At 44.5% G+C, this 72,089-nt stretch overlaps 1 protein-coding gene across 1 annotated transcript; it reads left to right on the plus strand.

Annotated features, from left to right (window-relative positions):
- Window positions 1-1,388: 1,388 nt before the first annotated feature.
- On the plus strand, window positions 1,389-51,345 carry LOC141091522 (cell surface glycoprotein CD200 receptor 1-like). Its single transcript, XM_073577155.1, has 6 exons — window positions 1,389-1,483; window positions 8,466-8,762; window positions 27,611-27,868; window positions 31,019-31,112; window positions 38,126-38,186; window positions 47,367-51,345. Exons 1-6 carry the CDS (start codon window positions 1,420-1,422, stop codon window positions 47,502-47,504), a joined length of 912 nt encoding a protein of 303 aa, XP_073433256.1. The 5' UTR covers window positions 1,389-1,419; the 3' UTR covers window positions 47,505-51,345.
- The last annotated feature ends 20,744 nt before the right edge of the window (window positions 51,346-72,089 follow it).

Here is a 72,089-nt window from a genome sequence, read left to right on the forward strand (position 1 = left end):
TCACATGATCAGAGTTCTAGACATGACGAGATGATTACCAAACCAGACAGTGCAGGATCCTAGGAAAGGTCACATGATCAGCGCTCCAGACATGACGAGATCATTGCAGAACCAGACAGTGCAGGATCCAGACAGGGACACCTGATCAGAGATTCTAGACATGACGAGAAGATCACAGAAGACAGAGCAGAAACGCAGGCATCCTGCAGCTCAGACATGAGGTGAGTGTGCACACTGCTCTAGGGAATGAGCAGGATAGCAGACTAGATATGCGCATGCACATCGCTCCAGGAGTTCTTGAGACAAAACAGACATGGCAGACATGGCGGACATGACACTTAATAGGACAGTGAAGAACAGTTGATGTTACATTCCCTTTCTGAGAGAAAACAGATGCAAAATAGGAATTTAAAAGTTTGGCCTTCTCAACATCCTGTCTTACCATTTCATCATTTTCATCCTGTAAAATTCCTATAGCATATTTGACTTTTCTTTTACTTTTGACATATCCCCAAAATCCTTTATTATTGCTTTTGACACCTCTTGCAAGCCTCAATTCATTGTCAGCTTTAGATAATCTGATTTGTGCCCTGCAGGTTCTGCAGACAGCATTATATTCTTCTTTAGATATGCCTCCCTCTTTCCATTTTATAAACATTTTTTTCTTCCTTTTTAGCATGTGCTTAAGTTCTGTGTTCATCCATCCTGGTTTCCTTAAATGCTTCCTATTCTTCCCTCTTTTCGGAATTGTTAACAATTGTGCTTTGAGAATTTCATTTTTCAAGATTTCCCATCCTTCCTGGACATTTTTGTCTTTAAGGATATCCAGCCATTGGATCCCTCCAATTCTCTTTCTGAATCCCTTAAAATCTGCCTTTCTGAAATCTAACCTTGACGTCTGAGTCTTCACAGGTCTTCCTCCTCTAGTTATCCAAAATTCTAAAATAGCATGGTCGCTACCTCCTAGGTCATAGTCATAGGGACTAAGGACATGTAATATCTGTCTGAAACGCGTAAGGTAGCCTTGCCTGTCATGGTGGCTTATTAATATGATTTTAAAACCTTCCTAATAAATGTGAGTTTTATCTTTTTTCTCTAATTTTTGTGCTGGAGATCCCCCTCTTTTTTTCCTTTGGATTTGGATTTATAGCGCCAGTTGAACTGCACTGGACATCTCCTGGCATCAGACCGCTTATCGACTATATGGACACTGATGTATGGTAGGCTGAATATTTTTTCCTCATTTTTATTATATATCTATGTTTCAGTTGTAGTTTGCATCTACAAACAGGAAGCCGAAGACAGCAGTGTGAAAATAGGAACCAGTCCATGGCACAAATGAAAGTAAGTTTACTAGTGCAAGAGAAGTATTAACGCCGCAGACCCTGAGCAGAAGAACCTTGACATGCAGCTTCCACCATGAGCATGCTTCTCTTACTGCTCGTAGTGCCGGTTCTCAGCAGTATGATGGTCCTCAAAGCAGGTAAGATAATGATCTTTTGGTGACTACCTATCTGTAGTGTCTCCTGTAAAACCCAGGGCTCACATATACAGTAGATTCAATTATTATTACAGTATATTGTATAAGCTTTATATTGCTCTATGTTTGTACCATGATGTATATACTGTAGACATGGCGGAGCCGAGGGCAATGGCGTGAGGTTGTCAAAGTCTCTGAGCACCGTCAAGTATGAATTGCAGTGATATCATATTTGTGGTTTTATATATATTCGATTTCCCCAAAAATTAAATTTAATTTGAAAACAATAAAAAAATATATATATAAACAAAACAATAAACAACAAACTTTATTTACATGCATTCTTTGTCATTCCACTAATGGATAATCACTTATTCTGTTGGTGACATCTAATATTTGGTGACTACTGGTGCAAAGGGGTAACACCCGACTGGCAACTGTGGACTAGAACTAGGAAAATTAACATATTATAAAGTTTTTTTGTTTTCTTAGTTTAAGGGGAATGTGTCAATAGGAAAATGACTGCTATTTTCCTGATTTGTAGGGGGCCTGGGAAAGGGGTTAAAAAAAAAATAGGTACTTAACTTGCCGCTCACTTGTTCGACCCCTGATGTCTTCTTCAAGCATCTTAAAGAGATCTACATAGGGGCTTTCAGATTCAAGTAGGCCTCACATATCTCAAGGTGATGCTCAGAAGGTGTCTCTGGTCTCTATAGAGACTTCATTCCATGCGTCGTAACATTAGAGGCCCTACTTGGTGTCGTAATCCCCAATGCAAAGTGAAGATTCCCAAAAAACTGGACAACCTCTTTATTAGATCCCATTTACAGAGGAAGATATTTGTGAAAGGAGTGAGCCTGGAAATGTTCATTTTTCCATTATTGTCCTTTCTAGACAGGTTAGTAATCATCCAACTAACTATCAAAACCAACCAAAAACGAGGTTACTTAAAAATCATCATTCTCGGTCTAAAGAAGCCATTAAACGGCCGCCACTTGGCTTACATTCAACTGCCTCAATCAAGCAGTGCAAATGGGTCCTTAGCAATATCTCTTATTTAGAGACGACTAAGGCGAATTTGATTTGAATTTCAAAAAATGTTCAAATTAATAAGAACCCAATTTTGGGGCTATTTGAATCTTTCAAATTGAGCAAAATCATGTCCTGCTTGATTCATTTAAGAGCAAGGAAGGGGTTAAGAAAAAAGAAAAAATAATTATATTTTACTCACCTCTCACTTGTCCAGGTGAAGCAGCTTCCCACCTGGTCCTCCTCTGACCTGTTTCCTCTCTACCACACAAATATTCTCTTCTGTCTTCACTCTTTGGAGCCTCTAGAACTATAATAAATTCGACATAAATCGAATGTCCCAGAACAGTTCCCCATTCAGCAAATCAAGTTTTGTAAACTTCACTCATCTCTACTTTTAATCATTACAAAGAATCTTTAGTACTGGGTAGTTTGCGATTTCTTAAAGTTAGATGTAAATATCGTATTATGGAGGTGAACAGTCAAAATATCATTCAGGGTTGCTCATTGCTCATGAAACAGATAAAGACCTATGAGAAGATCAAAACTGTGTCTGCAAATTGAGAATCTGCTTTGGCTTTTATTCTAAGTGATATTGCAAGGCTCGTTAAATGGTTGACATTGACTTTTAGTATTGCTACTTCCAATAGGTGGTGCTGTAGTTCAAGTCCTCGTTCTCTCTGAAGAGGTAATTTGCATATTTGAGGCAAGTCTGAAAGACTCACATCAAGTCTGTCGAAGACTTGAATTGAGAAAATATCTTCTGGTCTTCACAGAGAGTCAATGTCAGGGGCTACCCTGACAGAGAGGAGCCAGAAGACCGCAGTGTCAAGTTTCATGCACTCCTGGAGCTTTCCTACTTGGATTGTCTCAGCTGTTCAGTCTTGACCACTTCCATCTGCTATATATGCACTGGCACTTAGGGATTGCCAGTGTTAGTTCTTACTGCCTGGTTCTGGAGTTGGAGATGTATTTCATGGTTGCAGGTAGAATTTGAAGATTGTTTAGGAAATTGCTGCTTGGAGTTTTGTTTGTGTGCACTTCTTCATCCTCTCCTGTTTGGTTTCTCCTTTATTTAAATCCCCTGTGTCTCACTCTGTTTTTGGTGTATTTTACATTGTTGGTATTTTCATTTATCCATGTCTGTCTTCCCTTGTTTCTTTGGTTATTGTGTTCCAATATACTTCTGCTCCCCACTACCAGGGTGGGGAGAAGAGACAGATGTGAGTAGATATAGGAACATAGCAAGGCACAATAACCCACTTTCAGGAGTAATTGGAGCAATCCAGGGGACAGGGCTAGACCAGGGCACCCTTAGTTCTAGGAACCTGGTTAGCGCCAACCCCTTTGTGACAGGCAGTTAGTCAGAAGTGCAGTCACATGGTGCAGAAGAGAATCAGAATGACGCTGCCAACAAAAGAAAGCAGTGAAAAAAATTGCGGAGGTGCTACTTTACAAGAGTCAACTTTAGAGTGTGTGATATACATAGAGGACAAGGTGTTTAACCCCTTCATGACCTTGGGATTTTGCATTTTTGCATTTTCGTTTTTTGGCTCCCTTCTTCTCATAACTTTTTCCTTTTTAAATCAATATGGCCATGTGAAGGCTTGTTGTTTTGCTGAACGAGTTCTACTTTACAATAATACAATTGATTTTACCATGTAGTAAACTGGAAAACGGGAAAAAAATTCCAAGTGCAGTAAAATTGCAAACAAAAAGCAATTCCACAATTGTTTGTTTTTTTTTACCATTCTTTTTTTTACTAAATGCTGAAACTGACCTGCCATTATTATTCACCAGGTCATTATGAGTTCACAAATATCAAACATGCATGGGTTGTTTTTTTTATCTTTGTGGTGAAAACAAATGTCAAGTTTGTAAAAAAAAAAAAAATGGCACCATATTCCGAGACCCGCATCCTCTCCATTTTTCCTTATCTGCGGCTTGTTCAGAAATTATTTTTTGAATGATGAGCTAATGTTTCTATTGATAGCATTTTGGGGTAGATACAATGTTTTAATCACCTGCTATTGCATTTTATTGCATTGTTGTGGCACCTAAAAAGCCCGTAATCCTGCGGTTTTGATTCCCTTTCTCGTTATGCCATATACCTATCGAATTAATTATTTTGATAGATCGGGCGATTCTAAATGCAGCAATTCCAAATATGTGTATTTTTGCTTCTATTGTTTTATTTTGAATGGGGCAAATGGAGGGTGATTTGAACTTTTCTTTTTTTTTTTTTAATTTCCACTTTTTACTTGTCTAAATAGTCTCCATAGGAGAACTTAAACAGCGATTGTCAGGGGGTGGCGCACATAGCAGATCAGCAATGACAACAACATGGGTCTCTTGCAGACTCCTGGTTGTAATGCCAACTCTTCATCGCACCGCGATCATGTGACAGGGGCGCTGAAGGGCGGAGCTAATGACGTGCTTCTGGCGTGATCATCTTATATGAGTCTGTCAGAGATTGACAGCAGCATTTAACATGTTAACACATGCAGGTGGTTCGCGATTCCACCTAGGGCTGTTAGATGCACATGTCATCTGAATAGATCAGCTGTCATCTGCTTGAAAACATGCGGGCTCAGTGACAGAGCCTGCATCAAACAGGAAGAGGCGACCTATGACGTACCTGTAAGTCATAGGTCTTCAATGGTTTAAAACATCTAAGCAGATGAGATCCATTGCCTCTATTATTATGTATTTCCAATTTATACGTTTGTGGCATATTCACAGGATTAACTATATTTGTATGATAAATAGAGTTGAGTGAATATGTTCGAAAACGATCACCGAATCTGAAATTGCCTTTTTCGTACCATATTGGAACCCTATTCTTGACGAGTTTATGTTTGATGATTGTTTCCAAACATATTTGTTCATTTCTACTCCCATTGGCTCCAATGACATTTGGCGAATATTGCAAATACAATATTCGCTGGCAATCACAAGCCGAACCGAATATTGAAAAATTCGCTCAACTCTAATGATAAATATAGATTGATCTGCAATATCCAGTGGTGGAAAATGCCATAAACAGGACAACCCTTAATTCTATAATCCATTCATTAAAGTAACATATAGCACCATATAATGTCCTTCCAGCATCCTCTCCCTAACATAAGCTTTAGTTGTTCTCTACACATTGAAGCTGAAGGGAGCACATTTTTCCTTTTAAAGGGAATCTGTCACCTATTTTTTTTTTTTTTCAGCTGCGGTCACCGCCGTCAGGGGCTTATCTACAGTATTCTGTAATGCTGTAGATAAGCCCCTGATGTAACCTGAAAGAGAAGAAAAACAAGTTATATTATACTCACCAAGGGGCGTTCTGGGTCCGGTTTTAGTCCAATGGGTGTCGCGGTCCCATCCGGCGCCTCCCATCTTCTAATGATGACGTCCTCTTCTTTGCTTCCCGTCGCGGCTCCTGCACAGGCGCACTGCTCTGCCCTGTTGAGGACAGGGCAGAGTCCTGCAGTGAGCAGGTGCCGGACCTCTCTGACCTTTCCCAGCACCTGCTCACTGCAGTATTCTGCTCTGCCCTCAACAAGGCAGAGCAGTGCGCCTGCGCAGGGCCATGACAGGAAGCAAAGAAGAGGACATCATCGTTAGAAGATGGGAGGAGCTGGAACGGACCGCAACACCCATCGGACCCGAACCGCCCCTGGGTGAGTATAATCTAACTTGTTTTTCTTCTCTTTCAGGTTACATCAGGGGCTTATCTACAGCATCACAGAATGCTGTAGATAAGCCCCTGATGACGGTGCCGGCAGCTGAAAGTTGAAAAAATAGGTGACAGATTCCCTTTAAGCTGTGGTTTATCTCATTGCAAAATTACAGTAAATATAAGTGTTAGTGGTAAATATTACAGGTTAGTCATACGGAAAGCTGAATATTCACTTTGCTATATCACTCACATGGAAAATAAATATAAAAAATCCCATGGTTCATGTCAAATATCTGCGCCACAAGCCATCCTCCGCTGTGAGACAGGTGCAATTCTTGTAAGCTGTAGGTGCAGCGTGAAGGTGAGTTGGTGGAAGGTTGTGGTGAAGATTACAGCCCTGGTTTCAAAAAGGATTTCTCTAATCTCTAGATGACTGTACATCAGAACTAAAAATACTGCACATCAGTATATAAGGTGACGTGTGGGCAAACGTAAACCAGAACTACTGAAGAAGAAAAGGAGTAGGTATAGTTTGTGAAGTTTCAGTTACAGTCACGCATTTTATTTATGACGCTGCAAATAATCTAATACTTTAAAAAAAAAAAAAACATTTCTGCCCCTGATAAGCTATGCTGGAATGGAGTTTATTAAAATAACATTTGCTATAAGGAGAAAATAAAGGAAACACAAGCATAATGATCGTGGTCGCAGAGGGTACTATCAGGACCTTGTGGGAGGGGGGCCCTCAGACGCCAACGTCTATTTCATCTGGATATGCATCCTCCGAGGCACATGCAGCTGAAATATATTGCGGTGCCGAGACCTGTTGGCTCCCTGCACCACAATACATACCACCAGCCAATCAGAGGCCAGCAGCTGACCTCAGCTTGTCCTTCACAGATGACACATGGCAGTGACGTCATGCGCTGCTCGTTCCCACACGTCAAAGTCTGCTGCTGAAGCTATAGAAGAGGACAATGCATGTCATAGGAGCAGAGGAAGGTAAGAAAAATTGTGTATTTCTTTTAAAATGTGTTGGCGAAGCACAAGGAGCATTTTTACTGGAAGCAGCCAAGGATGGGGGACATTGTAACAGGAAGCAGCCAAGGATGGGGGACATTGTACCAGGAAGGGGCCAAGGATGAGGGACATTGTACCAGGAAGGGGCCAAGGATGGGGGGCATTGTACCAGGAAGGGGCCAAGGATGGGGGACATTGTACCAGGAAGGGGCCAAGGATGGGGGACATTGTTCCAGGAAGGGGCCAAGGATGAATGGCGGTCATTTTTACATGAAGGGGTCAGGAGATGGACATTACTACTGGAAGGGGGAAGCAGGTTGATAATATTACTGGAAGGGGCCCTGGGTGAGGAGCATTGTACCAGGAAGGTGCCCAGAATGGGGGAAATTAAACCAGCAAGTAGCCCAGGTTGGAGGACATTATACCAGGAAGGGGCCCAGGTTGGGAGAAATAGGCGGGATGAGGGGTTAGCAGGGTCAGAAGTTGAAGATGGGGATGACTCATGCAGGAAAGAGAGACTTCCTGTTTCTACTTAGAGCAAAGAAAACAGAACAGAGAATAATTATCTGGGTAGAAAGGTAAAATGAGTAAGTGCACAGTGCTATATAATATGATATGATGACTGCAATATATTAAGAGGGTAAAAACTTTGATAGGCACAAGTAAGTGAAAGGTGCAGCATGATTTTTATGCAGAGGGAGGCACGCAACACCCGATAACCTCAGTCATGACTACTGCCATGACCCACCCCTACAGATGTTATACAGACACCTTCCCAATGGGCCTCCATTTTTAAATTATCAATCGTGATTCGTTAGGAGACTATCTGTAATCTTTTATTTCTTTTTTAATTGTTGATGTATAAAACGTAGGTTATACTGATGTGAAAAATGCTCAGAAAAATTACACAGATGAAAAATCCATTTTTTCTTGATGAAAAATAATGGATTTTTCATACGCCCGTCTGAACCTGGCCTTAAATAGCATTCATGCTTTCCACTAAGTGACTTGGGCATAGCAAAAGTTAACTCGTTAGGTGTCAAATACCAAATGATTGCTAATTAGTGATGAGTGAACGTGCTCCGATAAGGTGTTATCTGCCATGCTCGTGTGATAATAGAGTATCTTTGGCGTGCTTGAATTACCAGATTGTTAGGCAATCCCTGCATGTGCTGCGGCCGCGGGGACTTGAACATATTAACTACAATCATTAACAATCTCATAAAAATGATAACAACAACTGTAATCACCTTCTTTCCCTTCCAGGTGTGGTGACGGTGAGAAGAGGCGAGCCTGCTGTTCTGCAGTGTGACGCTGATCCCGGAGACACGTTACTATCAGTTATATGGAAGCTTGGTCTATATAAATCATCCTGTGTAATATCATATAAAATAGAGGAGAATAATACAAAGACGTCATACAGCTCCTGCAGCCCAAGGATGAGAAGTGACAATTTATCACTGACGATCAATCATACAGAGATATCTGATGATGGGACATACACTTGTGAAGTGGCGAATGATGAGAACACGATCTTCAGGAACTTTTCACTACAAGTATTAGGTGAGTTGTAATTAGTGTTGAGCGATACCGTTACCGTCGCCGATTCCGATACCGGAAGTCCCATTCAAGTCAATGGGACTTCCGGTATCGGAATTTAAAAAAGCCCTTTATTTCCTTGTTGGCTAATTCTACATAATTGAAAACAAATAAGAATCATGTAGAATGTATTGTGGAAGGTGGAGGAGACATTAAAGGCATAGTGGTTTATTCAAATCACATGGCATAGCATTAATTCCAATTTTTTTTTCAAGACGTTCGGAGTTAAAAAGATATTGACTATGTCAGATATGTATGTTTCACAACTTCCATGCTCTTCACCTTCTTTTGTACTTCTCCCACACTTTCTCCTTCATGATCCGCAGCAGTAGCATTTTTTTCATTAACTTTTTCTTCACCTTATTCATCTTCTTCATCTTCTTCCCATTAATTTTTTTTTCCATTCTTCATATTCTTCTTATTCAGCTATTATTAATTTTAATATGCTATTTCTTCATCTTCTTCCTATTCTTCTTTTTCTTCATTTTCTTATGGTGACAGGCATTCCTGTAGTACTTATCTATAAAAGTTATAAGATTACACCTTACGTTCTGCTTGTCACTAAAGATTTACAACAGGATTTGTCCACGTTCAGTTTGGCCTGCAGCAGCAGGCATTTTCCAGGGGCACCACGAGGAGGAACGGACTCACCCCCATTTACTGCTTAGTCTTCTTCTGCTTATAATTTTGATTTCTTCTATGCTGATTTTTAGTCTTATGCTTAATGTTCTTCTGCTTTCTGTTCTTCTGCTTTTGCTTCTTCTGCTTCTTGTTCTTCTGTCTTTTGTTCTGTATCTTGGTGGTTGTCTTCATGTTCTTTGTCCTCTTGGTCTTATTATTTAGGGTCATATTTCTGGTCTTCTTTGGTGTGGTCTTCAGGGTCGTCGTCATCAGGGTCGTCGTCATGGAGCTCAATAAGGATTACCAAAGACAATTTCAAAAAGCTTGATCTTGGAAATGTAGCAGAAGGTACAAGAAGGCTGAGAAACTGGCGAGAACCAGCTGACAGTACTGGAACCCGTAGTGGCAACAGAAGGAACAATAGCCAATGGAACTACTGAGGAACAGCTGACGGTGCTGGACCCCGGTTACTATGCAGGAGGTACCTGTGCTAGAAACCACTACCAAGGACCAGCTGACGTTGCTGGACCTCGGATACCGAGATGGAGGCACCTAGGCCAAAGGCTCTGGCAAGAACCAGCAGACAGTGCTGGAACCCGGATGGGTAGCAGAAGGAACAAGAGCCAATGGCACTACCGAGGACCAACTGACGGTGCTGGACCACGGTTACTAAGCAGAAGGTACCTGTGCTAAAAAGCACTACCAAGGACCAGCTGACGGTGCTGGACCTCGGATACCGAGATGGAGGCACCTAGGCCAAAGGTTCTGGCGAGAACCAGCAGACAGTGCTGGAACCCGGATGGGTAGCAGAAGTAACAAGAGCCAATGGCACTACCGAGGACCAACTGACGGTGCTGGACCACGGTTACTAAGCAGAAGGTACCTGTGCTAAAAAGCACTACCAAGGACCAGCTGACGGTGCTGGACCTCGGATACCGAGATGGAGGCACCTAGGCCAAAGGCTCTGGCGAGAACCAGCAGACAGTGCTGGAACCTGGATGAGTAGCAGAAGGAACAAGAGCCAATGGCACTACCAAGGACCAACTGACGGTGCTGGACCACGGTTACTAAGCAGAAGGTACCTGTGCTAAAAAGCACTACCAAGGACCAGCTGACGGTGCTGGACTTCGGATACCGAGATGGAGGCACCTAGGCCAAAGGCTCTGGCGAGAACCAGCAGACAGTGCTGGAACCCGGATGGGTAGCAGAAGGAACAAGAGCCAATGGCACTACCGAGGACCAACTGACGGTGCTGGACCACGGTTACTAAGCAGAAGGTACCTGTGCTAAAAAGCACTACCAAGGACCAGCTGACGGTGCTGGACTTCGGATACCGAGATGGAGGCACCTAGGTCAAAGGCTCTGGCGAGAACCAGCTGACAGTGCTGGAACCTGGGTGGGTAGCAGAAGGTACCCATCCAAAGCAAAGTAGCCAGGCCGCAAGCCGGCCGCAGTTACCGAAACCCACAGTCCTACAGGGGGTCCATGTCCCATTGGCACTACGGATCCAGCCTTCAGTGCCAGTTCCCGCAGCCCACATAGGAGTCACCTAAACTGCAGGCACCATAGAGTCGGCTAACCCGGCCGCAAGACGACAGGACAACGGATTGGTGGCATAGTGACCTTGACACTACCCGGAAACAGCAGGCGTGCTGAAAACAGGCTGGGCAACAGGGAGTACCCATGCCAAAGACACTGCCGAGAACCAGCTGACGGTGCTGGAACCCAGATGGGTAGCAAAAGCTACAAGAGCCAATGGCACTACCGAGGAACAGCTGACGGTGCTGGACCACGGTTACTAGGCAGGAGGTACCTGTGCTAGAAAGCACTACCAAGGACCAGCTGACGGTGCTGGACCTTCGGATACCAAGATGGAGGCACCTAGGCCAAAGGCTCTGGCGAGAACCAGCTGACAATGCCGGAACCCGGGTGGGTAGCAGAAGGTACCCATCCAAAGCAATGTAGCCAGGCCGCAAGCCGGCCGCAGTTACCGAAACCGACAGTCCTACAGGGGGTCCATGTCCCATTGGCACTACGGATCCAGCCTTCAGTGCCAGTTCCCGCAGCCCACATAGGAGTCACCTAAACTGCAGGCACCGTAGAGTCGGCTAACCCGGCCGCAAGACGACAGGACAATGGATTGGTGGCACAGTGACCTTGATACTACCCGGAAACAGCTGGCGTGCTGGAACCAGGCTGGGCAACAGGGAGTACCCGTGCCAAAGACACTGCCGAGCACCAACTGGCGTTGTTGGAGCCCAGGGACAATCATGGTGTAGGCCGAGTCCTACTTGGTGGTAGTTTTAGATTGTTTGTAGGCTACAACAGACTGTCAACATGCTCCAATTAGGCATCTGTCTCCACTCTGTTTCCAGGATTTCACGTGACCACCAACACCGCCAGTTTATGCGTACAGCAGCCGTCTGCCCAATCCACACGTGTTCCTGGGTTACTGGGGTTCTGTAATGTCAGCAGATCCCCTGATGTGTGTCTGCCAATGTCTCCTGCTCTGTCCACATTCCCACCGCTTGCAGTGGGAAGGTGGACAGCGCAGGAGACAGTGCCAGACACACATTGGGGGATCTGCTCACGTAACAGAACACCAGGAACACAGGAACACGTGTGGAATGCGTGGACGGCAACTGTGAGCAGGAACTGGCGGTGTTGGAGGTCAGGGGAAATACTAGAGACAGAGTGGAGACAGAGGCCAAATCAGAGAATGTTTAAATCTGAAGTAGTTACAATTTGGAGGCAGCAGCAGTTTGCCCTCCACACAGCAGGGGATCAGCTGACGTTACCGAACCCCACTTTCACATGAACGAGTGTTTTTTTCTGTGTGGACAGCACTTCCGAGCACCAACTAGCATTGTTGGAGCCCAGGGACAATTAGGGTGCAGGCCGAGGCCTACTAGGAGCCAGGTGTAAAGCTGAGGTATTTTGACTTTGGAGAGAGCAGGACACTTTGCCCTCCACACAGCAGGGGATCAGCTGTCGTTACTGACCCCCACTTTCACATGAACAAGTGTGTTTTTCTGTGTGGACAGCACTTCCGAGCACCAACTAGCGTTATTGGAGCCCAAGGACAATCAGGGTGCAGGCCGAGGCCTACTAGGAGCCAGGTGTAAAGCTGAGGTATTTTGACTTTGGAGGGAGCAGGACACTTTGCCCTCCACACAGCAGGGGATCAGCTGACGTTACTGACCCCTACTTTCACATGAACAAGTGTGTTTTTCTGGTGGACAGCACTTCCGAGCACTAACTGGCGTTGTTGGAGCCCAGGGACAATCATGGTGTAGGCTGAGGCCTACTAGGAGCCAGGTGTAAATCGGAGTTATTTTGACTTTGGAGGGAGCAGGACACTTTGCCATACACACAGCAGGGGATCAGCTGACGTTACCGAACCCCACTTTCACATGAACAAGTGTGTTTTTCTGTGTGGACAGCACTTCCGAGCACCAACTGGCGTTGTTGGAGCCCAGGGACAATCAGGGTGCAGGCCGAGGCCTACTTGGTGGCAGTTTTAGATTGTTTGCAGGCTACAACAGACTGTCAACGTGCTCCAATTAGGCATCTGTCTCCACTCTGTTTCCAGGATTTCACGTGACCACCAACACCGCCAGTTTATGCGTACAGCAGCCGTCTGCCCAGTCCACACGTGTTCCTGGGTTACTGGGGTTCTGTAATGTCAGCAGATCCCCTGATGTGTGTCTGCCAATGTCTCCTGCTCTGTCCACATTCCCACCACTTGCAGTGGGAAGGTGGACAGTGCAGGAGATAGTGCCGGACACACATTGGGGATCTGCTCACGTAACAGAACACCAGGAACACAGGAACACTTGTGGAATGCGTGGATGGCAACTGTGAGCAGGAACTGGCGGTGTTGGAGGTCAGGGGAAATACTAGAGACAGAGTGGAGACAGAGGCCAAATCAGAGAATGTTTAAATCTGAAGTAGTTACAATTTGGAGGCAGCAGCAGCTGCTGGTCAAACTGGTCAAACTGCTGCTGCCTCCAGATGGCCCAGGAGGTCCCTTCCAACTCTACGATTCTATGATTCTATGACTTTGGAGGGAGCAGGACACTTTGCCCTCCACACAGCAGGGGATCAGCTGACGTTACTGACCCCCACTTTCACATGAACAAGTGTGTTTTTCTGTGTGGACAGCACTTCCGAGCACCAACTGGCGTTGTTGGAGCCCAGGGACAATCAGGGTGCAGGCAGAGGCCTACTTGGTGGCAGTTTTAGATTGTTTGCAGGCTACAACAGACTGTCAACGTGCTCCAATTAGGCATCTGTCTCCACTCTGTTTCCAGGATTTCACGTGACCACCAACACCGCCAGTTTATGCGTACAGCAGCCGTCTGCCCAATCCACACGTGTTCCTGGGTTACTGGGGTTCTGTAATGTCAGCAGATCTCCTGATGTGTGTCTGCCAATGTCTCCTGCTCTGTCCACATTCCCACCGCTTGCAGTGGGAAGGTGGACAGTGCAGGAGACAGTGCCGGACACACATTGGGGGATCTGCTCACATAACAGAACACCAGGAACACAGGAACACGTGTGGAATGCGTGGACGGCAACTGTGAGCAGGAACTGGCGGTGTTGGAGGTCAGGGGAAATACTAGAGACAGAGTGGAGACAGAGCCCAAATCAGAGAATGTTTAAATCTGAAGTAGTTACCATTTGGAGGCAGCAGCAGTTTGACCTCCACACAGCAGGGGATCAGCTGTCGTTACCGAACCCCACTTTCACATGAACGAGTGTTTTTTTCTGTGTGGACAGCACTTCCGAGCACCAACTAGCGTTGTTGGAGCCCAGGGACAATCATGGTGCAGGCCGAGGCCTACTTGGTGGCAGTTTTAGATTGTTTGTAGGCTACAACAGACTGTCAACGTGCTCCAATTAGGCATCTGTCTCCTCTCTGTTTCCAGGATTTCACGTGACCACCAACACCGCCAGTTTATGCGTACAGCAGCCGTCTGCCCAATCCACACGTGTTCCTGGGTTACTGGGGTTCTGTAATGTCAGCAGATCCCCTGATGTGTGTCTGCCAATGTCTCCTGCAAGGGTCCACATTCCCACCTCGTGTAGTGGGAAGGTGGGCAGCGCAGGAGACAGTGCCGGACACACATTGGGGGATCTGCTCACGTAACAGAACACCAGGAACACAGGAACACTTGTGGAATGCGTGGATGGCAACTGTGAGCAGGAACTGGCGGTGTTGGAGGTCAGGGGAAATACTAGAGACAGAGTGGAGACAGAGGCCAAATCAGAGAATGTTTAAATCTGAAGTAGTTACAATTTGGAGGCAGCAGCAGCTGCTGGTCAAACTGGTCAAACTGCTGCTGCCTCCAGATGGCCCAGGAGGTCCCTTCCAACTCTACGATTCTATGATTCTATGACTTTGGAGGGAGCAGGACACTTTGCCCTCCACACAGCAGGGGATCAGCTGACGTTACTGACCCCCACTTTCACATGAACAAGTGTGTTTTTCTGTGTGGACAGCACTTCCGAGCACCAACTGGCGTTGTTGGAGCCCAGGGACAATCAGGGTGCAGGCCGAGGCCTACTTGGTGGCAGTTTTAGATTGTTTGCAGGCTACAACAGACTGTCAACGTGCTCCAATTAGGCATCTGTCTCCACTCTGTTTCCAGGATTTCACGTGACCACCAACACCGCCAGTTTATGCGTACAGCAGCCGTCTGCCCAATCCACACGTGTTCCTGGGTTACTGGGGTTCTGTAATGTCAGCAGATCTCCTGATGTGTGTCTGCCAATGTCTCCTGCTCTGTCCACATTCCCACCGCTTGCAGTGGGAAGGTGGACAGTGCAGGAGACAGTGCCGGACACACATTGGGGGATCTGCTCACATAACAGAACACCAGGAACACAGGAACACGTGTGGAATGCGTGGACGGCAACTGTGAGCAGGAACTGGCGGTGTTGGAGGTCAGGGGAAATACTAGAGACAGAGTGGAGACAGAGCCCAAATCAGAGAATGTTTAAATCTGAAGTAGTTACCATTTGGAGGCAGCAGCAGTTTGACCTCCACACAGCAGGGGATCAGCTGTCGTTACCGAACCCCACTTTCACATGAACGAGTGTTTTTTTCTGTGTGGACAGCACTTCCGAGCACCAACTAGCGTTGTTGGAGCCCAGGGACAATCATGGTGCAGGCCGAGGCCTACTTGGTGGTAGTTTTAGATTGTTTGTAGGCTACAACAGACTGTCAACGTGCTCCAATTAGGCATCTGTCTCCTCTCTGTTTCCAGGATTTCACGTGACCACCAACACCGCCAGTTTATGCGTACAGCAGCCGTCTGCCCAATCCACACGTGTTCCTGGGTTACTGGGGTTCTGTAATGTCAGCAGATCCCCTGATGTGTGTCTGCCAATGTCTCCTGCAAGGGTCCACATTCCCACCTCGTGTAGTGGGAAGGTGGGCAGCGCAGGAGACAGTGCCGGACACACATTGGGGGATCTGCTCACGTAACAGAACACCAGGAACACAGGAACACGTGTGGAATGCGTGGACGGCAACTGTGAGCAGGAACTGGCTGTGTTGGAGGTCAGGGGAAATACTAGAGACAGAGTGGAGACAGAGGCCAAATCAGAGAATGTTTAAATCTGAAATAGTTACAATTTGGAGGCAGCAGCACTTTGCCCTCCACACAGCAGGGGATCAGCTGACGTTACTGACCCCCACTTTCACATGAACGAGTGTTTTTTTCTGTGTGGACAGCACTTCCGAGCAACAACTGACGATGTTGGAGCCCAGGGATAGTCATTTTGTAGGCTGAGGCCTACTTGGAGGCAGTATAAGATAAGACGTTGTTTGAATTTGGAGGCAGCAGCAGTTTGCCCTCCACACAGCAGGGGATCAGCTGACGTTACTGAACCCCACTTTCACATGAACGAGTATGTTTTTCTGTGTGGACAGCACTTCCAAGCACCAACTGAAATTGTTGGAGCCCAGGGACAATCATGGTGCAGGCCGAGGCCTACTAGGAGCCAGGTGTAAATCGGAGTTATTTTGACTTTGGAGGCAGCAGGAGAGTTTGCGTACACACAGCAGGGGATCAGCCGACGTTACCGAACCCCACTTTCACATGAACGAGTGTGTTTTTCTGTGTGGACAGCACTTTCGAGCACCAACTGGCGTTGTTGGAGCCCAGGGACAATCATGGTGCAGGCCGAGGCCTACTTGGTGGCAGCTTTAGATTGTTTGTAGGCTACAACAGACTGTCAACATGCTCCAATTAGGCATCTGTCTCCACTCTGTTTCCAGGATTTCACGTGACCACCAACACCGCCAGTTTATGCGTACAGCAGCCGTCTGCCCAATCCACACGTGTTCCTGGGTTACTGGGGTTCTGTAATGTCAGCAGATCCCCTGATGTGTGTCTGCCAATGTCTCCTGCAAGGGTCCACATTCCCACCGCTTGTAGTGGGAAGGTGGGTAGCGCAGGAGACAGTGCCGGACACACATTGGGGGATCTGCTCACGTAACAGAACACCAGGAACACGTGTGGAATGCGTGGATGGCAACTGTGAGCAGGAACTCGCGGTGTTGGAGGTCAGGGGAAATACTAGAGACAGAGTGGAGACAGAGGCCAAATCAGAGAATGTTTAAATCTGAAGTAGTTACAATTTGGAGGCAGCAGCAGCTTGCCCTCCACACAGCAGGGGATCAGCTGACGTTACCGAACCCCACTTTCACATGAACGAGTGTTTCTTTCTGTGTGGACAGCACTTCCGAGCACCAACTAGCGTTGTTGGAGCCCAGGGACAATCAGGGTGCAGGCCGAGGCCTACTAGGAGCCAGGTGTAAAGCTGAGGTATTTTGACTTTGGAGAGAGCAGGACACTTTGCCCTCCACACAGCAGGGGATCAGCTGTCGTTACTGACCACCACTTTCACATGAACGAGTGTGTTTTTCTGTGTGGACAGCACTTCCGAGCACCAACTGGCGTTGTTGGAGCCCAGGGACAATCATGGTGCAGGCCGAGGCCTACTAGGAGCCAGGTGTAAATCGGAGTTATTTTGACTTTGGAGGCAGCAGGAGAGTTTGCCGTACACACAGCAGGGGATCAGCCGACGTTACCGAACCCCACTTTCACATGAACGAGTGTGTTTTTCTGTGTGGACAGCACTTCCGAGCACCAACTGGCGTTGTTGGAGCCCAGGGACAATCATGGTGCAGGCCGAGGCCTACTTGGTGGCAGTTTTAGATTGTTTGTAGACTACAACAGACTGTCAACGTGCTCCAATTAGGCATCTGTCTCCACTCTGTTTCCAGGATTTCACGTGACCACCAACACCGCCAGTTTATGCATACAGCAGCCGTCTGCCCAATACACACGTGTTCCTGGGTTACTGGGGTTCTGTAATGTCAGCAGATCCCCTGATGTGTGTCTGTCAATGTCTCCTGCTCTGTCCACATTCCCACCGCTTGTAGTGGGAAGGTGGACAGCGCAGGAGACAGTGCCGGACACACATTGGGGGATCTGCTCACGTAACAGAACACCAGGAACACAGGAACACGTGTGGAATGCGTGGACGGCAACTGTGAGCAGGAACTGACGGTGTTGGAGGTCAGGGGAAATACTAGAGACAGAGTGGAGACAGAGGCCAAATCAGAGAATGTTTAAATCTGAAATAGTTACAATTTGGAGGCAGCAGCACTTTGCCCTTCACACAGCAGGGGATCAGCTGACGTTACTGACCCCCACTTTCACATGAACGAGTGTTTTTTTTCTGTGTGGACAGCACTTCCGAGCAACAACTGACGATGTTGGAGCCCAGGGATAGTCATTTTGTAGGCTGAGGCCTACTTGGAGGCAGTTTAAGATAAGACGTTGTTTGAATTTGGAGGCAGCAGGAGAGTTTGCCGTACACACAGCAGGGGATCAGCTGACGTTACCGAACCCCACTTACACATGAGCGAGTGTTTTGTCTGTGCGGACAGCACTTCTGAGCACCAACTGGCGGTGTCGGAGCCCAAGGAAAATCAGGTAGTAGGCCGAGGCCTATTTGGTGGCAGGTTGCGATTGTTTCTAGACTACTACTAACTGTCAACGTACTCCAATTAGGCCTCTGTCTTCACTATGTTTCGAGTATTTCCTTTGGCTTCCAACCACGCCAGTTGCTGCTCTGAAATGCCGTCTGCACAACCCACACTTGTTCCTGTGTTACTGGGGTTCTGTAACAGCAGCTTCTCCCTAGAGGTGAGTCAGGCAATGTCTCCTGCTCTGTCCACATTTCCACTACAAGTAGTGGGAATGTAGACAAAGCAGGAGACATTGCCGTGCTCACCTCTGGAGATGAGCAGATGTTACAGGACCCAGGTAACACAGGAACAAGTGTGGATTGTGCAGACGGCACTTGAGAGCAGAAACAGGCGGTGTTGTAGGCCGGAGGAAATACTCAAAACAGAGTGGAAACAGAGGGCAAATCAGAGAACATATTAAATCAGAGGTAGTCAGAAGTTGTAGGCAGCAGGAGAGTTTGCCGTACACACAGCAGGGGATCAGCTGACATTACCGAACCCCACTTACACATGAGCGAGTGTTTTGTCTGTGCGGACAGCACTTCTGAGCACCAACTGGCGGTGTCGAAGCCCAGGGAAAATCAGGTAGTAGGCCGAGGCCTACTTGGAGCCAGGTGTAAATCTGAGGTTGTTTGACTGTGGAGGGGGAAGGACACTTTGCCATACACACAGCAGGGGATCAGCTGACGTTATCGAACCCCACTTACACATGAGCGAGTGTTTTGTCTGTGTGGACAGCACTTCTGAGCAACAATGGGCGTTGCTGTAGCCCAGGAAATAAAGTTCAGGTCATAGAAACATGAACACAACAGGAGACCTGGATCCTGTTGCCAGCCAATTATTTATTCTGGAAGAGGACTGGCAAATTCAGGTGAGATCCAGGCCTTGTACATTTTCAGAAAAGTAAGCCGGTCAACATTATCGGCGGATAGTCGCGTGCGACGGTCTGTTACCACACCACCTGCAGCACTAAAGACACGTTCCGATAATACACTGGCAGCAGGGCAAGCCAGCACCTCCAATGCATACTGGCTAAGCTCTGGCCATGTATCCAGCTTAGAGACCCAATACTTGAACGGGGAAGAGCCGTCTGGGAGTACACTAACAGGGCAAGACAAGTAGTCTGTCACCATCTGACGGAAACGTTGCCTCCTGCTGACTGGAGCCGTCTGTGATGGTGTAGCCATTTGTGGCGGTCCCACAAAACTTTTCCCCATTTGGGCCATACTGGCCTTGCCTTGTCCTGCGGCACTGCCTCTGCTACCTCTTTGTGCAGAGCTTCCTCCACTGCCTCTACCCACATGGCTGCTTTGAAAAGCACTACCAGCAACACTTGCGGGGGGAATGGAGAACATGATGGCCTGCACAAGTGTTTCTTGGTACTCCCGCATTTTTCGCTCCCGGTTCAACTGTGGTATGAGGCTTTGTAAGTTGTCCCGGTAGCGAGGATCTAGGAGGGTGTACACCCAATAATCAGCCGTGTCTAGAATGTTGGCGATGCGGCGGTCATTTAACAAGCACTGCAGCATGAAATCAACCATGTGCTGCAGACTGCCAACTGGACCGGAAACGCTGTCCCCAGCTTGAGGCAGCATCTCTGCCTGCTCAGCATCACCCCACCCTCGCTGTACACACTGACTACTAGAGCCTTGTGTACCTCCCTCCTCTGGAGAGATGTGTTCCTCCTCCTCCATTGACTCCTCGTCATCCTCCTCACTAAGTGTCCCCTGCCTGGGCCTTTGTGTGGAAGCACGTTGCGCAGACTTGCCAGAAGCAGATGGCATTTCTGACTCCTCATCCTCGACCTCTTCAAAAACCTCCTCACTTAGTGCTTGTAAGGTTTTTTGAAGCAGACAGATGAGGGGGACAGTCATGCTGATTAGTGCATCATCTGCACTGGCCATCCGTGTGGAGTCATCGAAGGCACGCAAAACTTGGCAGATGTCCCTCATAGTGGCCCACTAAGTGGTGGTGAAGTGTGTCCGGCGCACAGTGCGACTTGTTTGCGCCTGATGCAGCTGGTACTCCATTACTGCTGCCTGCTGCTCACACAACCGCTCCAACATATGTAGCGTTGAATTCCACCTGGTGGGGAGGTCACATATGATGCGATGTTCTGGCAGGTGGAATCGTCGTTGCAGAGATGCAATGCGCGATCTTGCCATGCTGGAACGCCACAAGTGAGCACACTCTAGCCGAACCTTGTGCAGCAGTGCATCAAGATCCGGATAGTCCCTCAGAAAGCTCTGCACGACCAAATTGAGCACGTGTGCCAGACATGGTATGTGAGTGAGGTTGCCTAGGCCCAGAGCTGCCACTAGATTTCGGCCATTGTCACTCACTACCAAACCTGGCTGGAGATTCGCTGGCACAAACCACACATCGCTCTCCTGCTTGATGGCATTCCAGAGCTCCTGTGCTGTGTGGCTCCGATTCCCCAAAGAAATTAATTTAAGGACAGCCTGTTGACGTTTGGCCACACCCGTGCTCTTATCTGGCCTAACAGGCTCATGCAGTGCTGATTCCGAGGAACTAGAGTAGGAGGAGGACTCAATATGTACAGACTGCATTCCTGCAATCCTTGGAGTTGGCAGAATACGTACAGAGCCACTCTCCAGATCTGTACCCGGCTCTACAACATTGACCCAATGGGCAGTGAGGGAAAGGTATCGTCCCTGTCCATGGCTACTGGTCCACGCATCGGTGGTCAGGTGGACCTTGCTACTGACGGCGTTTAGTAGCGCATTTTTAATTTTTCCCTCCACATGCTTTTGCAGGGCAGGGACGGCTTGCCAGCTGAAATAAAAGCGGCTGGGCACATTGTATTGTGGAACTGCCAATGACATCAAGTTCCGGAAGGTGTCAGTCTCCACCAGCCTGAATGACAGCATCTCAAGGGCCAGTAGTTTGGCAATGCCGGCATTCAGAGCCAGTGCTCGGGGATGGTTTGCCGAGTATGGCCGCTTTTCCCCCATGCCTGTGCTACCGATTGCTGGTGAGTGGCCTGGGAGTGTGCTGATGACTGCGAACGTGGTTCAGTGGGTGGAATTTCACTGGGTCTCTGGACAACAGTGGCAGTGGTTCTTCCATGGCGTTCCAGTGAGGAAGCCGAACCAGCTGTGTGTGAGCTGGAGGAAGAGGCCCCAACACGAGCTGAAGAGGTGGTAGGTGCTGCTGAAGGTTGGCCTACATCTTCAGTGTGTCTGTGTAACTCCACCTCGTGCTTGGTACGCACATGTTTCCACATATTTGTGGTATTGAGGTTGCTCACATTTTTCCCTCGTTTCACTTTCTGATGACACAGCTTGCATTTGACAAAGCAAATGTCATCTGCAACTGTGTCAAAAAAAGACCACGCACTGCAAGTCCTGGGAGCGCCCGTTTTGTGTTTTGGAAGAGGATTGCTCCTCACAGGTGCCAAAGTGGAGGCTACAGGTAACCAAGTCTGCCCCCGCCCTCTCCCTCCTCTTTTGGCCGTTCGGGGAATCTCTTCCTCAGAGCTGCTCCCACCACCTTCCTGTGGCTGACGCCATGATGGGTCAAGGACCTCATCATCTCCACTCCCCTCTTCAAGCACCGGCTGGTCCTGGGTTGTCTCGCCAGCACCGTACGCACCAGAAATTGGCAACTGAGTCTCCTCATCATCAGATGAGCACTGAGGTTTGCTGACAATAGGCACTGGCCCACCCGCCTCTTCAGATTCAGAGGGACAAAGCAGTTGCGCATCACTGCATACTCCTTCTTCTTCACGCTCTAGAATGCTGCTTGGCTGGCCACCTCTTTCCAAGCCAACAGATTCTGAGAACAGAAGTAAAGTTTGAGATGGCTCCTGTCCAGGGCTCTCAGACTGCCTGGGCAATTTGGCAGGTGGTGAAGAGACAGATGGTTGCTCTTCAGTGCTCTGGCCTTGGGAGGATGCGGAAGTCATTGAAGTGGATGCGTTAGCTGCCATCCATCCGACAATGGCTTCAATTTGTTCGTCACGCAGCAGTGGGGTACGGCGAGGTCCTAGAAAGCTGCGCATGAAGGACTGTTGCCTGGTAAAAGTGGGGAATGCCGGGTCACTGGTGGCCGCAGCAGACACCGAATCCCCACGTCCTCTCCCTGCTGAATCCCCCCGTCCTCTCCCTGCTGAAACTCCATGGCAACGACCACGTGCCTTACTCCCTGCCTTCTTCATCTTGGTAGACTGATAAAGATAGGCAGAAAAGTAAAAAAGGGGTGGCTTAGTGTTCTTATTCTTGAACACCTGCTAACCAGTTTAAGAAACACTAATTTGGCTAAGAGTGTGTGTACTACACTTTAATATGATCTAATGTGGCCTACACAACGGTAAAGTGGAGTGTTTGGTGAACTTTATTTCCTTTTTTTTTTGGGGGGGGGGGAAAGAAAAGGATGTGACCAAAGTTTGAAAGCTATAGTATCACAAACTTTTTGGAGCGATTACAATGCAGGAAGCTAACCTACAATGCAATTGATGAGGCTCCAAAAAATAGGGTGATACTAGTCTGGCTGGCCCTGAAGGGCACAAGCCAGCAAAAAGGCTCCTCTATCTAATCCTATATAGTGTTTGCAACCAACCAATGACAATGGATGCGGATGGAAGCACACTAATATAGGAACAAAAATCTGGATAAATTAGCTGCATAAAAGGACTATGTATGAGCCAGCGGTGGCTGTAGAACACACTGCAACGTGAGCTGCACTCACACACAGAGAGACCTATCAGACAGCCAAAAACAGTGCAGAGAAATGGGCTATAGCACTGAAAGGCTGCTGAAAGGCTCCGCTGTCCACTCCTTTAGTGTTTGCAACCAACGTATATGGATACGTATGGAAGCACACTATAGAGGAGAAAAAAAAAGCAGCAATAAAAGAAAAATGTGTATGAGGCAGAGACACACGCTGAGCGGCCTACAAGCAGACGTGTCTGCAGGACACACTACATAGCGTGGGTCTGCACTCACACAGCCCTTGCAGACAGCTATTAAAACAGCGCTGCTGGGCTACAAAAATGCTACAGTGGTGGATTATGTAGCCTGGGTAGAGCAATATATATTTTTGATGATCGCTATTTCTAACTGTCCCTCACAGTCTTCAAGAGCAGCCTGTCCCTAACTGAATTCACAGCAGAGTGACCAGAAATGGCGGCTGCAGCGGTTTTTTTAGTGCATCATGACATCATTTCAGCAGCCAATCACAGCCATGCCAGTAGTTAACATGCCTACATGCCTAACAGGATGTGCCCACACTTCTGAGGATCCCCATTGGCTGAATCAAATCGAGCGGGCTCCTAGCATTATGGGAACTTCCGATTCCGGTATTCGATATGAAAAAAGTATCGAAACTAAGTATCGGAATTCCGATACAGCGAATATCGGCCGATACCCGATACTTGCGGTATCGGAATGCTCAACACTAGTTGTAATCTATTACTCATCCTCATGATTGGGGTTCTGATACCTTTTTTTAAAATAGGTGTCTAAGGGTGAAAGTTAGTTGACGGAATAACATTGCTAGAAGCCATTCACCAAAGTTTTATGCAGTGCAATGCAAAAGTTTTAGACAAGTGTTGAAAAAATGCTCCAAAGAATTCTGACAGAAAGAAAGGTGCTATCAGTTTATTTTTTTTTATCTATTAACAAAATGCAAAGATAATTACTAAAAGAAATTCTAATTCAAATGAATATATGGTGACTGCCCTTTACTTTCAAGACAACATCAATTTTCCTCGGTCACTTCTCATTTGCACACAGTTTTTGCGTCAACTCAACAGGGAAGTGCAAACATCTCAGAAAACTAACCACAGATCTTTGGTGGATGTCACTTTTGGAGATCCATCTGTTTCTTCTGACAGACTGGATGATATGAGATCAGGGCTCTGTGGAGGCTGGATCATCACTTCTGAGACTCCATTTTCTTAATGACATTGGCTGTATGTTTGGAGTTGTCCGGCTGCAGAATAAATTTGGAGCCGATCAGATGTCTCCTGATGGTATTTCATTATGATGAGTAACTATATACCTGGATTTCTCAGCATTGAGGATGACATCAATATTCCTGACCAAAGCCCCATCTAAATTTGCCGAAATGCAGCTACAAGCTTGAAGGATCCTCCACCATGCTTCACTGTTGCCTGTAGACCTTCATTATTGTGCTGCTCTCCAACCTTTCAGGAAGAAACTTCTACTGTTACAGCCAAATATTTTGCATTTTGGCTCCTCAGTCTAACGCACCTGCTGCCATTTTTCTGTATGTTTTCTGCCATAGTTGAGTCACTTGTCATTGATTCCATGAAGAAGGTAAGATGTATATCTTTGTACCGTGTTAGCCAGTAGATAGAAAAATATTCAGGATAAAACATCCAGACTCCTTATCTATGAACTGGTCCAATGTTTATATTTATGTTTCTCCCTCTCCCATATTGATAGTTCTGCTTCACGTCACTTGTCTTATCTATTGCATTTTTTCTAGGCTGTATTGTGCATAAATATGTGACTTCAGATTTTGTATTAGTCTAGCCTGATGAAGAGACCTGAGTAGTCTCGAAAGCTGCAATGTGTCACCATCTTTTCAGTTAGCCATTAAAAGGTATCAACTAATGAAGAAGGTAGGAATTTTAGCAGGAATTCTTCCATGAAGATGACTTCTGGTCAGACTTTATCAATCAGTAGATGGATATAGCTGGGTCCCACTGGTTGCTGCCAGTTCTGAGCTGATAATATCACTGTAGAAAAAAAGTAGAGGAATAAGGGCACTCCCGTTAATTGTAGCGCTAATAGAGATATGTTGAGATATAAATGTCTTTGATAAGCGCTCAGCTTGTGACTAAACATAATGTTATGAATGGAGTTATGAATTTTGTCAATCAAAGGCTTAGGTGATGTAAACACTGGCAATGTCCCCTCTCCCATATGTGAGTATCCACCATCACTGATTGTGGATACTTCACAGTAGACCCTGGAAATCAAGGTCCCAGAATCTGGAGGAAGAGTGAAGAGGCCACAATACAAGCTGCTGGAGGTCTAGTGTGAAGTTTCCACAATCAGTGACGGTTTGGGGAGCCATGTCATCTGCTGCTGTAGGTCCACTGTGTTTTATCAAGACCAAAGTCAGCGCAGCCATCTACCAGGAAATTTTAGAGTACTTCATGCTTCCCTCTGCCGACTCTCCAGCACGACTTGGCTCCTGTCCACACTGACAAAAGTACCAATTCCTGGTTTAAAAACAATGGTATCACTGTGCTTGATTGGCAGCAAACTCGCCTGACCTTAACCCCATAGAGAATCTATGGAGTATTGTCAAGAGGAAGATGAGAGACACCAGACCCAACAATGCAGATGAGCTGAAGGCTGCTATCAAAGCAACCTGGGCTTCCATAACCCCTCAGCAGTGCCACAGGCTGATCGCCTCCATGCCACATCGCATTGATGCAGTAATTAATGCAAAAGGAGCACCGACCAAGTATTGAGGGCATTTACTGATCATACATTTCAGTAGGACAACATTCCGGATTTTAAAATCATTTTTCAAGCTGTTTGTTATAAAGTGTTCTAATTTCCTGAGATAATGACTTTTGGGTTTTCATTGGCTGTAAGCCATAATCATCAACATTACCAGAAATAAACACGTGAAATAGATCACTCTGTGTGTAATGACTCTATAGAATATAGGAGAGTCACTTTTTGTGTTGAAGAACTGAAATAAATTAACTCTTTGATGATATTCTAGTTTTGTGAGATACACCTGTATATAGTGAGATACATAAGGTTTAGAGGTGATTTCCTTTATGTTTAACACTTCCACCACTGACCACTTAAATGTGATTTGCATACTTGCAATTACATCCTGACCACTTTCTCTTCCGCTTCTCTCAAAGTTTCAAACCTCCAAATCTGAATCTGTACTGACTTCATGGCATGGGTTTTTATGGTCGAGCAGCTGCATGCAGCCTTACATCACCAAGAACAACTGGACTCTGGAGAAGACGTGTTCTGTGCAGTGAGGGATCGTACTTCTCTATCTGCGTCTGATGAAGTAGTCTGAGTTTGGTGATTCCAGGAGAACATTATCCCCTGACTGCATGGTGCCCCTGTACAGAGATGGTGGAGGAGGATAGTGCTATGGGCTTGTTGTTATCAGGTGTTGGCTTTTATCTCCTAGTTCCATTACTAGTTCAGCACAAGGCATTTTGGACAATTGTATCTTCAGCTTTGTGGGAACAGTTTGGGGAAGACCCTTTCCTGTTGCCCATGACTGTGCCCAGTGCACAAGGTCCATATAGACATGGAGGGAAGAACATGAGCGGCCAAACAGAGAGCAGACCTCATCCCCATCCAACAACTAGACCAGAGATTGTGACCCCGGCCTCCCCCCAACATCAGAGTCTGACCACACATATTCTTTTTTTGGACAAATTGCCAAAAATTCCAACAGACATCTCCAAAATCTTCAAAAAAGACTTTTCAGAAGGGTAGGAAATGTTATAGCTGCAACAGGATCAATTCCATGTTAATGTCTACGGATGTAGAATGAGAGGTCAGAAAAGCTCCTGGAGGTGGAAAGTGTTGGGGGTACAGTATATAATGCATGATTATGAGGTTATATGTGGTTTATTATTTACAGCGGCATAAAAAGAGTATGTTGACCAAGTTGTTGTTGGTGACCTGTCCGCGTCACGCATTCAGGTTATTGAGAACATCACAGTCTCAGTAACACCCACGTGTCCATCCTCACTTTTCTATGAATTTGCTTCAAAGAGGCTATTAACAGCTTTGCCTCTGCAAAACATCTACCAGGTTATTACATTAGTCCCGCAGAGGTGTTACAACACGCCTTTAATGGGGGTTTGGCTACAACATTAATGAGACTGTAAAGTTTAAATCCTCTGTACAATGACATCCAACGACTACAGTGGTTACTCATGGGCAGGACGAGAGGGCTGTAGAGAAGTTATAACCAAGAGCAGAGACCACCCTAAGAATCAATAGTGGTCCCAGCAGTCAAACCTATACTTTGTAGCACATCCAATGGATAGCTTACTTATTCATGGAAATCTTTACAAACAGGGCTAAAGTATAACCTTCATCTCATATCCACAAATCTCATTGTACTAATACCCAAACATCATGTTATTCCCCAGCTCAGCCATCTACATTCCTGAAATTAAACAGTGACGGATCTCCCGAATGTGGAGCCATCGGTGGGAATCCACCTGCAGAAATCTCCTGGATCCCACAGTCAGTTGATATAAACACTACAAAACTGGAAGATCCGGATCGGACGTGGTCAGTGATCAGCACATTCAGGAGAAAGAGAATTAATGGAACGTCAGTGACTTGTCGTGTGTCTCATCCAACGTTTGTAAATCCATGGAAGAAAAACATTTCGTTGAGTGGTGGTAAGTCTCACCGCATACAAGAAGAGTTTCCAAAATTTTGACTAGTCTGATTTGTCATAGAACATTTTTTTAATCCATATCATGAAAATAAGGTAATAATTACAAAACCTTTAGTTTAGCTGAAATTAGTTAATGCAAAAATGATTAGACCTCACATCAAAAACAACTACCTCTAGTATTTCGCATGACCTTTTTAGATCTGGATGTGAAAAGAGCAAGTTGGTGACATATTGCAACATCTTTTTCCATTCTTCACGAATGAGCTCTTTAAGAGCCTGACTGCTGGATGGAGAGTGATGACATCTTGTCTCTTCAGTGTCCCCATAGATATTCGATTGGTTCCCAGATCAGGAGACAATTGGCCACTGAATAACTTTCCCCTCCCATTCTTCTTCAGAGGTGCAAGAGATATGAGTTTTGGATCATTGTCATGTTGGAAACATGCTCGTCAACCCAGGGCCCAGAGTGATGGTGGCTTCTTCTCATTCAATATGGAGCTGTACATCTGTGTCTTTACAACACCATCAATGAAATTGAATGGTCGGTCAAGTGTCTCTTGATTTGACCCCAACCGAACACCTATAGGGATTTCTAAAAAGACAAGTTGTCATGACTCTCCATCCAGCATCCAGGCTGTAAAAGACATCATTCGTGAAGAATTGAAAAAGATAGATGTTGCAATATGTAATATGTCACCAACTTGTTCCTTCCAGGCCTAAAAGACTTGGCATTGTCTTTTAAAGTCATGGAGGTTGTCACGTCGCCATCAGACTCGGGACCTGCTGTCCTGGCCTCGGCCACTAGGAGGTGCCGGACTGTCACATCGCCGTCAGACTCGGGGCCTGCTGTCCCGACCTCGGCCACCAGGAGGCCCCGGACTGTTACGTCGCCGTCTGACTCGAGGCCTGCTGTTCCTACCTTGGCCACTGGGAGGCGCCGTGGTTCACCCCTGAGTGATGGCGGCGACAGAGAAGGGACTCCTGCACAGGCATCTGATGGACGCAGGCTCTGCTCCTCTGTCAGTCATGAAGGGGTTGGTGCATCGCCATCTGGCCTGGCCCTGGGGGCGGTCCTGATGACATCATCAGTCCGGGAACCTGTGAGGGATGACCTGATCCCTCAAATACCTTGGGACTGGTCTTGCAAGCCGCCGGATATATTCTTGGTTCCCCTGTGTGCTACGGTGTGATTTGCTATTGTTTGACTCTGACCTCAGCCTGGATTTCTGACCCCCTCTACTGCCTGACGATTTTGTACCTCTGCTACTCTCCTGGTTTGTGACCTTGGCCTGGATATTCGACTCTGCTACTGCCTGCCGTTTTTGTACAGTTGCCACTCTCCCGTTTTTGTGACCTTGGCCTGGACTGTTTACTCTGCCACTGCCTGCCGATTCGGTACCTCCGCTGCTCTCCCGATTTCTGTCTACGTTTTTGATTCCCTGCCTTTTTCCCCTGGCGACCGTCCTGCTCTGGCCCACTGCTCCTCTAGACAGCCACCCCCTGGGCCTTGCTACAATTCCAGATCCCTGTATAAGGGTTAAGGGTCTCGGGGTTTCTCGGGGTGCTGTCCCTATTGCAGCCCAGATTCGCGGACGGACGTCACAGAGGTCATACAAAATAGTAGTTGTAGTAGTTTTTGATGTGGGGTGTACTCATTTTTAGCATCAAGTAATTTGAGTAAAACTAAAGATTTTCTAATGAGAATTATATTATTAGCCTGGCTTTCATATTGTGGTTTCAACATTTTTCTATGAAACTCAATCTTGTCAATAAATTGGAAATTATTCTTGGGTTTATTGACATATTGATTAAAATATATTTTTTTAAAGGGGTGTACTCATTTATGTTGAGCACTATAAATAACCACCACAAAGAGGACCTAACTGTATCTTGATGCAGTCAGCTTTTATGGAACACAATGGGAGCAGTAGATAGCTGCATGTGTTCCACTGCTCTGATACATTCCACTTATCAGCACTTCTAATAGGCTCCTAAAAATTGGCGACCTGATCTCTAAAAAGAGTCAGCAAAATTTTGGGTGTCACCGAGTATCAATTCAAAAAATACAACTCGTGTTGAAAATGGAGGATTCCCTGATTAACCCCCTCATGATCTTGCAATTTTACGTTTTTTAGCTTTCGTTTTTCCCTCCCCTTCTTCCAAGAGTCATAACATGTTTTATCTTTATGTCCACATACCCATATGAGGGCTTGTTTTTTGCGGGACAATTCCACAACTGTTTTTTTTATTTACCATGTTCACTATATAGGAAAACTGATCAGACATCATGATTTTTCAGGTCAATTCGAGTACGCAGATACCAAACAAGTATATTTTTTTTTTATTTAAGTGGTGAGAAAAATTTGGAAATTTGTAAGAAAAATAGTTTCTCTTATGTCGCCATTTTCTGAGACCCGTAACACTTTTAATTTTAATTTCTGGGATCTGGGTCTGGGTGAAAGCTTATTTTTTTCACCCTGAGCTGATGTTTTCACTGATACCATTTTGGTGTAGATGCGATGTTTTGATTGTCTTTTATTGTATACTCCCCTTAGGAGATTTGAAGCTGTGATCTTTCAATCACTTGTTCTAAACATAGCACGGCTTCAGCATTACTGCAATGTATAGTAGAAATCATGATCTCCTATGAATGCCGGCTACGAGCCGGCTTTCACAGGAGGATCGTAATATAAGGCATGGGGTCATCAACGGACACCCGGCTGTCATGAAGACCTTCGGTGCCCTGATCCTGTGACAGGTGTACCGTTAGACGGGTTCAATGACAGTCTTCCAGCCAGTCCACTGGGATTTAACTGGTTAGCAGCCACAGGAAGAGCACGGCTCCACCTTCAGCTATTAGAGGCACATGATGGCTAATTAAATCAGCCATCATGCACAGTGAAAGACCTGGGCTTGGGCTTGGTTGGCAATCCCACATCAAATGCAGTGAAGATGAAACTGAAAGTTTGAAAATTAAAAAATGTAAATAAAACTTAAATAAAAAAATAAATCATTTAATTTGGACTTAAAGCCTAATCATGACTTGGCCTTTAAGTGATTGGACCTGTGAAATTTTTTACATTTTTATCATAAAACTTTAATCTTTGTAAATTCCAGTCATTTAGAAATCTTCTGATTTTTTTTCCTACAGGGACAAAATGGATTATTCCCGTGGTTCTGGGATTTGTGATCAGCGTAGTCCTAATCCTAACATGTCTTCTCATCTGGAAACTGTCATATGTCAGGTAATAAATAGAAGTCAAGTGCCTCGACTTGGATGTAACAATCCTATTCGTCAGTATTGATATTTAGGATTGCAACCAGGTGGCATTAGAGATCCTGTCCTCTTTCTCTTTACCCCTAAACCCCAGAGGTTTTTTTGGCTTTACATTTTCGTTTTTTGCTCCCCTTCTTCTCAGATCCCAAACTTTTTATTTTTCCTTCCATGTGAGGGCTTGTTTTTGCGGGACGAGTTGTACTTTTTGAATGACACCACTGGTTTTACCATGTTGTGTACTAGAAAGTGGGAGAAAAAATTCCAAGTGCAGAGAAATTTAAAAAAAAGTGCATTTTTCTACTGATTTATTAAAAACGTACTGCATAAAACAGTGCAAAATTAGGTAGACATACACAGCCCTTTTGGCATAACGGGAAAACAAAATAGCATACAGTACAGTCTGTGTAGCTGCGGGGATCCTTTCACTCGAGGGAAAAAAGCAAGGATCAGGTTTTTTTTAACATGAGCACAGCTTTGGAGATCACTTCTCCAGACACACCGACCACTGAATAAGTCCCAAGGCTTCACATTTACTTTCTGGATCACACCCTTTGGTGGAGATATGGTGAGCATCCTCCCACCCACTCTTCAGATGTCCACAAAAACCCATCCCTTAATATGGCTGATTAACCTTTCTGGAGCATTTTACCAGGTTCTTATCACTGAGGCTAACATCCTTAGTGACACATATCTCCCCTTTAGTATTTTACCAGCGACCTTCTCACAGCATGTATTGTGCATATATGTGTGTAATGTGTGTTTAATGTGTATGTATGTAGGGATAGTGCAATATCTATATGTATGTATCGATATGTGTCTTATGTGTATATGTGATGTGTGTATGCATGTAAGTATTGTGTTTATACGTAAGTAATGTGTGCTTAATGTGTGTATGTTTACATAATGCAATATTTAAATGTATGTATCGGTATGTATCGCTTATATGTATTTGTATGTGTGTTTAATATGTGTGTATGTATGTGTGCATAATGCAATATGTATGAGTATGTATGTAGGTATGCATGTCTTATGTGTATATACTGTATAATGTGTGTATGCATGTATTGTGTATATACATCTGTAATGTGTGTTTAATGTGTGTGTATGTGTGCATAGTGCAATATCTGCATGTTTGTATGTTTCATAGAATCATAGAATCATAGAATCATAGAAACGTAGAGTTGGAAGGGACCTCCTGGGCCATCTGGTCCAACCCCCTGCTCAAAGCAGGATTCGCTAAATCATCCCAGTCAGATGTCTGTCCAGCCTCTGTTTGAAGACTTCCATTGAAGGAGAACTCACCACTTCTCGTGGCAGCCTGTTCCACTCATTGATCACTCTAACTGTCAAAAAGTTTTTTCTAATATCTAATCTGTGTCTCCTCCCATTCAGTTTCATGCCATTGCTTCTAGTCTTTCCTTGTGCAAATGAGAATAAAGTTGATCCTTCTACAATGTGACAGCCCTTTAGATATTTGTAGACAGCTATTAAGTCTCCTCTCAGTCTTCTCTTTTGCAAACTAAACATTCCCAAATCCTGCAACCTTTCCTCATAAGACAGGGTTTGCAGACCGGTCACCATTCTGGTCGCTCTTTTCTGAACTTGCTCCAGTTTGTTGATGTCTTTTTTAAAATGTGGTGCCCAAAACTGGACACAATATTCCAGATGAGGTCTGACCAAAGAGGAGTAGAGGGAAATAATGACTTCACGTGATCTAGACTGTATGCTTCTGTTAATACATCCTAGAATTGCATTTGCCTTTTTTGCTGCTGCATCACACTGTTGACTCATATTCAGTCTGTGATCTATTAGTATACCCAAGTCTTTTTCACATGTGCTGTCACTTAGCCCTATTCCTCCCACTCTATATATGCTTTTTTCATTTTTATTGCCCAGATGTAGTACTTTGCATTTCTCCCTGTTAAAAACCATTCTGTTAGTTGCTGCCCACTTCTCCAGTTTATTTAAATCTTTTTGAATCCTCTCTCTCTCTTCTCTAGTATTAGCTATCCCTCCTAGCTTTGTGTCATCAGCAAATTTAATCAGTTTACCCTCAATTCCTTCATCTAAATCGTTGATAAAGATGTTGAACAATACAGGGCCCAGGACAGAGCCCTGTGGTACCCCACTTGAGACATTCTTCCAACTGGATGTGCAGCCATTTACGACCACTCTTTGGGTCCGATCACTAAGCCAGTTATGAATCCACCTAACAGTTGCCTTGTCCATTCCATACTTAGTCATTTTTTCAATAAGGATTGTATGAGAGACTTTGTCAAATGCTTTGCTGAAGTCAAGATATACTATATCTACAGCATTTCCTTTATTTAATGAGTGTATGCATGTATTATATAATATTCTGTATATATATACATTTTATATATATATGTAATGTGTATTTAATGTGTGTGTATGTATGTGTGCATAGTGCAATATGTATATGTATGGGTATGTATGGATGTATTTAATATGTTTGTATGCATTGTGTATATGTGTGTAATGTGTGTTTAGTGTGTATGTATGTTTGCATAGTGCAATATGTATATGTATGTCGTATGGGTATTTATTACATCTTGCGTATACATATGTATGTAATGTGTGTATGTACTGTGTATATATATGTGTGTAATGTATGTATTGTCTGTGGGTATGTACTGTATGTGACATCGGCGGCCATGCCCGCCGATGCCCCATCAGCGGCGGCACCTGCCACAGCATCCTCTCACCTGCGCGCCTCCGTCCGCACGCGCGCCCGCCCTGTCTTCCGTCCTGCTGCGGTCACACGCGCCGGACTTAGGTCGCAGGCGCGCGTCCGCCCGTCCTCTTCCTCGCGCAGGGCTTGGGACGCACTTCCTGGCGCTAAGGTACTTCTCTATGAGGAGGGCGCCTGGTGATTGTGTGGATCCTCCGCACTGTTCTGGCCCGTATTCTTCCTGCCTAGTGCTATTACCTGGTGTTTGTTTCTGTCCCTGTTCCGGTGCTGTTGCCGTCCTCCCTGTCTGCCTCCATTCCCCCTGTCCGTTCTCCCCGCACAGTCTCTCTGCCTACCTCCTGGTTGTCTCTTCCCCTGGTCCGACTCCTGCCTTCCTGGTTCCCCTGTCTAATACTCGTCAGTTTATATATATATTTCCTCCTGGGGTTTCCTCGTCTGCTCTTCTCGTCTTCTGTGCCTCTCCCTGTAGCCCCTATGGGTACCCGTGCTGGGTTCTTTCCTCGCCTTAATTGCTCGGCTAGGTACCCTAGTCTCTCCCTGTTTTCCCTGCCTGCCTCTTGCCTTGCTTGTCCTGCGAGCCGTCCCTCTTGGTACCGGCTGTCGCGTTTCTGACCTCTGTGGTCTTGCCCCTAATGATCCCTGTACAGGGGTTGGTCATCACCTGGTGCGCTCGGCCCAGGGGCTCCAGATCCGCGACCCAGAGGGTCCACTCTCGGACGTAGTCTTCTCCTGAGCGTCACACTGTATGTAATAGTTTTAAAATGACCTTTCACTAAGACAAAATTGACCTTTTTTTAATCTAATTTTATACCTGCTCTTTCCTTTTTTAAATTCATCTATACATTGGGGTTATTTTTATTTAGCACTAAATTGTAGAATTTTTACTATGAAGGCATCACTGACATGTAGTGTTGAGTATTCCAATACTGCAAATATCGGGTATCGGCCGATATTCGCGGTATCGGAATTCCGATACTGAGTTCCGATACTTTTTGCATATCGAATACCGGAATCGGAAGTTCCCATAATGCAATGAGCCAGTTTGATTTTATTCAGCCAATGAGGAATCCTAAGAAGTGTGGGCACATCCTGTTATGCATGTTAACTAATGGCATGGCTGTGATTGGCTGCGAGCAGACCACCCAGCTGCTCCTCCCCCAGACACACGCTGAACAATGATCTATGGAAAGAGAAACTAGTGAGGGAGGAGGAAACGACAAGTTCTCATTTCAATGCCAGAACACCCCCCCAAGGACGCTTATCTTAGAAGCAAGAGATGATATCTTGGAAACCGTGCAGACTAGCCACAGAAGGTAAATTACTTATTGTCAGCATTCTGCAGCCTAGATATGCACTGAGATTATGTGAAAAGCCCGGACAACCTGTTCTGTTATGTATTTCCGCCAAATTGGATTGCCCGCCAGGGTGGGTGGGGTTGGTTTCAATGGGAGATGTCACAGAAGCTATGACCCGGTCCGTGGCCCTTTGCGTCCATTGTAAAAGGGAAATGTTGAACGTGTGGATGAGGATTAAAGGTTATGAGTGAATGATTCGTGACGCCACCTGTGGTGTTCGGCAATGAAGATGTTAAGCCGACGCTGCAGACAGATCCTCTGGGTCAGATGGTGTGGTGCAGCTTTGATGTTGTGGCCCTCCACATGTAGGGCTGTAGTCCCAGGGCAGTGTAGATGGAGAGGTAGTGAAGAGACGTAGATGGTGCAGTGCCAGGCACAGAGATGTAGCAGTGCTGAGTGTGTTGACGCAGGAATGAGTGGAGGACAGCAGGGCATGTAGTTCCAAAGCTTTACTCACAGTATGTTGTGCATATAGGTGCCCGCATCCTTGCCGTGTCCTCCAGGTCAGGGGCTCAGTCAACCTCCAAGCTAAATGAAGCACTCCGTTCCAACACTCCGCCAACATGTGCCTTTTCTGAACGTCTCCCTCTATTGCTACACAACCCCTTTAACATAGTCAATATCTTTATAACTCCGAACGTCTTAAAAAAAAATTAATTCCTGCTATTCCATTTGATTGGGCTAAAGCTCTATGACTTTAATGTCTCCTCCACCTCCCCCAATACATTCTACATTATTCTTAGTTGTTTTCCTTCATGTAGAATTAACCTACAAAGAAAGAAAGGGTTTATTTTAATTCCGATATTATTGTCCCATTGACTTGTATTGGTTTCCGGTATCGGAATCGGCGATACCCGATATTTTTGGGTATCGGTCCGATCCAATCTGATCCGATATTTCCCGATATCGGAAGGTATCGCTCAACACTACTGACATGGTAATTACAATCAACATACTAAAGAAAATCCTGTAAGCACCACACCCTTTGGTTAAAAAAAAAAAAAAACTTAAAAATTGCAACTATATAAGATGGCTCCTATTTCTTGTACCATATGGTGGATTTTAAGAAACAGAAAAAAGTGTAATACTATGGGGAGCAGTGGGACTAAAATAAGAGTAAATACTGGCCATTTTGACCTGTGACAAGCTATAATGTATATTTTTGTGTGTATTTGTAAGGCGGCCAGGGTGATAATCGTGGCAACAAGCTGTAGTGTTTCCACACACTGGCGCCCACAGATGAACTACAAACAGTTCAACTTTACTAATACAAAGGGCACTCATCACTTTAGCAGCACGATTCATACAGAGCCACATATCCTGCGCTTTCCCTGCCTTCCGGGCAGACTCCATTCACACTGTAATCCGTCTCTCTTTTCTCCTGGCAATCCCTGCCATCTCTTTGGACAATCCATGTCCCGTCCGTGCCTTCCTTTTACCTGTCATCCGGGCAGCCTCTTTGGACAGTCCGTGTCCCATTTGTACCTTCTATGTCACCAGCTCCCTGTCAGCCCCTCATCCAGTTCTAATTGGGAAAGGTGCCGGGAACACCATCTCAGCTGCTTAGACCCCGCATCAGTCCCAAGGATGATTGTTATGAATGAGTCACCGTAGGAGGCAAAAGCAGAAATACAAGCTAAGTCCAGAAAACCAGAGAAGTTGGCAACTATCAGATTGCAGACCCCTGAACCTATCAACACAACTAGCAGTAGCCGTGGGGGGTTCCTACGATGCCCTAGACCCCTCGATCACAGCCGGAGAAATACATGGGCCTAAAGAAAGAAAGGGGAAATCTAAACTGCCCCAGAGCAGACCCCAAAGCAATAGGCAGCCCCCAACATATAATGACGGTGAAGCAAGATGAAAATACCAACACAGACAGAAAGATAGACTGAGCAAAGACGGGGCCCCAAAACTACCTAGATAGAAAAGGACAGGAAGGCTGCTGTCTGCAATCTGCCAAAACCCTATCAAAAACATAAGCCAACCAGCTGATATGAAAAAGGCCCTGAAGCAGCTAGGCTTCAAAAACTGAATCAGCACTCCGGTATTTTCAGAAGACAGAGCTAAATGAATTCAGAACACCCCAGCAGGGAATGGCAGAAATCCAGAAAAACAAAGCAAAAACAAAGTCAAAGCACAAAAGCAAAAGGCTGAGCAGCAAACTTAGCTTTGGAGGAGCAGGAATTCAGACTGGTCTCCAAGGATCCCACAGAGAAATCACCCGCAGGGCAGAAGGGCGTCAGCAGCATTATATCCAGTCCGTAACTCCACTCAGCCAGTCACAATCATCAGACTCAGGTGTTAGACAATCAGGCTCACTATCTTTCTTTACCAGAAGAGGGAGTTCCTCGGGCCTCAGTAATGAAGGGGAAAATGAACTCACAACAGATGATTTTGTTGAGCTGGTGCCCGACTGCACTACTCTCCAGCCTGGGGCTCCTTCCTGCTGTAGCAGCTTTATCCCCATGGCCTGCAACTGTCTGCTCCACTGCTTCTCACACGCCCGACCCTGGGCAAGGGTGCCCGGGCTTCTGTCTCTAATCAGGAAGTGGCTCTGCCCTGCTCTCTGGCTCCTTTCAGCTGCTTAACCCATATACTGCTTGTACCTTACTAACACTTCCATATATTCTATGCTATCCTATCTCTAAGATGCCCCCCTCTACTCTAAACCCCTATGATCCTATACTATCCTTAAGCTTAAGCACAATACATAACAAATGCACCATTTTATAGTACATGACAATAACATTAAGAAGCCGCACATTACATTAATAAGTAATGAGGTGCCGCACACAATCCTGCGAGCAGTCAGTAGGGGACAGGAGGCACATGAGGGTCCCCGCCACCTCCTTACATATTATATACACATGTAATATAGATAAACTGTATTTGTCTATTTTTGTATTGCAGGTCGTGCTTCAAAGCAATGGTCCACACAGACCCTCAGCAAACCCACATTCATGGTGAAGAGGTAATCAATAGATGGTCAAAGAAACCTATAATGGTTTGTTTTTTGCAGTTCTGAATGACACCATTAATTTTAGCACATAATGTACTTGAAAGCAGGGGAAAAAAATTCTATGTGCAGTGGAAAGTTAAAAAATACACAATTCAACATTTTTATATTTACTGTGCCGAAAATAATGAGTCGGGAACGTGATTCTTCAAGTCGATTATGGAGATACCAAACTTAACATATATTAGTTTTTATTATTTTAATGGTGAAATGAAACAGTTCCATCAAAGTTTTTTTTTTTAATTCTTATTATATTGCAGTCATCATATTATGCAGTACTGTGTACTTACAATTGCTCATTTTGCCTTTCTACCCAGCTAATTCTTCCCTTTTCCATTAAGTCTATGACATCACCTCATTAATAACTAATGAGCTGATTCCTTCTGAGCTCTATGCAGAAACAGAAGGTCAATTTTCTCTGCACAGGTCATGAGTGGCTGCAAAAGTCTATGACGGGTGGGAGGAAGGAGCAGCTGGATCAGAAGGTGAAGAGGTGGACGATAAACGCAGGGACAAGAGACTTCCTGTTTCTACATAGACCAGAGAAAAGAGAAGAGTTAGCTGGGCAGAAAGGCGAAATGAGCAATTGTAAGTACAGTGTTATATAATACTAGATGGTGGCCCGATTCTAACGAATCGGGTATTCTAGAATATGGCCAGCGGGAGACCGACGTTCAAAAGATTGTCCAGGATGATCCACCATGATTGGCGATCTCACAGCGGGGCCCTGGTCGCTGCTGCGTGTCACACTGAGGCTAAGTACCCACATTGCAGAAATGCTGCGGAAATTTCCGCAACTCCCGCCGTGGGAAAAACGCATGCGAATTCGCATGCGTTTTCCTGCAAAAAAATGTGCTTTTCACCCAATTTTTGCGTGCAGAATTCAAGTGCATTCCAAACTATTTGAAGCATCGCTTGGAATGTGATTGACAGGTTGGTCACACTGGTTAAGCATAGTGTATGACAATTGTGATCAACTTTTTACTATTGATGCTGCCTATGCAGCATCAAAAGTAAAAGACAGAATGTAAAAAATAATAATAAAAAAAATTAAAAAAAGGTTATTCTCACTTTCCGACGGCCCCCGATCTCCTCTCCACGCTCCCGGCATCTTCCGGTCCCAGTAAAGCTTAGCGCGAAGGACCGGAGATGACGTCACTCTCGCGAGAGTGTTATATAATATGATGACTGCAATATGTTAGGCTACTTTCACACATCAGGTTTTCGGCGTCAGGCGCGATCCGGCGTCGTGCCGGAGCGCCGGATCCGGCAAATATTTCGTAAAACCGGATGTGACGGATCCGTTTTTCTGCCGGATCCGTTTTGTTCTTCACAGACAAAACCGGATCCGTCTCATCCGGTTCATCCGGTTTTTGTTCCGTTTTTTGACGGATTACGCCAGATCCGGTTTTTAAAATTGACCCTTGTGGCCTTCCGAACGGGATTGGCTACTGAAAAACTATATATAGCGTGTTCCTACAGCCCTTCTTTGACAGGTTGTAGAGGAGAAAGTGCAGGTTGGAGAGAAGAGCAAGTTACTGGCGAAGATGGATGTTGTGATTGGAAATATTTTGAAGAATTTGGCGGATTTTACAGCGGAGGCGAATCGATTGAGGGTGATTGTTCTGGAGAAGGAGAGAGCGAGACAGCAGCGCATCAGGCATCGTAGACGACGTTTGTGGATCCACCCCATCACAGCCAAGAGAATGACGCGTGGGGTCTATTCTACACTCTGCATGGACCTTAGACGAAACCCGGATAAATTTTTTGGATATGTTAGGATGAAAATGGAGAATTTTGATTACTTGGTGGAGCGCATTGCACACCTCATAAGAAAAGCGGACACCTATTGCCGCTTCTCCGTTTCACCCGCAGAGCGTCTGATGGTGACTTTAAGGTAAGCCACATTTATTGGATGTGATCGCATCAGAGCACACTTTCACTGCAATCTTGTTGGTGGTAGTTTGTATCTCCAAGTGTTATAGGTCAGTTTTGGTATGTAATGCTGTGATTTAAAACTAATTGATTGTTTTTTAATTCCCCACAGATTTCTTGCAACTGGAGAATCCCTTTCGTCACTGCATTTCCAGTACAGACTCGGGATTTCCACCATATCTGGAATTGTGAAGTACACATGCCGTGCACTGTGGGACTCCTTAGCTGAAGAGTTTTTACCAGAGCCCACAACAGAGAGGTGGATTGAAATTTCAGAAAAGTTTCAACAGATATGTCAGTTTCCCAACTGCTTGGACGCTGTGGATGGGAAACATATCCGCATTGTAAAGCCAGCCGGATCGGGATCGGAATATTTCAATTACAAGAAATATTTTTCCATTGTCCTCATGGCCATCGCTGACGCGGAATACAAATTTATTGCTGTTGATATTGGGGCCTATGGCCGCTCCAATGACTCTCAACTTTTCAAACTGTCTGCCATGGGGCGTAAACTGTATGGAAACACCTTCCAGTTCCCACCCCCTAGACCGCTGCCGCAAACATCTGGTCCACCTATGCCATTTGTCTGTGTAGGGGATGAAGCCTTCCAGCTGTCAGAACACCTTTTGAAACCGTACTCTAGCAGAGGATTGTCAAGAACAAAACGCATTTTTAATTACCGCCTCACAAGAGCAAGAAGAATGGTTGAATGTACCTTTGGTATTCTGACAGCCAAATGGCGGGTCCTATTGACTGCGATCAACCTCAAGACAGAAACTGTGGACGAGGTGATCAAAGCTTGCGTGGTACTCCACAATTTTGTTATCTGCAAGGAACCCATTTCCATTGAGGACACCTCTGAAGAAACCACCTTGCAAGATTACCATGACATTACCACTAGAAGTTCTGTGACGGTTTCAGTAATGAGGGACAATTTTGCACTATACTTTATGTCACCTCAAGGCAGAGTACACTGGCAGGATGACAGAGTGTGAAAGATTTGTGCCCTAACCAAACTTGTGTACCTTCTGGACCAACAGTATATACCTTTGCCAACCAAAGTTGGCTATCTTGTCATGGTCTTACTATTTTTAGCTTTAGGCCACAGGTGTGTACCTGGTTGTGTTTTATGCAAAGTATTTCACCTTTTAACAAAAGTTGTGTACATTGTTAGGAAATCACCAACAATAAACACAACTTTTTAGGTGAAATACTTTGCTTCAAACACAACCAGGAACACAACTGTGGCAAAAAGCTAAAATGTACCCACAGTTATATACCTGGTTTTGAATACCTTTTGACCTTTGAAATTATTTAACCTTTTTTTGTAAACATATTTCGCCGCAGAAAGAAATGAGAGACAACCATTGTAAAAGTAATTTAACTTTTATTTGAAATTTTTTTTTTTTTTGTAAAATGTTTTTAAAGTTAGTTAAAAAAACTTTTTGAATAAATGTTTGAAAACAAACAAATGGGCATTTTTATTAAAAAAAAAATTACAACTCGGTGTAGTGTGGGGTGGAAATACTGCTGGAGGGGCTGCGGGACACTTCGACACTGGGAGTGTGGAGAGAGGACTGGGATCGTGGTGGGGAAGGAACAGTTAGAGGTGAAGGTGTGGAAAAAGCTACAGAATGGGTGGACATGTGGGAGGCAGAAGAGGTGGTGGGCGGTGGAGTGGAGGGTTGGGCAGGGACTGTAGGAGCAGATGATGTTGATGGAAAGTTGTATGGGGAAGGAGTTTGGTACGGGGAAGGAGTTTGGTACGGGGCAGGTTGCTGGAAGTGGGGAGATGTCTGGTACTGGGGATGTTGCTGGTACTGGGGAGGTTGCTGGTACTGGGGAGGTTGCTGGTACTGGGGAGGTGGCTGGTGCTGGGGAGGTGGATGGTATGTAATAGGAGGGGGAGGATGGAAAGTGGCTGGAGGGGGTGCAGGTGGAGGAACTACTGTGGTGGGAGGAGGAGGTTGGGAGGTAACTTGCTGGAGAGCACCGTGGCATGAATGCATTACATGCATCTGCTGGGTAGGAGAGAGCGTTTCCATGCGCTCCACAACAGACCTGAAAAAGGTGTGGTTTGGCGAAGATCTTGCTTCTGAATGCATGGTTTGCAGAAGTGTCTTCACCTCCAGAATGCTGGAGTTGATCTGTTGAAAGCCTGCGGAGATTTGCTCTGACAAGACTTTTAGACAGTTCTGGAAAGATGCATTGAGATGCAAGAACTCTGGCGCATAAGTCTTTTTCTGACCCCTCTGCCGCTGCCGCCCAGTACCCGCAGGTGTACTAGAGGTGGCAGGGGCAGAAGGGTGGGGTAAAGGGAAAGCGATCTCCTCACCAGCAGCTTCATGTAATGTAGGCGGCCACGATGCTCCTGTGCTGGTGGATGGGACAGATGGGTCGAATGTGTGGGAAGGCTGGGAAGGTGCAGATGTACCGGGGCGGTCGAAGTGTCCCTCGGTGCCGGTCTCCTCAGGGATCGCCTCAGAAGGGTCCAACCGTGCAGGCTCCCGAGTGCTGCTCACCGTGCTGTGGAATAAAGAGAAAAAAAAACAATTAAAATAGTGACATGGTATGGCCCTGGCTGAAAAAAAAAAAGTTACATCTAAACATTTTTTTGTCACATGTGGTGTGTAATATTTACCTTCTGGTGACCATTGTATCCCGGAGGAACGACATGGCTTGTGCGTACTTGTACTTGCTCCTGCGTCCTCCAGATCCACTCGGGGCCCGCATCTCTTTATTGAACTCCTTCTTGAAACGATCCCTCACAGACCGCCACCGCTTCACAATTTCCTCCCCTGAAACGAGAAAGGACAAAGTGGTTAGTATACAACATCAGTGTTTCCCAAACTCCAGTCCTCATGGTCCACAGGGGTCATGTTTTCAGGATTTCCAAAGTAAATAGAAATCCTGAACACATGATCCGTGGGGACCACGAGGACTGGAGTTCGGGAAACACTGGTTTAAATCAAGCAACCGGTACTGTATATACTTACGCTCTTTAATCTGGGCCCGAGCATCGAGGTCCTCCCAGCGGCCCACAAGGAGCGAACAGATTTCCTCCCAGAGTCGTCGGGTAACGATAAGGTCAGCGTGGCGGCGGTCAGCCATATTCCAGAGCAGCTCCCTTTCTCTGACGAGATCGATGAGGTGGTCCACATCGATTCCTCCATCCTCACCGTCAGAGTCGGGAGCACGCTGTGAAGGCTGTTAAAGAAAAAGACAAAAATAACATAATTAGCCTCCACAAAAGAAATTAAATAAAAAGTACAAAAAAACAAAGCAAAAATATTTATACTTACACGCTGGTGACCGCCGCGTTGCTGTCGCCGACGACCCTGGGAGGCACTGCGAGGACCTCTTGGCCGAGCACCAGATTGGGAAGACTAGAGAAGAAAACAAAAAATGTTATGTCTTTGGATGTAGGCATTTGTTTGCTGTGTGTGGTCTGCAGAACATTGTTTTCTATGTGTTGTGTGTAGTGTGATGTTGTGTTTCTGCGTTTGATGCAAAAATCTTACCAATTGTGAGCCCACTCCAAGTGTCTGTCCACCCCTTCCTTCTTCTTCTGGGAGCTCCTCTTCATCTTGTGATTCCTGTTTTGAAATAAAAGGCAATGAATAGACATATATTACAGAGATGATGGATTTTGGAAATAAAAACTTACCGTCAAACGCTGACGATGCGAGGGAGGGCTCCCAGAAGAAGATGTGCTGTCTTCCTGATGGCCAGACTCCATGGCTGTGGGTGGTGTTGCTGCTGCCAGTGCTGCCATTGCTGCTGCTGCTGCTGCTGCATCTCTTGGGCGGCTGTTGAATAAAGAGAAACAAAGGGGCAATGAATATCTTGATATTCCATGGCCCTAGTTTGGAGGAATGGGGGATTTGATAATTACCATCTCTCATCTGCTGCTGGACTCCCCTCCCGTTGTTCAGCATGCTGCTCCATTTGGGGTGGTGGTGGTGGTGCTGATGGTGCTGCTGCAGATGTCGCCTGCCTTCTCCTGCACCTGGTTCTTGTCTTGGGTGGCATGATGGGTGTGGCTGAGGGTCCCACTGTCTTGCTTTTATATATGTGTCTTGTGGGCAGAGCTACTGAGCATGCTCAGACCAAAAAAAACGGATCCAGCCACCGGATCCGGCTGTCGCCGGATCAGGCGCATTGCGGCGCTCATAGGCTTTCACTGTGTGAAAAAGCCGGACATGCCGGATCCGGAGTGTCTGGCTTTTTCGCCGGAGACAAAAAACGCTACAGTAGCCGTTTTTTCCAGACGCCGGATCGCGACACATTGCCGGATCCGGCGAAAACCGGATGAAACGCATGGCCATCCGGCTCGATCCGGCTCTAATGCAAGTCAATGGTGGGGAAACCGGATCCGGCATTGCATTTCGCCGGATCCGGTTTTTGTCAAAAGCGCCGGATCGCGCCTGACGGCGAAAACCTGATGTGTGAAAGAGGCCTTAAGAGGATATAAACATTGATGGAGTGAGTGCTACTTTAAAAAAAATTCTGGCTTGTGTCATTATTTTTCAGGACTCAAAAAACTTTTTCTTAGCTTTCTTTTATTGAAGCTGTGTAAAGGCGTGTATTTTATGTGCAGATCTATAGTTTTTATTGGTAGTATTTTGTAACATTCTCTATTGCAATTTTTGAGCGAGGTGCATCAATAACATGGCCAAATTAGTTCAGAGACTAAAACAGTTGGACTTAACTATTTTCGTGGCGCGGTTTGCTTTCCTTTTTTGGTGGAGATTTATGGCCTGTAATAAATCTGCCTGTTTCGCACTAAGCCATTTCATGCCTGTGCCTACCGCAACTGCTGTCAGAGAGGGGAACCCCTACAGGGTAGTCTTCTTTTGATAAGTTGACAGCAAATCACTGGGATATACCGTGCTATCACTTCATAACTGGTGGTGGTCTATGACCTTTAAGACCCCCACTCAGGTTACGGACTGGGGCTGAAATTCAGTCCTGGCATTTGAAATAACACAGGCCCATGAACTAGATGGGATATATTACTACTAATATTACCCTGGATGGAGGAAAGGAAGATTTACTACAAGACCAATATCTCTAATGATACCCGTGGCCTGCTGGGGTAAGTGATGGAGTCGGCAACTTTGTGCTCCATCACAACTCTTAACAGTATGGGTGTCTTGAGAAAACCGATTCTGTTAACAACGTGGCAGACAAGGCAGCCCACGACCAGACAGGCCCTTCTGGCATTTGCCAGATTTGCCAGATGGCCAGTCCGGCCTTGCCCCCACTGATCCTAAGGATGTAGAAGCTTCATCACTGTTCTAGTCCTCAGAAGGTTTTACTGATTTTATTTTTTTTACAGCCTAGCCAGAATATGATTGAGCCAACTGCAGTTCCCTGCACAGCCAAGTGTCCGGGAGCTGCACGGTGCAGACAGGAAAAAAAATGGTCTATGCCATTCGCTTTACTTTATTTTGCTAGGAGCCTTCTTATTTCGAGCATCTGCTGTAGCACTTCCAGACTCGTTAATATATGAGCCAGGACATAGTCACACAGTCATATTCCACAAGCCTCAGGGCTCGAGCACATTGCCGTATTTCATGACCAATTATGATCTGATAAAACATTGGATCGCACTCGGACCAATGTTAGTCTATGAGACGGTGCAAATGTCCGGTCTTTTTTCCGAATAGAGCCGGTTTGAGGTAATAATTGCAGAATGCCCGAGATTGATGAGTTTGATCTGATATTCAGATTGCACTCAGCCTAGCAAGTCGACGTGTGCATGGAAAACATCGGGCTGCACTCGGATGACAGGATGGAGAAGATGGAGAGAATCAGATCACACTTTGCTGACTCTGATCAGCGTTTGATCAGAGTATCATTAGCATAATCAACCCAATTCAGTCAGATAAGAGAGTCTACGGCCGACGGGACAGACAAGCCCTTAGCTAGAAATAATAGAAAATTTGATGCAGACTGATCTATAGAAGAATTTCCACACTGCCAGATGTATAAAACCAGCACAAAAAAGATGACTGTGCATCAAAAAAAAAAGAAAATGACTATGGACTAAGTATAAGCTAATGATTACTCTCTCAGCATTAGTTGTCAGCGCTTTGCATCATAAAAATAAAATAGTTAATCCTATATCTTGCAAAATAGATGTGTGCCTTTACAAATCTATCATAATCTGGCGACGTTCTATGACCAAGTGATTAGATTCTCATTATTGTCTATGAGAGTAGCTGCCCATTTTGGAGGCAAAGGAACCTTCTATCCTAGCTAATTAACATTCCTTTGGGAGGGGAGGGGGGAGGAAGGAGCTAGTGTAGTGTTACAAGCTGTGAATGAAGATGCAGGCAGGGGGAAGGAAAGGGGGGGCGAATCTACAGCGTGTGTGAGTGTGACTAGAAGAGTCTGGAATGTTCCAGAAATAGTAATAATCAGGGCAATCTTACGTCATATTTTACATCATCGTTCCAGCCAGTTTCTTTAAACCTCATGATTCTCATTTGGTGTGACACGCACTGTGAGCTGTGAGGTCTTATATAGACAGGTGTGCGCCTTTACTGATCAAGTCCTATCAGTTTAATTAAACACAGCTGGACTCCAATGAAGGAGTAGAACCATCTCAAGGAGGATCACAAGGAAATGGACAGCATGTGACTTATATATGAGTGTCTGAGCAAAGGGTCTGAATACTTATGACCATGTGATATTTCAGTTTTTCTTTTTTAATAAATTTGCAAAAATGTCTACATTTCTTTTTCTTTTCAGTCAAGATGGGGTGCAGGGTGTACATTAATGAGAAAAAAATGAACTTTTTTGAATTTACCAAATGACTGCAATGAAACAAAGAGTGAAAAATTTAAAGGGGTCTGAATACTTTCCGTACCCACTGTAGATAAATAATGTATAGAAAAAGATAAAATAACATGAAAACAAACAAAAAAAAGTCTTTCCTGAAAAATCAGTTCTATTTAGGACAGAGAGGGAGGAGGGAGATGCAGCTGCAATACCTCTGTGCTTGTGAAAGTAGCTATAAAGCTGTGTGTATGGGAAAATGCAGAGGTACAGAAGTACGAGATGTGTAAGCAGCAGGTAAAGATGCAATATGCCCACAAAGAGTCAACATTCCTCACTGCATTTTATCTAATTCACATCTCCTGCTGCCTAAAATGTTTTTATTAATTTTCTCTCTTTTTTTTTATTTTACAGGAAAAACAAGATTTTGAACCTTATGTGACCTACACCCAAAAAGAGAATGCTATTTATTGCATGGCAACAGAATTTGTTGCCCTTGATGTTTCTGACTCTGCCCAGGTCACAGACCATGCCCGCAACACTCTGCCATAGAAGTCAATGAACATCAGACTATTGTTTTCTATAAGCATCAATGCCATAAAGAGAACCTGACAAAAATATGAATATTTTATTTAGTGTAAATGCCGCTGTTCTCCTGAGCCCGGTGTTGCAGTTTTTTTTCTTTGTGTGTCTTTTAACTCCTGAATTATGGCCCCATTCTTCCTTGTATATAAATCTTGTCTTTTTAACCAAGTTGGCAAGAAGACACCCACAGAGAAAAGGTGAAGACCACTCCCACTTGTCTAAAAAGACTAGATTTTATTTACAGGAACAGAGAGGCGAAGAAACAAAGGAAAAACAGCAACGGATTCAGGAGAACAGTGACATTTATACCAAATAAAAAACAAAAACATTTTTATGAAAAGTGACCTTCCTTTTTGATAACTGATAAAGTTTGACCTATAAAGGACTGGAAGAATATTTTAGATGTTGCCTTAAAAAGATATTCTGTCAGTCATAAGTTTTCCAGTTTTTAAGACTACAAACCTGCTTTTGTGAGACATGCTGAAAAATTGAAAAATTTCCTGATATTGTTTGGGGGCGTGTACTTCTTCCCCTGCATGATGTTGACAAATCATAAACAGGAGGCATCATGCAGGGGAGAAAATATCTTCAGCAGGGCTGAGTGTACTTACACCTTCAGATTTCCTCCTATGGCAGTCAGTGTGGGGGGAGGGTAAACTGGTGAGCTGACAGCCCTGTAAGAGGAGATGGGCAGCTGCAGAGGTGTTTGTAATCACACTCGGCTGTGCTATACTACACAGTATGTGAAGAGATCAGAGCTGAGAGGAGGGCTGCTTATCCTTACATGTCACAGCAGAAAGACTGTTTTTCTAACATTCTTGGGGCATTTTTTTCCACTGCATGACGCCTCCTGTTTATGATTCATCAACATCATGCAGGGGTTAAAGTACACACCCCCTAAGATAATTCTGGGGAAAGGTCCTCTTTTGAAAATTTAGATTTTTTTTATATCTGAAAGTTTTTTAATTTTCTTTCTATCTATGGATTTTGAAAGCTATAACTTTTTAATCCATCGACCAAGGGCTTTTAATTGTATTGGTTATAACCTCATTTATGGTGTGGGAATGTTACTCACTTGGGTGCGTCGGGAGTCAAAACAGGAAGCACTTCTTATTTAAGTGTCCATGTGGGTTATTGCTGATTCATAAACCAGCCTTACACTAAAGAAAAATTGAACAGCCTTCAGTGCAGTCAAAACGAAGTAAACTGTTCTTTGACAAAGTCTAATGTGAACCAGTCCTGATCACACTGGCTTGACATCATCCAGTATACCGGCTCAGTCTGTATATAAGACACAGGAGGCCTTCTCCTTCCACACACAGACCATGTGTCAAACAACGGACGCAGTCTTATCATGTTAACCACACCCAAAGGTGGGGTATGTGGGCAGCCAGACTCGCCCATAATAATAATATTAATCTTTATTTTTATATAGCGCTAACATATTCCGCAGCGCTTTACAGTTTGCACACATTATCATCGCTGTCCCCAATGGGGCTCACAATCTAAATTCCCTATCGGTATGTCTTTGGAGTGTGGGAGAAAACCAGAGAACCCAGAGGAAACCCACGCAAACACTGGGGCCAGCCCATCTCTCGGGTTGCCCATAAAACCTGGCACAGATGCACCAAACAATCCTCTTAGTGTTATGTGCACTAGAGCAAAACTCCAGGATTACATCACAGAGGACAACCACCTCTGTGATATACACCTCCCATCAACTATGTGCCCGGTAGCTGCCTTACAATGGGTATGAGTAAAGAATTGTACAGGTTTTATTTTTATTTTTTTTGAAAGGGTGAAAAAACAGTAATTCTATCATTACTTTCTTTTGGACTGCATTTAATGAGCGGTTTTGCATCAAATTCATATCGTTTTTTATGTTTTACTGTTCTTAGTAGCAAAATACTGCTTTTTGTTTAGTGACTTGTAGTTATTTTTGTCTCATTTTGAGGTACATACAACGTAATTGCTTTTTATTCCACAGTATTTTACGGAGCATTTCTAGCATTAATTTTTAGTTAAACAGGTTTTCCCAGAATCGTTTCTTCAGGAGCTCACTATTCCCCTGCTTCTCGACTTCCTACTTTTCTGGAGGTGGTGCATTTCTGATGATTTACAGTTCGGGACTACAGCATCTGAACATGAGCTTCTGGCCCAAACTGTGCACTCTGTCATATCACAAGCAGAGGCAGGGCAGGGACACTGAAGATGGCAGAATTCAGCCATCTGGCCAGTTTCAACACAACAATTGCTGTCTTCATAGTAAACATAGTGAAAGAAATCGACTGCCTCAGTGGTACCCTTGACAAGAAGCTGTAAAATTAAAGATCCCAGGTTACTTGAGAATGGAAAGGATTTTTAATAAGAGGTAAATTGCAAAGTTGACTGTTTTTACAAGCACGTTGCTGTTCAGGTTCACTCATCTCTATTCATTAAATCTCATTTGCCATTAAAAACTTGTTGGCACTGCACAACTGTAGAGTGAAATACGGAGCAGCCTCCACTTATTTAGCTGCTGAGAGGTCATGGTCGCAGTCAACGAAACTAAATACTCCAAAAAGTAATATATTGCACAGCTGCAGCAGTGAAGAAGATGAGTGTAGGAATATTGGAATAATGCAGAACTCAACTAATAGGGGAGATAGAGAAGGGGGAGTTTTTGCAGCAGTGTCAGTGTGATTGATCAGTGATATGGTATAGTTGTTATGTCACCTGTTGTATACAATCTTCAATTATATATTTGTAATTAATTCTTAATGCACTAGAAATCAATAGCAAGTCAGCACAATATATTTTACAGATTTGTTTTCTAAAATTAACGTTAGTTGGAGACAGTGTGCTTATGTGTTGATTTTTATAAAATACTGTACTGAGTTTTTTTAAATTTCTTGTGCAATACTTTTTGTAAAGGGAAATGATTGTTTTTAAAGTTACAAAAGAAAATTCCCCAAAATCCTGACAATTAACAGTGACTACATCATACTTTGTGTATGTCGAAAGCAATCTGTTTTACTAGTCAAATTTTACTCGACACACCAACACAGCACCCTATTGCAGATGTTGTACAAACTTTAACAGACAAGGCAGTGTAAAAGAAAAAAAAAAGATACTGTAGCTAAGAATGTGGGCATAGCAGCAGACGCGTCACCACCAACACCGGCCTAGCATCGACCTTACGGGCAATAGTGCTACCAAATCCAAGTCCTTTGCCTCTGGCAAGCGTATTGTGAGGAAGTGGAGGACGTTATTGAATAATAGGGATAATAAGTAATAATAATGGGGGGATAATTTTTGGACCTTTTTTAAATTTAGAAAGCATGAAAAGTCTGTCAATGCACTGTGGGCTTTTGATTAATACTGGGTTAGTATCCATTTCTGTGGTGGATTCAGTTTGACAATACTAAGACCGTGTTTGTGCTAACGAGCTCGAAAAAGATTGGAGAGAGTCCTCGAAGCCCATGTTTCAATGACTTTTAGGGGCAATTGGAGTCATTCTTTTCTTGCAATATGCAGCAAATCAATTTGCTGCAAATAAAACTTTGAGGAAAAATTCCTTGAACCTTGTGAAATCAAATTTCAATAGACTCGATCATCTCTAGTTAATAAACTTATGGATTGTAATGAATGTGAGGATATTGTATATTTATGGGGTGTTTTACTGTTTTAGAATTTTAATATTTATTTGAAAATTATTATTTAAAAAATGTTTCTAATTTGAAATTATTTTAATTAGCATTTATTTTAACATTAGGTAAATTTTATGGATAAGGATTTCTACATTCAAATGCAGAGTAATAAAACTATATGATCCTACAAAATGGCTTTATTTGCAATTACTATAATACCTTGATAATTGCTGTATATCAACGGAATATATGTAAAATGTTTATTGACAAAATGGAAGTTCGCTGACGTCCAATCAGCAGGCTAGAAATTTAGAGGTCCATGAAGATTTAAGTTCACACAAACTAAGAGGCTTCAGCCAAACCTTAACAACAATGCCATAAGATTATCCCTCCTACACCAAATCTTATAGCAGGTGGCTGACGTTCCCCTAAAAATCACCAAAGACTTGCCAATCTGATGCCAGATAGAGAAGTGGGATCCGTCACTGCACAGAGCACATCTCCTCAAGAGTCCAGTGGTGGCGGCTTTACACCGCTCCATCCGAGTGGAGTCAGCTGAGCGTTGCTGATTTTTCTATTCTCTACTCCTCAGCACTCGCCCCCCCCCCCCGCTCTGTAACATTACGGTGTCTCCACTTCATGGCTGAGTTGCTGCGGTTCCTTCCACTTCTCAATAATATCACTCACAGGTGATGGGGTAAGATTCAGGAGGAAGAAATATCATGACCGGACACGTTAGGCTGGTTTCACACTTGCATTTTTTTTTCCTATACTTTACATGCGCGCGCATACACATGCGTTTGTACGCGTTTGTATGCGCATGCGTTTTTTTGTAGTGTGCGCTCGGGCACACAAAATGCATCCTATTGCATTTTTTGTGTGTCCGACTTGTCCCAAAAAAGCGCATGCGCACGCAATACGTTTTTTTTCACCCAAACACCCATTATAGTCTATGGGTGCGCTGACGTGCGCATGCGTTTTTTTAAAAAAAACTCACTCAAAACCGCAAAAAAACGCACACAAACGCATGATGCGGTTTTTTATGTGCGTTTGCATTGCGCACGGTGCGCAGCGCAAAAAAACTCAAGTGTGAAAGTAGCCTTACCCTTGTGGCTCCTCTTACAGGACCGCGCTGGTGTCAGTGAGCTGTGGCCCACCAGATATTATACGCAAGGGTTCGTGGGGCCAGATGCTAAGCATATCACTGGTATCACTGGTATGGGCGGTGGTCAGATGTTACATAGCGGGGATCAGGGACCTGAAGTTATACAACGGGGGGTAAAGGGCTCAATGTTATACACTAGGGATGAGGGACCGGGAGGCTACACATCAGGGTGCAATGAGGCCTGATGTTATACACCAAGGGGTGAAGGGACTGAGACCTGCATTCAGCGATTAAGACTTGTGTCCAAAATACTTTTCTCTGTTTTGTGTAAATATAAATGAATAGATATGACACAGTTAAGAGTAAAACCACAAAACCTGAACTCTGCGCCTACAAAGAAAAGAAGCGTGTGCGCAGAAAGAAAAATATTAAGCTGAATAATTCACTACAATATTCAAAAACACTTGGAACAAAGGACGGCGGCATCATAGTTTTTAGATCATTTAGATGTTTCTATGGTTACTGAAATACAATTATCAGAATTTCATACATTTTTAAACTTTTATTGAAAAATGCATCAAATTAATGTAAAGTCTCAATAGTTCCAGTGTTGACCCTTATTTTTGACGACTTCAGCCATCCGCACTGGGCAGCGATTGCAGCTTCTGGGCCAAATCCTGACTGACATGTGGTAAATACATCAGTTTTTCAAGTTCTTCACAATGTCGGTATTTTTATTTGTCCTCTCACTCGTTGAGGTTTGGCCGAAGGTTCTCAATAGGATTACGATCTGGGGAATTTCCTGTCATGGCGTTAAAGGCTATGTGCCCAGAAAATTTCTGCTTCAAAAACGGACTCCTTCCCAGAAAATGTGCGTTTTTGATGCGTTTTTTTTCCGCGCGTCTTCTGGACTCATAGGAAATAGCTAAAAACGCAGACTTTTCCGCAAAATTAATGAGCATGCTGCGTTTTTAACCGCTAAGCATTTCCTATGCGGAAAAAAACACATCCATTGGCACAAAAAGGCCAAAATGCATTAAAAGGAATGGGATGCTTATTTGAAGCGTTTTTGAAGCGGTTTGACCCCGAAAAACGCTTACGTGGGCACACAGCCAAAATGTCAAGATTTTGTTCACTGAGCCACATGGTTATTACTTTGCCTCGTGACATGGTCTCCATCATGCTGGAAAAAGAATTGTTCATTACCATCTCCTGGATAGATGGGAGAAGAAATAGAAAAAAATACCAATTCTGCTATGGTTCAACAATTTATACTTTTAATTTGCTGCACAAATAAAGTATTTTCTTTATTCTGTGGGTTGGCACAATTATGGTGATACCAAATTAATTTTGATTTGTTCATGTATTTTTTCTTTTTTACAATAAATATTCTGTATGGAAAAAATAAATATATACAAGTGTATATATATATATATACAGTGGGGAAAAAAGTATTTAGTCAGTCAGCAATAGTGCAAGTTGCACCACTTAAAAAGATGAGAGGCGTCTGTAATTTACATCATAGGTAGACCTCAACTATGGGAGACAAACTGAGAAAAAAAAATCCAGAAAATCACATTGTCTGTTTTTTTTTCATTTTATTTGCATATTATGGTGGAAAATAAGTATTTGGTCAGAAACAAAATTTCATCTCAATACTTTGTGATATATCCTTTGTTGGCAATGACAGAGGTCAAACGTTTTCTGTAAGTCTTCACAAGGTTGCCACACACTGTTGTTGGTATGTTGGCCCATTCCTCCATGCAGATCTCCTCTAGAGCAGTGATGTTTTTGGCTTTTCGCTTGGCAACACGGACTTTCAACTCCCTCCAAAGGTTTTCTATAGGGTTGAGATCTGGAGACTGGCTAGGCCACTCCAGGACCTTGAGCCACTCCTTCGTTGCCCTGGCGGTGTGCTTTGGATCATTGTCATGTTGATAGACCCAGCCACGTTTCATCTTCAATGCCCTTGCAGATGGAAGGAGGTTTGCACTCAAAATCTCACGATACATGGCCCCATTCATTCTTTCATGTACCCGGATCAGTCGTCCTGGCCCCTTTGCAGAGAAACAGCCCCAAAGCATGATGTTTCCACCACCATGCTTTACAGTAGGTATGGTGTTTGATGGATGCAACTCAGTATTCTTTTTCCTCCAAACACGACAAGTTGTGTTTCTACCAAACAGTTCCAGTTTGGTTTCATCAGACCATAGGACATTCTCCCAAAACTCCTCTGGATCATCCAAATGCTCTCTAGCAAACTTCAGACGGGCCCGGACATGTACAGGCTTAAGCAGTGGGACACGTCTGGCACTGCAGGATCTGAGTCCATGGTGGCGTAGTGTGTTACTTATGGTAGGCCTTGTTACATTGGTCCCAGCTCTCTGCAGTTCATTCACTAGGTCCCCCCGCGTGGTTCTGGGATTTTTGCTCACCGTTCTTGTGATCATTCTGACCCCACGGGGTGGGATTTTGCGTGGAGCACCAGATCGAGGGAGATTATCAGTGGTCTTGTATGTCTTCCATTTTCTAATTATTGCTCCCACAGTTGATTTCTTCACTCCAAGCTGGTTGGCTATTGCAGATTCAGTCTTCCCAGCCTGGTGCAGGGCTACAATTTTGTTTCTGGTGTCCTTTGACAGCTCTTTGGTCTTCACCATAGTGGAGTTTGGAGTCAGACTGTTTGAGGGTGTGCACAGGTGTCTTTTTATACTGATAACAAGTTTAAACAGGTGCCATTACTACAGGTAATGAGTGGAGGAAAGAGGAGACTCTTAAAGAAGAAGTTAGAGGTCTGTGAGAGCCAGAAATCTTGATTGCTTGTTTCTGACCAAATACTTATTTTCCACCATAATATGCAAATAAAATGAAAAAAAAACAGACAATGTGATTTTCTGGATTTTTTTTTCTCAGTTTGTCTCCCATAGTTGAGGTCTACCTATGATGTAAATTACAGACGCCTCTCATCTTTTTAAGTGGTGGAACTTGCACTATTGCTGACTGACTAAATACTTACCACGCTTTTCTGATTGGTCATGCCTGGCGACCAATCAGCGATATCGGCGCGGAATTTAACCCTCACTCACAGCGCGCCGCGCTGCAGATCTCCCGACAGTTGCCGCGGGTCAACTCCTGCCGCACATTGCATTATTCTTAACTCTGGAGAGGGCGCGCTGTAGTGACGTCATCGCACCCCTTGTCCTGAGATGTCAGAGAGTCACAAGACGTGGAAGAGACCGGAGCTGTGGAGGAACAGAGAGAGGTTAGTATTTCAAGCAGTTTAAAGCATTAAAGGTAGGAAAAAAAATTGGCATTTTAACAGGAGTGTGTATATATATATATATACAGTATATATATATATATATACACTGCTCAAAAAATAAAGGGAACACTTCCATTTGCAACAGGCTGTTTGTGTTCCCTTTATTTTTTTGAGCAGTATATATATATATATATATATATATATATATACATACACAGTATATATTATATATATATATATATTTACAGTCATGGCCAAAAGTATTGACACCCCTGCAATTCTGTCAGATAATATTCAGTTTCTTCCTGAAAATGATTGCAAACACAAATTCTTTTGGTATTATTATCTTCATTTAATTTGTCTTAAATGAAAAAACACAAAAGAGAATGAAGCAAAAAGCAAAACATTGATCATTTCACACAAAACTTGGTAGCACAACCTTTAGCCAAAATAACTGCGACCAACCGCTTCCGGTAACCATCAATGAGTTTCTTACAATGCTCTGCTGGAATTTTAGACCATTCTTCTTTGGCAAACTACTCCAGGTCCCTGATATTTGAAGGGTGCCTTCTCCAAACTGCCATTTTTAGATCTCTCCACAGGTGTTCTATGGGATTCAGGTCTGGACTCATTGCTGGCCACCTTAGAAGTCTCCAGTGCTTTCTCTCAAACCATTTTCTAGTGCTTTTTGAAGTGTGTTTTGGGTTATTGTCCTGCTGGAAGACCCATTACCTCTGAGGTAGACCCAGCTATCTCACACTGGGCCCTAAATTATGCTGCAAAATTTGTTGGTAGTCTTCTGACTTCATAATGCCATGCACACGGTCAAGCAGTCCAGTGCCAGAGGCAGCAAAGCAACCCCAAAACATCAGGGAACCTCCGCCATGTTTGACTGTAGGGACCATGTACTTTTCTTTGAATGCCTCTTTTTTTCTCCTGTAAACTCTATGTTGATGCTTTTGCCCTAAAAGCTCTACTTTTGTCTCATCTGACCAGAGAACATTCTTCCAAAATGTTTTAGGCTTTTTCAGGTAAGTTTTGGCAAACTCCATCCTGGCTTTGTTATGTCTCGGGGTAAGAAGTGGGGTCTTCCTGGGTCTCCTACCATACAGTCCCTTTTCTTTCAGATGCCGACGGATAGTACGGGTTGACACCGTTGTACCCTCGGACTGCAGGGCAGCTTGAACTTGTTTGGATGTTAGTGGAGGTTCTTTATCCAACATCCGCACAATCTTGCATTGAAATCTCTTGTCAATTTTTCTTTTCCGGCCACATCTAGGGAGGTTAGCCACAGTGCCATGGGCTTTACACTTCTTGATGACACTGCGCACGGTAGACACAGGAACATTCAGGTCTTTGGAGATGGACTTGTAGCCTTGAGATTGCTCATGTTTCCTCACAATTTAGTTTCTCAAGTCCTCAGACAGTTCTTTGGTCTTCTTTCTTTTCTCCATGCTCAATGTGGTACACACAAGGACACAGGACAGAGGTTGAGTCAACTTTAATCCATGTCAACTGGCTGCAAGTGTGATTTAGTGATTGCCAACACCTGTTAGGTGCCACAGGTAAGTTACAGGTGCTGTTAATTACACAAATTAGAGAAGCATCACATGATTTTTCGCACAGTGCCAATACTTTTGTCCACCCTCTTTTTTATGTTTGGTGTGGAATTATATCCAATTTGGCTTTAGGACAATTCTTTTTGTGTTTTTTCATTTAAGACAAATTAAATGAAGATAATAATACTAAAGAATTTGTGTTTGCAATCATTTTCAGGAAGAAACTGAGTATTATCTGACAGAATTGCAGGGGTGTCAATACTTTTGGCCATGACTGTATATATATATATACAGTGTGGAAAATAAGTATTTGATCCTCTGCCGATTTTGTAAGTTTTCCCACCTACAAAGAATGGAGAGATCTGTAATTTCTATCTTAGTTACACTTCACCTCTTTGAGACAGAATCTGAAAATAAAACCTGAAAATCACAGTTTGAATTTTATATAATTAATTTGCATTTTATTGCATGAAATAAGTATTTGATACAATAGAAAACAGAGCTTAATATTTGGTCCAGAAACCTTTGTTTGCAATTACGGAGGTCAGACGTTTCCTGTAATTCTTGACCAGGTTTGCACACAATGCAGCAGGAATTTTGGCCCCCTCCTCCATGCAGATCTTCTCCAGATCTTTCAGTTTTCGGGGCTGTTGCTGGACAACATTGATTTTTCGCTCCCTCCAAATATTTTTTATTGGGTTCAGGTCTGGAGACTGGCTAGGTCACTCCTGGACCTTGAAATGCTTCTTACGGAGCCACCCCTTGGTTGCCCTGGCTGTGTGTTTCGGGTCATTGTCATGTTGGAAAACCCAACCAGGACCCATCTTCAATGCTCTTACTGAGAGAAAGAAGTTGTTGGCCAAAATCTTGTGATACATGACCCCATCCATCCTTCCTTCCTTCAATATGGTGCAGTCGTCCTGTCCTCTTTGCAGAAAAACACTCCCAAAATATGATGTTCCTCCCACCATGCTTCACGGTGGGATGGTGTTCTTGGGGTTGTACTCATCCTTCTTCTTCCTCCTCCAAACATTCTTACTGGAGTTGATACCTAAAAGTTATATTTTAGTCTCATCTAACCACATGACCATCTCCCATACCTCCTCTGGATCATCCAGATGGTCATTAGCAAACTTAAAACAGCCTGGACATGTTCTGGCATGAACAGGGAGACCTGGCGTGGACTGCAGGACTTTACTCCATAGTGTGTTACTATCGGTAATGTTTGAGTCTGTGGTCCAAGTTCTCTTCAGGTCATTGACCAGATCCTCCTGTGTCGTTCTAAGCTGATTTCTGACCTTTCCCAGAATTATCCTTACCCTATGAGGCGTGATCCTGCATGAAAAACCCCAGACTGAGGAGGATTGACAATCATCTTGTGTTGTTACCTTCTCACCAGGCTGCTTGCCTATTGTCCTGTAGCCCATGCCAGCCCTGTGCAGGTCTACAATTTTGTCCCTGGTGTCCTTAGACAGTGCTTTGGTTTTGGCCATGGTGGAGAGGTTGGAGTGTTATTGATTGTGTGGACAGGTGTCTTTTATACAGGTAACGAGTTCAAACAAATGCAATGAATGCAGGCAATTAGTGCAAAGTAGGAGGTCTCTTACAGAAAAACTGACAGGTCTGTGAGAGCCAGAATTCTTGCTCGTTGGTCGGTGATCAAATACTTATTTCATACAATAAAATGCAATTTGATTATTTAAAAATCATTCAATGTGATTTTCTGTTTTATAATTTTAGATTCAGTCTCTCATAGGTGAAGTGTACCTAAGAAAAAAATTATAGAATTGGCGCTATATACCGTAAATTCTCGTGCATAAGCAGAGATTTTCAGCACATTTTTTGTGCTGAAAATGCCCCCTCGGCTTATACTCGAGTCAGAAACCAGATGGGCGAGGAGAAGCGGCGGCAGGAGCCGGTGGCTGGGACATCATACTCACCCTGCTGTGTCATCGCTGAACGTCCCCTGCATCCGCTCATTAAGGTCATGAATATGGACGCGACTCCACTCCCATAGGCATGGCGTCCATATTCAAGACCTTAATGAGCAGTACCATGTGACCACTCCATGCAGGAAGAAGCTGTCAGCACTGGGACAACGGCGGATGCAGGGGACGTTCAGCGATGACACAGCAGGGTGAGTATGGATGGGAGGCGCAGGGAGGAGGACGGGGGAGGATGGGAGAGCACAGAGGAGGACGGGGAAGCACGGAGGAGGATGGGGGAGCAGGGAGGAGGATGGAGGAGGATGGGAGAGCACAGAGGAGAATGGGGGAAGCAGGGAGGAGGACGGGGGAGGATGGGAGAGCACAGAGGAAGACGGGGGAAGCACGGAGGAGGATGGGGGGAGCAGGGAGGATGGGGGGAGCACTGAGGAGGACGGTAGAGGATGGGGAGCACAGAGGAGGACGGGGGAAGCACGGAGGAGGATTGGGGGGAGCATGGAGGAGGTCCGGGGGAGGACAGGGGAAGAAAAGAGGAGGACAGGGAGCATGGTGCAGGATAGGGAGAGCACTGAGGAGGATGGGGGTGCACTGACGAACATGGAGGAGCATGGGGGAGGACAGGGAGCTGAGTCATACATAGAAGGATGGGACGGGGGAGCCGAGCCGTGCATACTGGGAGGGGGGAGAGCCACCCAGAGCAGGACAGGGATGAGGGGACAATGCTTATACTCGAGTCAATAAGCTTACCCAGCTTTCCGTGGCAAAATTAGGGGGCTCGGCTTATACTCAGGTCAGTTTATACTCGAGTATATACGGTAAGTGAGTTAAATAAATACTTATTTTCCACATTATATATATAAATATATTTAAAGTAATTATAAGGCTAGGAAAAACTAATGGCGCAAAACTTAAAACTACCGACCTTATACCTTTAACCACACAGTATCGCATATTTCCGCTTCTATTACATGAATTCAATTTAGACTGTGCTATATACTGCGTAGTGTATACAATACAGGGTACGACACATTATAGCGATTCATGTTCAGAGATTAATTGAAGAAAAAGTGTTTGCCAAGTAGAAAATCTTTTCTTGGCACTTTTTATGCTTTTCTGTGCAGTTTTAAAAAAAAGATTCAGAGAAAAGGGAATTGCTGACAAATGTCATCTTTTTTTTTTCTATTAAACAAGGAAGAACAGCAAAATAATAAAATTCAGTCACAATTATAAATAATAAATAATAATAATAAAAAATCTTCTAAATCTGCATGACATGATTTGATATTTCCACAATTTTTTTAACGGCTGCATCTTATTATTATTAAATCAGACCATTTTTTTTTGTTATCTTACCATTTTGTGGAATATAACATATTTATAGGAAATAACAATCGACAGAATAGAAATATACATTTTAATAGCTAACCTATCTCCAAGAGAAAGGGGTCAGTTTAGCTAATAAAATAAGCAGTCACCACATCCTTCACAGCTGTCGGGCTGCTGCAATGCAGGTATGTGCAGACTCCACTAGATGGCAATAGAGTGGAGGAACGACTGCACATTCCCAGGGCAGGCCTGTGAAGCAGCAGTGATGGCTACCACCAGGTGGCATCAGAATAGTCAAACTAGCCGGGTCAGAAAATAGACTGTAGAACAGTACCGAAGGAACAGGCAAACTCAAGGTCACAAACAAGCCGAAGAGGTCAGAGCCGGACAGGAGTGGATAAGCCAAAAACAGAAGCAGGTCTGAATGCAAGCCAATTCAAAAGCCATGGGGTCAACACACTAAGGGCTCATACTCACTTGCGAGACTCGCACGATTCTCGGACGAGTCTCTCGCATGAAAACCTGGCACAGCCGCCAGCACATTGATAAAGATGTTGAACAATACAGGGTCCAGGACAGAGCCCTGTGGTACCCCGCTTGAGACATTCTTCCAACTGGATGTGCAGCCATTTATGACCACTCTTTGGGTCCAATCACTAAGCCAGTTATGAATCCACCTAACAGTTGCCTTGTCCATTCCATACCTAGTCATTTTTTCAATAAGGATTGTGTGAGATACTTTGTCAAATGCTTTGCTGAAGTCAAGATATACTATATCTACAGCATTTCCTTGATCCACCCAATCAGTGATTCCGTCATAGAAGGAAATTATATATTACATATTATAATTTGTTCAAAGATCTTTCCTGGTATAGAAGTCAGACTCACCGGCCTATAGTTGCCTGGGTCCACCTTCTTCCCCTTTTTGAAGATAGGAAAAACATTTGCTCTTCTCCAGTCTTCTGGGACTTCTCATGTTCTCCAAGAATTTTCAAAGATTATGGAGAGGGGTTCAAAAATTTCTTCTGCTATCTCCTTCAGTATTCTGGGGTGTAATTCATCTGGACCTGGAGACTTGAATTCATTTAGGTTAGCTAAGTGTTTCCTCACTATCTTTCTGTTTATAGATATCCTGGATTCTTCTATTCCCTTAATAGGACAGTGAAGAACAGTTGATGTTACATCTCCTTTCTGAGAGAAAACAGATGCAAAATAGGAATTTAAAAGTTCGGCCTTCTCAACATCCTGTCTTACCATTTCATCATTTTCATCCTGTAAAAATCCTATAGCATTTTTGACTTTTCTTTTACTTTTGACATATACCCAAAATCCTTTATTATTGCTTTTGACATCTCTTGCAAGCCGCAATCCATTGTCAGCTTTAGTAATCTGATTCGTGCCCTGCAGGTTCTGCAGACAGCATTATATTCGTCTTTAGATATGCCTCCCTCTTTCCATTTTATAAACATTTCTTTCTTCCTTTTTAGCATGTGCTTAAGTTCTGTGTTCATCCATCCTGGCTTCCTTAAATGCTTCCTATTCTTCCCTCTTTTCGGAATTGTTAACAATTGTGCTTTGAGAATTTGATTTTTCAAGATTTCCCATCCCTCCTGGACATTTTTGTCTTTAAGGATATCCAGCCATTGGATCCCTCCAATTCTCTTTCTGAATCCCTTAAAATCTGCCTTTCTGAAATCTAACCTTGACGTCTGAGTCTTCACAGGTCTTCCTCCTCTAGTTATCCAAAATTCTAAAATAGCATGGTTGCTACCTCCTAGGGTCCCAGCCACTTTTACCTCCTCAACCATTTCCTCCCTGTTTATAAGGATTAGATCCAAGGTAGCAGTTCCCCTTGTTTTCTCCCCTACCTTTTGGAAGATAAAGTTGTCAGCAAGAGAGGATAAGAATTTCCTTGACCTGTTAGTTTTGCGTGAGAGAGATTCCCAACAAATGTCTGGATAGTTGAAATCTCCCATGACAACTATGTCATATTTTTTGGAGAACTTGGCCATTTGATGCATAAAGAGTTCATCCATATCTTCAGCTTGCACAGGCGGCCTGTAGTAAATGCCTACAATGGTGTCCTTTCCATTGTTCTGTCCTTGTATTCTTACCCAAACAGTTTCCACAGAACTCCCAGTCTCTGAAGCTTCAATCTCTGTGCAGATATACGCGTTTCTAACATACAATGCGACACCCCCTCCTCGTTTATCAAGTCTGTTTCTTGCAAATAAGTTGTATCCTTCTAGTCTTGTATTCCAATCATGTGTATCGTCCCATCAAGTTTCAGTGATTCCAATGACATCATATTTCTTTTCCTGTGTTAGTAGTTCCAATTCTCCTTGTTTGTTGCCCATGCTTTGTGCATTAGTATAGAAACATTTTAGTTTGTGATTGGTTTCTCTTTCTCCAATATTTTTATTATTTAGATTCTTTTGTCTTTGTTCTTCCTTTCCACTTCTAATAGCAGAGTTCTCAATAGCATTTGTCAGGTGTATGGCTTTTTCTGGCCTTTTGCTTCCCTTCCCGCATTGTTCTAGTTTAAAGCTCTCCTTACAAGTGTAGCAAGGCGACTTCCAAATACTTGTTTTCCAGCCTTCGTAAGGTGCACCCCATCTCTAGCAAGTAGTCCATCGTATAGGTAATTCACTCCGTGATCCAGAAATCCAAATCCTTGCTGACGACACCATCGACGTAGCCAGTTGTTCACCTGCAGAATCTTATTCCACCTCCTTGTTCCATGGCCATCCACTGGGAGGATGGAAGAGAAGACCACCTGCGCTCCCAGTTCTTTCACTTTCTTGCCTAAGTTTTCAAAGTCTCTGCAGATGGTTTCCAGGTTGTTTCTTGCGGTGTTATTTGTCCCCACATGTAGTAGCAGGAATGGGTAGTCATCTGTAGGTCTGAAGAGTCCTGATATCCTGTCAGACACATCTTTAGTTTTTGCACCTGGAAGACAGCACATTTCTCTTGAAGTTATATCCGGTCTGCAGATAGCGGCCTCTGTTCCTCTCAACAGGGAATCCCCCATGACCACCACTCTCCGTTTCTTCTTCACAACATTTTTCTTTCTCCATCCAGGAGGACTCTGAAGCTGTACAAGGTTTCTGTTTGTGGGCAAAGTCTTATCCTGATGTATTTCTTCATCGTTTTCCTGTGTTAGAGCCTGGTACTGGTTCCTGAGCAGTATGGGCGCTGACTGCCTCCCGATCCTCCTGCTTCTCTGGGTCACATGTCTCCATTCCTCTGTTTCTTCAGGTGCACTTCGAATTTCTTCTTTTTCTGTAACATGAAGAGATAATTCTGCTCTGTCTAAGAACTCTTCACCTTCCTTAATGATCTTCAACGTAGCTAACCTCTCTTCAAGATTTTGCAACTTTTCCTCCAACAGGGACACAAGCTTGTGGGTCGCCCTCCCAGGGCTGTGGGGTAATGGGTAGGCATCCTTATGTGTAATGCTGTTAATTTTCCTGTAATCAACACACATTCTCATGGTACCATCCTTTTTCTTTACAAAAACTATTGGAGCTGCCCAGGAGCTACAACTATCTCTGATAACCCCAGCTTCCTTCATCTCTCTCAACATACCTTTGGCACATTGGTATTGTGTAGGGGGTATAGGCCGGTACCTTTCTTTTATGGGTGGATGATCTCCAGTGGGGATATGGTGTTGAACCCCTTTTGCCTTCTCAAAATCTAGAGGGTGTTTACTGAATACCCGCTCATACTCCTGGGTCACTCTGTAAACCCCATTCTTTTGGTATGAAGGGGTGGAGTCAGATCCCACCTGCAGTTGCTGACGCCACTCCTCCCGCTGCTTTACAGAGCCATTGTCCTCCACCTGGTCGGATGAGACCAAGGGCTCTGCTGCCTGCATTGCATTATTACTGACAGTGAGCAGCTTAGCAACTGTGGCATACCGAGGTATTGTGGCCTCCTCCTCCCCACAATTCAAAAGGTGTACAGGTACTCTCCCTTTACGTACATCAACTACCCCTCTGGCTGTCAGGACAGTGGGCCTACTATCAGAGTATACTGGCTCTACCAATGCTTGGTAAACTTTTCATATGAGGCCCATGGCTGCCCGACACCAAATCAACATTTCACATCTGGGGGTATTGCAATGGGAAAAGCATCACTTGCTCTGATGCTGCCAATTTCTCCGCCAGAGAGTTCTACCTGCTGTCTTTGCATCAGGGCCTTGATCTCCTTCTGCAGGACTCGTTGTTCACTGGAACCAGCAGTCTCAGCCACCTGTTGCAACAAGACAATAACCTCGGAAAGACAATTTTCAATTACATTTGTACCAAGAGTCATCATGGGATTACATTCTCGTCGATCAATAACCACAACTATCAGACCTTGAGATTTTAACTCTACTCTACCCACTTTAACAGTAATTTCTTTACATCCCACTTGCGGTAAAGACTGACCTGTTATGATGAGTCACCGAAGGAGGAAAAAACAAAATACCAGCTAAGTCCAGAAAAACCAGAGAGGTTGGCAGCTATCGGATTGCAGACCCCTGAACCTATCCACAACAACTAGCAGTAGCCGTGGGGGCTTCCTACGGTGCCCTAGACCCCTCGATCACAGCCGGAGAACTATATAGCCTAAAGACAGAAAGTGGAAAAACTAAACTGCCCCAGAGCAGACCCCAAAGCAATAGGCAGCCCCCAACATATAATGACGGTGAAGCAAGATGAAAACACTAACACAGATAGAAAGATAGGTTGAGCAAATGATGGGGCCCAAGCTAACTACATAGGACAGGATAGGAAAGCTGCTGTCTGCCATCTGCAAAAACCCTATCAAAATGAGCCAACCGACTGATAGGAAAAACAGGCCCTGAAGTCGCTAGGCTTCAAAAGACTATATCAGCACTCAGGTATATTCTGAAGACAGAGCAAAATATCAACAGATCAGAGACAAAAATGGAGTTCAGCTCACCCCCGGCCGGGGATGGCAGAACTCCCAAAAAAACAAGGCAAAACAAAAACAAAACTGAAGAGTACAAAGCAGAGCAGAAAAACTTAGCTTTGAGATGCAGGAATCAGACTGGTCTCCAAGAATCCAGCAGGAAAATCACCAGCCAGGAAGAAGGGCGTCGGCAGCCTTATATCCAGTCCTCAATTCCAGCCACCCAGTCATCATCTAGCTGCCCATGTGTTTGGTAATCAGCCTCACTACCTTCCTTCACCAGAGGAGGGAGTTCATCAGACCTCAATGGTGAAGGGAAAAATGAACTCACAACAGTACCTCCCCCTTGAGTAGGGGTCACCGAACCCTCATCCATGCCACCAGGGCGATCCGGGTGAGCCCGATGAAAGGCACGCACCAATCTTTCGGCATGAATATCAGAGGCAGAGACCCAGGAATTATCCTCCTGACCATAACCCTTCCACTTAACCAAATACTGGAGTCTCAGTCTAGCCAGACGGGAATCCAGTATCTTCTCTACCTCATATTCCACCACAGGAACTACTGGTTCAACAAACCTCTTCAACAAGGACTTATGAAACACATTATGAATTTTAAATGTGACAGGAAGAGCCAACCAAAAAGAGACCGGATTAATAATCTCCAAAATCTTGTAAGGTCCAATAAATCGAGGCTTAAACTTAGGAGAAGCCACCTTCATAGCGATATTTTTTGATGACAACCAAGCCATATCACCCACCTTAAACTGGGGACCACCGGTCCTACGCCGGTTAGAAAACCGCTGGGCCTTTTCCTGGGAGAGAGACAACTTATCCACTACTTGGTCCCAGATCTGGTGCATTCTCTCCACCACAGTGTCAACACCTGGGCAGGCAGAAGGCTCCACCTGCCCTGAAGAAAATCGAGGGTGAAAACTAGTGTTGAGCATTCCGATACCGCAAGTATCGGGTATCGGCCGATACTTGCTGTATCGGAATTCCGATACCGACTTCCGATATTTTTTCAATATCGGAAGTCGGCATCGGAATCGGAAGTTCAAAGTTGATTGACAGCCTGACGTCATCATGATGCGCGGTGTGTGCGCATCATGATGCGCCGTCATTTCGGGCCTTCCGGGGGTCTCTGCCGGCCTGCCGGGGGGCTGTGTGGACTGCCCGGGGTCTGTACCGGCCTGCCGGGGGGCTGTGCCGGCCTGCCGGTGGTCTGTGCACCCTGTGGGGGTCTGTACCGGCCTGCCGGGGGGCTGTGCCGGCCTGCCGGTGGTCTGTGCACCCTGTGGGGGTCTGTACCGGCCTGCCGGGGGGCTGTGCCGGCCTGCCGGGGGGCTGTGCTGATGTCCGGGGGTCTGTGCAAGCATCGTCCGATGGGACTACAAGTCCCATCTGGCTATGCCTGCTACCATGACAGTGATTGACACATTATCCAATGATGGGACAGTAGTAGTCCCATCATCCGGCTAATGTGTTAAATGTTAAAAAAAAAAAAAAAATACTACATACATACTACATGCATGCTACATACATACTACATACATACCACATACATACTACATATATACCACATACATACTACATACATACTACATACATAACACATATATACTACATGCATGCTACATACATACTACATGCTACATATATACTACATACATACTACATACATACATACTACATATATACTACATGCATGCTACATACATACTACATGCTACATACATACTACATATATACTACATACATACTACATACATACTACATGCATGCTACATACATACTACATGCTACATACATACCACATACATACTACATACATACTACATGCTACATACATACTACATATATACTACATGCATGCTACATACATACTACATGCTACATACATACTACATATATACTACATGCATGCTACATACATACTACATGCTACATACATACTACATATATACTACATACATACTACATGCATGCTACATACATACTACATGCTACATACATACCACATACATACTACATACATACTACATACATGCTACATGCTACATACATACTACATATATACTACATGCATGCTACATACATACTACATGCTACATACATACTACATATATACTACATGCATGCTACATACATACTACATGCTACATACATACTACATACATACTACATGCATGCTACATACATACTACATGCTACATACATACCACATACATACTACATACATACTACATGCTACATACATACTACATATATACTACATGCATGCTACATACATACTGCATGCTACATGCATGCTACATACATACATACTACATACATACTACATGCTACATACATACCACATATATACTACATACATACTACATACAATACATTCATACAATACATACATAGACATACAGTACATATAACATAGAGTAACATACTTACCAATACTTGTCACATTGTTCCCCAAAGCCATTGTCTTTTACGGAATAAATATTAACATAACAAACCACAAAAATACTCACTCACGATCCGAAGCAGTCCACGAGTGTGTCCCACGACGATCTTGGGTAGAGAACTGCAGCATCAGCTGTTGCTGCCGTTCTCTACGGGCTGCAGGAAGCCAATGACGGAAGGTAGGTATCCTTCCGCACTGTATTCCTCCGCCACTTAAAAAAAAAAAAGTCCCTAGTCTCACTTTATGCCATTGCTGTGTGGGAAATTCCCACGCAGCAATGGCATAAAGTGAGACTAGGGACTTTTTTTTTTTTTAAGTGGCGGAGGAATACAGTGCGGAAGGATACCTACCTTCCGTCAATGGATTCCTGCAGCCCGTAGAGAACGGCAGCAACAGCTGATGCTGCAGTTCTCTACCCAAGATCGTCGTGGGACACACTCATGGACTGCTTCGGATCGTGGGTGAGTATTTTTGTGGTTTGTTATGTTAATATTTATTCCGTAAAAGACAATGGCTTCGGGGAACAATGTGACAAGTATTGGTAAGTATGTTACTCTATGTTATATGTACTGTATGTCTATGTATGTATTGTATGAATGTATTGTATGTAGTATGTATGTAGTATGTATGTGGTATGTATGTAGCATGCAGTATGTATGTAGCATGCATGTAGTATATATGTAGTATATATGTAGCATGTAGTATGTATGTAGTATGTATGTGGTATGTATGTAGCATGTAGTATGTATGTAGCATGCACGTAGTATGTATGTAGTATGTATGTAGTATATATGTAGTATGTATGTAGCATGTAGTATGTATGTAGTATGTATGTAGTATGTATGTGGTATGTATGTAGCATGTAGTATGTATGTAGCATGCACGTAGTATGTATGTAGTATGTATGTAGTATATATGTAGTATGTATGTAGCATGTAGTATGTATGTAGTATGTATGTAGCATATATGTAGTATGTATGTAGCATGTAGTATATATGTAGTATGTATGTGGTATGTATGTAGCATGTAGTATGTATGTAGCATGCAGTATGTATGTAGTATATATGTAGTATGTATGTAGCATGTAGTATATATGTAGTATGCATGTTGCATGCATGTAGTATATATGTAGTATGTATGTTGCATGTAGTATATATGTAGCATGTATGTTGCATGTAGTATATATGTAGTATGCATGTTGCATGCATGTAGTATATATGTAGTATGTATGTTGCATGTAGTATATATGTAGTATGAATGTAGCATGTATGTAGCATGTATGTAGTATGTAGTATGAATGTAGCATGTATGTAGTATGCATGTTGTATGTATGTAGCATGTATGTAGCATGTAATTTTTTTTTTTTTTTTTTTTTTACATTCAACACATTAGCCGGATGATGGGACTACTACTGTCCCATCATTGGCTAATGTGTCAATCACTGTCATGGTAGCAGGCATCGCCCGATGGGACTTGTAGTCCCATCGGACGATGCCTGCACAGACCCCCGAAGCCGGCACAGCCCCCCGGAGCCTGCACAGCCCCCCGGCAGGCCGGCACAGCCCCCCGGCAGGCCGGCACAGCCCCCCGGAGCCTGCACAGCCCCCCGGCAGGCCGGCACAGCCCCCCGGCAGGCCGGCACAGCCCACCGGAGCCTGCACAGCCCCCCGGCAGGCCGGCACAGACCACCGGAGCCTGCACAGACCCCCTGGCAGGCCGGCACAGCCCCCCGAAAGGCCCGTACAGACCCCAGAGAGGCTGTACAAGGGAAAAACAGGATTTTTCTTATTCCGATACCGGAAGTCCCATAGACTTGAATGGGACTTCCGGTATCGGAATCGGCGATACCGATACTTTTTTTTAAGATCGGCCGATCCATTCCAATCTGATACTTTGAAGTATCAGACGGTATCGCTCAACTCTAGTGAAAACCAAAGTTACAAAAAAAAAGTGACATCAAAGTGGCAGAACTAGCTCTATTATTTAAAGCAAATTCGGCCAAAGGCAAAAATGAAACCCAATCATCCTGATCGGCAGAAATAAAACATCTCAAATACGACTCCAAAGTCTGGTTTGTTCTCTCCGTCTGCCCATTGGTCTGAGGGTGAAACGCAGAGGAGAAGGACAACTGAATTCCCAGCTTGGAACAGAAAGTCCTCCAAAATCTAGACACAAACTGCACTCCTCTGTCAGATACAATGTTCTCAGGAATCCCGTGCAAGCGAACCACCTGTTGCAAAAACAAGGGCACCAACTCAGAGGAAGATGGCAACTTAGGGAGTGGTACAAGATGAACCATCTTAGAGAATCTATCACAAATCACCCAAATAACAGTCATTCTCTGAGAGACAGGCATATCAGAGATAAAATCCATTGAAATATGGGTCCATGGCCTCCTGGGCACCGGCAAAGGCATCAACAAGCCACTAGAGCGAGAACAAGGTTTAGACCGGGAGCAAGTCCCACAGGACTGCACAAAATTCCTGACATCATGAGACAAGGCGGGCCACCAAAAAGAGCGACTCACCAGATCTCTAGTACCAAAAATACCTGGATGACCAGCCAATGCAGAGCAATGAACTTCAGACATCACTCTCTTCCTCCACTGGTCAGGAACATACAACTTTCCACTGGGACAACGCTCAGGTTTGTCCTCCTGAAACTCTTCCAGGGCACATCTCAAATCGGGCGAGATGGCAGAAAGAACTACCCCCTCGCCTAAGATGGTAGCAGGCTTAGTCACAACAGGAGAATCAGCAAGGAAACTCCTAGAGAGGGCGTCTGCCTTGACATTCTTAGTGCCCGGAAGAAAAGAGACCACAAAATCAAAACGTGTGAAAAACAAGGCCCACCTAGCCTGTCTAGGATTCAAGCGCTTGGCCGACTCCAGGTAAATCAAATTCTTGTGGTCAGTAAGGACCACGACTTGGTGTTTGGCTCCCTCCAACCAATGTCTCCACTCCTCAAATGCCCACTTCATGGCCAATAGTTCCCGATTCCCCACATCATAGTTACGTTCGGATGGGGAGAACTTTCGGGAAAAGAAAGCACAAGGATTCATTTTAGATGTCATAGGATCTTTTTGGGACAACACCGCTCCTGCACCAATCTCAGAAGCGTCCACCTCCACCTGAAACGGGATTGAGACATCAGGTTGCCGCAAAACCGGAGCAGAAGTGAATCTTCGCTTCAGCTCCTGAAAGGAAGAAACAGCCTCCGGAAACCAATTCAGCACATCAGCACCCTTCCTAGTCAGATCCGTCAATGGCTTGGCAATACCAGAAAAATTAGCTATAAATTTCCGATAAAAATTAGCAAAACCCAAAAACTTCTGGAGGGCCTTCAAAGAAGTGGGCTGAACCCAATCATAAATGGCCTGTACCTTGGCCGGGTCCATTTCAATAGTTGACGGAGACAAAATAAATCCCAAAAATGAAATCCTCTGTACCCCAAAAAGGCATTTTGATCTCTTGACATACAGGGAATTCTCCCTCAAAATCCGGAACACAGTCCGAACATGTTCCACATGAGAGTCCCAATTCTTGGAGAAGATCAAAATATCATCCAGATAGATAATCAAAAATTTATCCACAAAGTCTCGGAATATATCGTTCATGAAGCACTGGAAGACGGAAGGGGCATTAGTGAGCCCAAAAGGCATCACCAGGTACTCAAAATGTCCCTCCGGAGTATTAAACGCCATCTTCCATTCATCCCCATGCTTAATGCGAATAAGATTATACGCCCCCCTGAGGTCAAGCTTGGTAAACCAGCAAGCACCTTTAACTCTGGAGAATAGATCAGAAATCAGGGGTAACGGATACTGATATTTAACAGTAATTTTGCTGAGGGCACGATAATCAATACAAGGCCTTAATGAACCATCCTTTTTGGCCACGAAAAAAACCCCAGCACCTAAGGGTGAAGAGGATGGTCTAATATGACCCTTCTCCAATGCCTCCTTAATATAGGATCGCATAGCCTCGTGCTCGGGTACAGATAAATTGAAAAGCCGCCCCTTGGGGAATTTACACCCCGGGTTCAGCTCAATTGCACAGTCATAACTCCTATGAGGAGGCAAAGACGCAGACTCATTCTCACTAAATACATCATAAAAGTCAGCCAAATTGTCAGGAACATCATGCGGCTGGGGAGAGGTGGAGAAAACAGGAGCATCACTAAGGGCACACCGACAACCCCAACTCACCACAGACACAGATTTCCAATCCAGAACTGGATTATGAATTTGCAACCAGGGAAACCCCAGAACAATGGTATCATGCAAATTATGCAACACCAAAAATCTGCAATTTTCTTGATGGTCTGGGGCGACCCGCATTACCAC

Source organism: Dendrobates tinctorius, unplaced genomic scaffold (assembly GCF_039654945.1).
Source record: "Dendrobates tinctorius isolate UK_male_01 unplaced genomic scaffold, ASM3965494v1 ptg000054l, whole genome shotgun sequence".
Lineage (NCBI taxonomy): Eukaryota > Metazoa > Chordata > Amphibia > Anura > Dendrobatidae > Dendrobates > Dendrobates tinctorius.

What these genes read in the sequence shown, in the direction of transcription:
- LOC141091522 (XM_073577155.1), top strand. Translation starts at nt 1,420, where the DNA reads ATGAGCATGCTTCTCTTACTGCTCGTAGTGCCGGTTCTCAGCAGTATG. An exon ending in CTTTTCACTACAAGTATTAG is followed by an intron (nt 8,763 to 27,610) that starts GTGAGTTGTAAT and finishes GTTATTCCCCAG; the next exon opens with CTCAGCCATCTACATTCCTG. An exon ending in AAACATTTCGTTGAGTGGTG is followed by an intron (nt 27,869 to 31,018) that starts GTAAGTCTCACC and finishes TTTTTCCTACAG; the next exon opens with GGACAAAATGGATTATTCCC.